This window comes from Balaenoptera physalus (assembly GCF_965194825.1).
Source record: "Balaenoptera physalus genome assembly, chromosome: 17".
Classification (NCBI taxonomy): Eukaryota; Metazoa; Chordata; class Mammalia; order Artiodactyla; family Balaenopteridae; genus Balaenoptera; species Balaenoptera physalus.
The window spans coordinates 70,019,787-70,090,079 of record NC_138895.1 but is presented as its reverse complement, the minus strand read 5'-3'; the positions used below and the strand labels follow the sequence as shown (position 1 = coordinate 70,090,079).

The window sequence follows — 70,293 nt, the reverse complement described above, 5'->3', positions numbered from 1 at the left end:
AAAAAAAAAGTAATTTAACATACACATAGTTCTTGCTATGCGCCAAGCACTATTCTAAATGTTTCACAAATATTAACTTGTTTATCCCCAGAATAAGCCTGACGGATAAAGAAACTTACAGTCACATAGCTAGTGCGGGCAGGGCCTGGAACTAAGCACTCAGGGTGGGGTCCTGAGACGTGGCTCCTACCCCCTGCCTCTCCCAGGATCTCTGTCCCAAGGACAGAAGTCAGGAAACATTGGGACTTCCCTGGTGGTGCAGTGGATAAGAGTCCGCGCTCCCAGTGCAAGGGGCTTGGGTTCGATTGGGGAACTAGATCCCACATGCATGCCACAACTAAGGAGCCCATGTGCCACAACTAAGGAGCCTGCCTGCCGCAACTAAGACCTGGCGCAACCAAATAAATAAATACATAAAAGAAGTCAGGAAACATTGCAGGGGAGGATGGTGGCTCTCTGGGAGGTGGTGGGTAGAAGCTTGGGCCATAATGATGAAATCCAGGTCTTGCTCAATTGTCCTGTATTTAACTTATTCCCATCCAAAGACTGCTCCAGGTTCTCCTTATGACTTTGACTCTAGGAACTCCAGATATCCTTGGCCATTAAAGAGTTAAAAAGCACATTTGGGAGAAAAATGCTACCAGTGGGTCCCCTAAGTTCCCCTGCTCTAATTCTCAGCAGTCTTCAGCACAGCCAGCTTCTTCCTGTCTTTCATCTTTCCCCTTACTGGAACATATAATGTTACCGTATCCTCATCCCCCATTCTCCCAGCTGTTTTTAATTCTAAGACTTGCGCTCTCTCTGGGAAACTGACACAAGACGGCTCAACAATCTTAAACCTGATTTCTTTAAGGACACCCTCCACTTTATTTAAAAAAATAATAATAAAATAGGTTAAAACAATTAGAGCATTAGATTCTTTACAATACCAAAAAGATTTATGCAGAGCTCGCTCTCTTTCTCTCTTTCTTATACTTATAATGATAAATGTGCTTAAGCAAAACAACAATAATAATAATAATAGTTCGTCAGCCTCTATTATGTCTGGTAATTCTTTTTCATAATGGTAACAACTTTTTTAGGAAAGAATCAGTCTTACTACAGATAATAATTTCATTTTCTTTGCAGGGACAGGTAAAGAAAACAAGGTCATAGGAGGCTTTTTTCACATGCATATGCTAGAGGATTTTTTGCATAATATGTGATGGAGTTTTCTGTCACTGGCACAATCTTATGAAAATGCTCATTCGAATCCTGAGCAATTTAGGCTCGAGCAAGATGAGGCTACCGGTGAGCACATTCACAGAACAGGTCTAGAACCTGCCTGTCACAGCAGCGGCATGACAATGGCCCTTATCATGCCTGCCATTCCAAAGTGCCTTGCTGTTTCTCCTCTCTTCGTCTCATTTGATACCAAGCACGTCCAGCTGAACTGAACTCCCAAGAGTCCTTCTGAAACCCACCTGAGCCAGAGAACTCAGGTGTGTGAACCCAGGACCTTCACCATTTTATACGGAGAAACAGCATCAGAGAAAATTATATTGCTATTTTGGGAGCACAGGGGAACTGAGATATGGAAAAATATGCTAAATAGACAGAGGTTGGATAAACTCATGGCAGTGAACAAAAAGAAGGTTAGCAATGCCAGACAAGTCCAATAAATCAACTATAATTAAAAATTATGTGAAAGCATGACTCTTGGGTGAGTGTACGCCAAGTGTTTTCACATAAATTACAGCATTTTGTCCCTCAGTAAGCATTTCTATGTGCCAAGTGTGGTGGTAGGTACCAGGGCTATAAGGAGGAGAAGGAAGAACTGGTCCGTACTTAAGAAAGTCTTACAAATCAGTATTGGGGTGGGGTTTGGGAGGGGCTGGGACAGAAAGACAAATATGCTGTTACAAAGCCCTGAGTGTAGGGCACTTGGGAGCAGAGAGGAAGGAATGGCCAACCCATCCTAAGGTCCTAGGGGACATAGGGTTGGTTAAATATTCCCTAGAAAGTGACATGTATCTGAGTCCTAAAAAATACAGAGAACTTTTGTCCATACAAACATTAGCAAGGACTCTTCTAGATTCTAAGGCTAAATCAGTGAACAAAAAGACAAAGTCCCTGCCCTCATGCAGCTTATATTCTGGTTGGGGAAGAAATATCAAAAACACATACTTAAGCCACTATTGCAAACAGTATGGAGGTTCCTTAAAGAACTAAAAATAGAGCTACCATATGACCCTGGGTATATACAACTCCTGGGTATATATCCGAAAAAGACAAAAACTCTAATTCAAAAAGATATATGTGCCTCAATGTTCATAGCAATACTATTTACAATAGCCAAGAAATGGAAACAACCCAAGTGCCCATCAGCAGCAACTGTCTTAAGAAGATGTGATTATATATATATATGGAATATATATATATATGGAATATATATATATATAATATGCAATATAACTCAGGCATAAAAAAGAATAATACTGCCATTTGCAGCAACATGGATAGATCTAGAGAATATCACACTTAGTGAAGTAAGTCAGACAAAGAAAAATATTATATGATATCACTTATATGTGGAGTCTAAAAAATAATACAAATAAATCTATATACAAAACAGAACAGACACACAGACACAGAAAACAAACTTATGGTTACCAAAGGGGAAGGGGGGGAGGGATAAATTAGGAGTATGGGATTAATTGAAGATTCCCAGGGGATGGGATGTGGTCAAGATACAGATTTGGGAGTCACCTACACAAGGTGATGGTTAAAGCCATGGGTGTGTACAGGAAACAAGGGAGATCCTATATAGGCAATTATTAAGAATTCTAAAAATGTCTAACTCTACTGACAGTAAAATTAATTCAGTCTTGTAAAAGTGAAGAAGAAACTTGTCGAAACCTTTGCTTTTCCTACTTTCAGACCTTATCCAACAGCAACTTCCTTCATTGTTTCTTTAGGAAAAACATTCCCCCCTATTACTCTTAGTCACATTGAACTCCATTCAATCCCGCCTAGAAGCAATCCCCAACTCTGCCATAAATTGGATCTAATTGTAACTGCATCACTCAGGCTCACCTGGCAGGTTACAGCTGGCAACTCTCCCTCCCTGTATGAAGTGTTGATTAAATCACTTATGAATCTCTCTGTAGGGCTATGCTCTTTATTTCTTCCTATTATACCTCTCTTGAAATGCCTGGCAACTCTTCGGTGACTTCCTGCCTCGTGGAACCATTAGCTCAGAATTTGTTTTGCAACTCTGGTGAAAGATAGAGAAAAATGATTACCTCTATATCCTGCAATTAAGCAGACAATGACTCCTACGGGAGTATAAAAATAAAGATGAACATCAAGTCAACAGACTTTTACCTATTTATTGCACAAACATGCCAACAAGTCTGCAGGGCGGTGTGCTTGGGGAAAGAAGTAGTGGGCTGACTTGGGGCCACCTCACAAAATGTTTGCAGGCAGCAGAGATCATTTTTCTGGGAATGGAAAACATCTTGTACTTAGAATGCGTTTTCATTATATAAAGAAATGAATATCAGTTATGATAAATAAAATCACTGGGAGACAAATTCTAGAAAGGGCTCTGCTGAACAGATATCTCAGCTAGCAACTGGCCTGCTTTGATTCATTGCCCCGGAATAGATGCTAAGTACATTTTTATTTATCATTACTCTCTTTCTTTTATCCCTTCCTCAAAGCCCAAATCACTAATTGGCTCTTCTTACCACACTTGGGATTCTTCCGTGTCAGGATTTTAATAAGGCAGCGAAGTTCACCAAATTCCATTAATTAATCTTAAGTAGCATATTTTCCTTTTTAAAAATTCCCGTTAAGTCACCCACCCATATATTTTCCCCCTGGGCTGGCACTTTATCCCTTTCCAATAAACAAAGAGAGAGGGACGGGGGAGGGGGAAGAGGGAGGGGCGGAATTCACACATATAACGTGGAGTGAATGAAGCCAGACACACATAAAAAGTACACGTTGTATGATTCTGTTATATAAAGTATGAAATGGGCGTAAAAGAACCTATGCTGTTAGAATCATGGTTTACTCTTTGTGGGGAGTAGTGACAAGCAGGGAGCAGAAAGGGCTGCGTGGGTACTGGCGATGTCCCGTATATTAATCAGGATGCTGGTTATGAGATCGGTCCAGTTGGCAGAAATTCATTAATCTGCACACTTATGATATGTGAGCTTTTTTTTTTTTAATTATTTATTTATGGCTGTGTTGGGTCTTTGTTTCTGTGCGAGGGCTTTCTCTAGTTGCGGCAAGTGGGGGTCACTCTTCATCGCAGTGCGCGGGCCTCTCACTATCGTGGCCTCTCCCGTTGCGGAGCACAGGCTCCAGACGCGCAGGCTCAGCAGTTGTGGCTCACGGGCCCAGCTGCTCCGCGGCATGTGGGATCTTCCCGGACCAGGGCTCGAACCCGTGTCCCCTGCATTGGCAGGCAGATTCTCAACCACTGCGCCACCAGGAAAGCCCGAGCTTTTTAATAAACACATTATACTGCATTAAAACTATTTTTTATAGTTTTAATACTAGCCATCTTCACAAAAACAACCACCCGCAAATATTGTGAGAAATAGTAACACCCAACACTTAAGGAGCATTCCCTTTGTACCAGTGCTGTTCTGAGCACTCTGCTGGTAAATTAATTCATTTTTATCCTCAAAAAACTGCTCTACAAGGCAAACACTAAGCTTATTCCCATTTTACAGATGAAGAAACGGAAGCTTAGTTGAGTAATTAGCGCAGTGTCACGCAAACAGGACACACTGGACTCTGGATTTGAACCCAGGTTATCTGACTCCAGAGCCCACGCTCTTAACTGCTGCATCTTGTGTTGGAGAAGTGAGGACCCTGGGGCCAGTGTCCTGTCCCAGGTCATCCTGTGTTGACCTCAGACAAGCATCTCTCCGCCTGGGCTTTAACTCCCCTGTAAAATGAACAGTTTGAGGTAGTTGTTCTCTCGCGGGACCGCACTGCACAATCCAGGACCTTTACCATTCCTGGCCCCTGCCCACTGCCTGCCCAGTAGTGAGCCAGTGATTGTCACAATTAAGACAGCACCACACTTTTCCATCTGTGTGGTCCCTAAGAGAACAGTACTGCCCTGATTGAAAACCATTGTGCTACATGACAATTGTAACAAAATACCGGTCTGGGGGGGGATGTGGATAATGGGGGAAGCTATGCGTGGGGTGGGAGGGAGGCAGGGGCTATATGGGGCTCCTCTGTACCAGCTACTCAATTTTGCTGTGAGCTTAAAACCACTAATCAATTCTATTTAAAAAACAAAACAAAAACCAAAACTATGACTCCAAGCAAAAATGTGGATCATTTCTAACAAACATGTTGATGAGCAAAAGAAGCCAAATACAAAAGAGTACAAACTGCACGATCCCATGTATGTGAAGTTCAAAGATACACAAAGGTAAAGTAATAGAGGTCAGAATACTAGTTACCTCTAGAGGGCGGCAGTAGTTCAGAAAGAGTGCAAGAGAGTTTCCTGGGGTTTGGCGAATGTTTATTTTAGATCACACACACACACACACACACACACACACACACACACTGTATTTGAGTCTTCTGATTTCATAAAGAGGGCAGAGAGAGGGAAGGGTTGAGGGGCTAGTCCATAAATACAGCCCAACTGGAGCAATGATTTAGGGGCAAGAGAATCTAGACTGAGTGACTAGCCAGGATTCTTTTAGTCTATGTTCTGTAACATCTCATTAGAAGCACATTTTATATCGATTCTAGGAAAACAATTTATTTTGTCATTTTTCTTAACCTTTGAAATGGATTGAGTGATCTCAACTGGGGTAAGTTAATTTAGAGGGCTACGTCGGAGGGAATATAATCACGTGCCCAGGTTTCGAGTTAACTCAAACGCCAAACATGAGCTTTTGGAGAGTCCCAGAGGTTTTCCTGTTTTTATCAAACTGGAGGTGCTGGTGAGGGGCCAGCAAGCTGCTGGAGGATCTGTCTGAGTTGTGACCAATTCGTGCCCCTGCAGGACACACGAGGTCTGGAAATCTGATTACTGCTCAATCTCTAAAGAGAAATGATGTGTGACTGAAAAGCTAAAACCCTTCTTGATGAATTTTTTTTTTTTTTTTTTTTTGTAAAAAGGAATCGTTTGGCAGTTGACGCTGCTGCTGCAGAGGTGATATTAACAGAATATTGAGCTGTGTAGGACTTACTGAAAGTGTCGATGTTCTGTTCACTTTCTAGGCATCAGAAGCTTTCACTTTACCTTGTGTAATCCTCGCGTCAATCTGTGAGGTTGTCTTATTATTCCCATTTTCTTGATAAGGAAAGTGAAGCTCAGAATGATTAAGCAACCTGTCCAAGGTCACTTAGCCAGTATCCTCAAAACTGATGTCCCAGCCTCTGTTTTTAGAAAGTATGGTTCTGACAAGTGTCCTTACAAGAGACACACAGGGGAGAGACACACAGAGGTGAAGGCCATGGAAGATGGAGGCACAGATTGGAGTGAGGCAGCTATGAGCCAAGGAATTGCTTGGAGGCACCCGAAACAGTATAAAAGGCAAGGAAGCATTCTCCCCTAGAACCTCTGGAGGGAGCATGGCCCTGCCGATACCTTGATTTACAACTTCTGGCCTCCAGGACGATAAGAGAATAAATTTTTGTTGTTTAAAAAAAATGCATATATATGGTTCTGAGGACCATTACATCTAGGCTGCTGGTGGGTACTGTTCCCCACTGTGCCTGTCATCCACAGTGTGAAGACTAGAGATGAGTGATGGCTGCACTGAAAAACTGTAACACGATGGAAGGAAACACTCAGCATGTAGACATATTTGTGAGTGATCCTCATAGTCTGAAGAACTCAGAGTTGATGAGCTTCATTAAGTCCGATGAACAGTGAGACACTCAAGGGTCTAAGTAATTCCATGGAATGGGAAATTTTACTTATTTTTTATAAGTCCTTAAATTATGCCAGCCCTTTTTAAAATGAGAAGACTATTCATCTCCTCTCACAGTAAGGAGTAAAGGAATATTCCTAAGAATAAAAGCACAAACTGGGCAAGAAAGGAGGAAATTTACTAGGCATCTTCATGCAGACCTTTCTGTTTACACTATTTCTTTAAATCTTTAATGCATCACGGTGAGGGAAGAGGTACATCCCTACTTTACAGGTAAGGAAGTCAAAGTTCAGAGAAGTGGTAGAATTTGTCCAAAGTCAAACTAGAAGGAAATGGTTGAATTGGTATAACAGAGAGAAGTCAGACAGCCCTGTGGGCAAATTTAACCCCAGTAATTCCTTGTTTGGAGACATTGGATAACTTATCTCACCTATTTGAGCTTCAGTTTTCTGGTCTAATAAATAATTTATCATTTAGGGTGCTTTGGGTTACATGTAATAGAAAACTCAAATCAAAATGCCTTAAACAATAAGGAATTTTTTTTTTTTTTTTTTTTTTTTTTGGTTGCACCATGCAGCTTGCAGGATCTCAGCTCCCCAACCACCAGGGATTGAACCCGGGCCACGGCAGTCAAAGTGCCGAATCCTAACCACTAGATCACTGGGGAACTCCCAATAAGGAAATTTTATTATCTCATCAAGTAAGAAGTTCCAAGGTCAGGTATCTTCAGGCTTAACTAATTCAGTGGATCAGTGACATCATTAGAGATCCAGTTTCTTCCCAATTCTCTGCTCTGCCGTCTTCAAAAAGTTAGCTTTGTCCCACAGTCTAGCTGCCCTCATGGTCTCAAGATGGCTGCCATGGTTGCAGGTGTCATATTTAGACAGTACAAAATCCAGAGGAATGAGAGAGGCCAGCTCTTCTTATGTGTTTTATTCAACTAGCAAAGAAGCCTTTCCCAGAATCTCTACGCCAGTAGATTTGTTCTCAAATCACATTGTCAAAAATTGAACCATATACCATGTTTAAACCAGTCTCTGTGGAGAATGGAACTACTATGACCAATCAGGATTGACTTCTGAAGTAAATCCACCTAAGAAAGGGTAGATTCCCAAACAAAATCAAGTCATTCACTGCCAGCAAAGAAAAAGTTTATTGGATAGGATGATGTCTGAGTTTCAGATAAATGGAACGTATACTTTTACAAAAAAAATTATTTGTTATCTATTTAAAATCAAACCTAACTGGACACCTTGTATTTTTTTTTTTTTTAATTTAAATTATTTATTTATTTATTTTTGGCTGTGTTGGGTCTTCGTTTCTGTGCGAGGGCTTTCTCTAGTTGTGGCAAGCGGGGGCCACTCTTCATCGCGGTGCGCGGGCCTCTCTTGTTGCAGAGCACAGGCTCCAGACGCGCAGGCTCAGTAATTGTGGCTCACGGGCCCAGTTGCTCCGCGGCATGTGGGATCTTCCCAGACCAGGGCTCGAACCCGTGTCCCCTGCATTGGCAGGCAGACTCTCAACCACTGCGCCACCAGGGAAGCCCGACGCCTTGTATTTTTATTTGCTCAATCTGGCAAACCTACTTCTAGAATTTACCAAGAAGACTAAGAGGAGAGAAATGTGTGGGGAGTAAAATTTCATCTTCTGGTAGAAATGGCCCTGGGTCCTGGTTTAAATTTGGTGAAAAGAATAACAAGGCTTTTATAAAAATACAAACAAAAATGTGAAAGCAGCACAACTGGTGTCTTTTATAGATTCTTATCTCTGTTCTTTCTTCATTCTGATCAAGTTGTTTTCTGGCACAGAGCTCCTAAAATCCTTGGAATTTTCTAAGTGATGAGAGTGATAAAGGTGTCTTTTGTTATGTTAATGAGGTAATTTTTGGAAAGCCTCTAGGTCACCTAAGGATGGGGGCTGGTGGCCAGGGGAAGCATTCACATGATCAGAGAACTTTCAGTCTCCTCACACCGCCGGCCCCCCACCTCCTGGGAGGGAAGAGGGGCTGAAGATTGCATTTAACCACCAACGACCAAGGATTTAATCAATCATGCTTGTGTAATGAAAACGCCATTAAAAAAAAAAACCCAAAAGGACACGTTTTCAGTGGGTGAACACATGGAGATTCAGGGACAGTGGTGCAAACAGAAACAAGACTTGTCTCACCTGAACCAAAATTCCTAAACATAAATTTTACTGCCTCAGAGAGCCTGGAGTCCTTGGATCATGTGTCTTGTGAAGCAGTCCTTAGGCTTCTATATGTTTTAGATTTGAAAAAATTGTCAAAATCATCACCATGACAACCAGAGTCTGTGTTGGTATTGCTGCTTTGTTTTCTTTATGAGTCTTAGAAAAACACTAAATGCCTAACTTTCTTTTTCACTGGCTGTTTTATATTCGTCCAGTCAGCCCCTTCTATGGTTGAACCACAAGCATCAGATTTTTTTATTTTCTTTCTTGTAGCTCTTATGACAGAATCCAGACAAATACAAAATCAGCATGTTTTGAGTACTGTAGATGAATGACAGCTGGCAATATGTTTAAACTTAGAAACTGTCCAAAACACTTTCATATAATTTAAATTTGTTGAAAACTTCTGTAGGATGAGGCAGCAATTATAAATAACTCTCTTGAAGACCAGAGGTTTTATTAAGCACAAAAAAACAAATGACTTAACTCTAAACAGAAAAAAAACTGTAAAAAAAGAAAATTGGTTCATTATTGTCACCTTGTTACCAAATGCCCGGTTTCATTGTTTAGATACAACTGAAGTGATTGACAATGGGTAGAATATAGTCACGATTGTTCTCTCTTACACTAGCCTTGTTTTACGAGTTTTAATATCTGAATTATTCTCCACAGACCTAGATTATCCATTAAGCGTAGAAGTTTACATTTCAGAGGGATAAGAGATGGACTCTGAAAAAAAAAAAAAACAATTTGACCAGAGAATCTTCATCTCTTTATAGAAAATGTCAGGAAACATAAAGGAGAAAATGATTTTAAAAAAAAAAAGGCCATGGTTGAGTTTAATTACAAGAACTTTGTCTCAAGCTGATTAATTTATAAGGTAGGTTCTTTGTGCAGCCCCCCTGGGTCCCTTCAGTGATCTCGAAAGTCCAGAGAAAGAATATAAAACATAGAACCTCAGGAAACAAAATACTTATAGATCCAAGTGATTTACTTCGTTTTCCCTGTAATTAAATGTGATTCCCTTCTCCAAGAGACTCATACTTCTGATTTCATATATTCCCTTTTCAGAGACAGGGCTTATCATCTTTTTTGCTTTCACAACTCTCTATGGTGTTCAAATCAACTCAACACATATATTTTGACCACCAATCATGAGTGAGACCCTCAGTGAGACTACACAATGTTAGAATGAGTAAGATCACGCTTCCCTTCCAAGAGCTCAAAGAACAATCTGCTCACACTCTACATAGAATAGATCACTAATAAGGACCTACTGTATAGCACAGGTCATACTCTGTAATGACCCATATGGGGAAAGACTCTAAAAAAAGAGTTGATACATGTATTCACTTTGCTGATTCACTTTGCTGTACAGCAGAAACTAACACAACACTGTAAATCAATGCTTGATGGATAATCTAGGTCTGTGGAGAATAATTCACATATTAAAAATCGTAAAACAAGGCTAGTGTAAGAGAACAATCGTGACTATACTCTACCCATTGTCAATCACTTCAGTTGTATCTAAACAATGAAACCGGGCATTTGGTAACAAGGTAACAAATAAAAATTTTTTTTAAAAAAGAAAAGAAACTGCCATGGAGCACTGCTAAGTGACCCAAAACTGGCCGAAGGTGGAGAGGTTGAAATTCAGGAGAAGGGAAAGCACTGGATGAATTTTCATGGCTTTTTAATTGAAGACATGCCCCAATTAAGTTCTACAAAGCACAGCTACCATTTTAAAAACCCACATATTTACTGGAGAATCAGAGGATAGGATTCAGAACAACAGCTGCTGGAAAGGGAGGGAAGAATTCCCCAAAAGAAGAGAACCAGAGAGGGAACGCTCTAAAATCTGTGCATGAATGCTGCCCGAGTCGCTGGCTGACCTCTGAACAACGTACGTTCCCCCTTATTCTGAAGCTTTTCACTGGCTCTTCCTTTCCCTAACACGTTCCTCCCACCCCCGCCCCGCCTCTATCTCTCTCCGCTAGCTCATTTCTCACACTTGAGTAATTAACGTCCACATTCCCTTTCAAAAGGAAAAAGTCTTTCAGACTCTTATTGTTCATGAAAATGATTTTTTAGTATAATGTTACTTAAATATGTGGGCAGCGAATTCTTATGCCTCTAAATCTCGTAGAGTTTTATAGCCAACATGTATACAAACTAAATACAACAAATCTATAAAATTCAAATCAACAGCATGACAAATGATGCTGTTGTGTAGCAAACTGACCATGTTCACCCTGTGACTATGGCCCTGCCTGCTCTGGCCCAGTCTTTGAGTTTTGCATAAGATGACTCACTTCTCACCACTCCTCTCTATTCAAACTCCTACAAGACCTTCAGCCACAGAATGGACCCTGAGACGGTCTGGCCTCTTCCTGGAGCACAGATATCATGTTGCCCAGCTTCACCTCTTACTTTCTGTATGTAGCACTCCTGAACTTAGGTGTGCCTCCTGCAAAATAGAGATAATCATGGTACTGTTGATTCTGTATGATCATCATGAGGATGAAATGAGATAATGCCTGCAGAGCCGCCGGCACATGTCTTATACATAGTAAGTGCTCAGCTCATGTTTTCTACTCATTGTTCGGTGCCCACCACATAGCACTTCTGCTGTCAGATTTTCGAAATGTAACTTAGCCAGAGCCATGTCCAAGAGCTGGAAATGCTCTACCAGAGGCTGATGTCTAGGTATGAAATACGTAATGGGTTGGACTATTTCCTTGAATAATGAATAATAAGTTTAATTTATATTAAATTATATTAACATAACTACAAGTATAATTTTAAATTATATATGTATATTTAAAATTATAGTAATAATGATGGACCTAAGTTAAAATAAGTTTTAATTTTTTTAACTTAAGAGTTTATGTGCTATAATTCTTTATTTCCTAATCTGTACTTTAAAAAAATACTTTCACTGCAAATAACAATCTAATTCAGAATGACTTAAATGGGGGTAATTTTTGTCACATAACACAGAATCCAGAAGTTGCTGACATTGGTTCAGCTGCTTAAGGATAATACCAGTGATCCTGGCTCTATTTTCTGCACTACCATCCTTACTTGTTGGTTTTTGTTGTATGCTTGACACTCATGGTCATAAGAAGGCTGCTGCACCTCCAGACATTACATCCAAGTTCCAGGTAGGAAGAAGGGGAGGGACAAAAATCTTCTCACTCACAAGGCTTTGTTTGTCCTTTGGGAGGGGTGCCCTCCCCAGCAGACCTTCCCTAATATTTCATCAGCCAGAATTGGATCACATGGCCACTCTTAGACCAATTAAAGGACAGAGATGACATGATCAAACCAATTTAGATCAGTCATGATCGACTCCCTTGGGTTGAAGTAGGGGCTAACTCATGCTGAGATCCCTTCCCCAAGTGCCTCCATGAACACATTGGCAAAGAAGGGGGACCACCAGAAGGGTAGACCATGGGTTGTGGACACGGTCTGCTGCTCCAAGCATGACTTGGTTTAATCCAGGGCAGACCAAGAAGACAGCCAACTTGTAGACATAGCCCAGGACACTCCCTCATGAAGCTCCCAACCAGGGGGCCCTGTGCAAGGGCCAAGTGAAAATCACAGCACACTTTTCCCCAGACAAACCCGGTGTCACAAGAGCCGGTGATACTCCCTTGGCCGACCCTAAGGCCACCTGCAGCCTCAGCTCCTGTGAACTCTGCTGCCTTCCCACCCCAAGTACCGATGTCTCTCTCCCTAAATGTATCCTCAGCCCCAGAAGTATGCTCAGCCCACTGTCAGGGCAGGTCAAAATGTTACCTGAAAACTGGATTCGCCTCTTGGTGGGTGTCAAGCCAAAGGACACAACCAAGCCAAAGAGCAGCAGAAGAAAGGATTTATCATTTGCAGCAAGTAAGGAAAACACCAAGAATCTTTCTTAAAGCAGTGTCTCCTAGAGTAGCAAAATTGGGAACGTTTTAAGCTAAAGGTACGAGCATGTTCATGAATGGGCTTGGGCGATGGACAGAGTCCAATCTGTAGTTGATTGAAGTCAGGAGGGTTAGAAAAGGTCAACATCATCCCTTAGGTTCCAGTTCTGGTGGTTGAGGCTTCAGGCTAATCTTTACTATTGAAACAGAACTGAGAGTCTTCACCACTGTTATATTATCTTTGCTATTGTTACTTCTCTTGCCTGGTAAGTTTGCCCTTTTGTTCTCTTAAGATCATTATTACTGACACCTGTTCAAGGATAAGCATTGTGGCCAGGCTTAGATCACAAAATGGTTTAGGCCAAAAATGGCTTCTCTTATGTCAAGAAAGCCATGCCTGTTTCTCCTTCTCTGGGGACCCCCTACCTTATCTGCTTACATTTTTGCAGATGCAGTTAAGGTAAAATAAGGAGATTTGGGGCCTGACCTGAGCACAGGAACCTTTCAATCCGGTCTGGAGGTCAGACAGGGAAGTCAGAGAGTCACAGGGTGAGAAGGAGTCAACACAGGGAAGATTCCCCAGGGCTTTAGAGCTAGAAGGGGACTGTGTCTGGGAAAGCAGGCAGGCTTTAGGAGCTGAAAGTAGCTCCAGACAGCAGGCAGATGGTCAAGGAAACAGGGAGGGCAAGGATCTGAATCCTGCCATAACTGTGTGAGCTTACGGAGGCCCGGAGCCCCAGAGGATTCCTGCCACCCTGACTCTGCACCTGGGACTCTTGAGCAGAGAACCCAGCCACGCCATGCTAGGACTGCAGACCCCCAGAAGGGGGAATAAATAAATGGATGTTGTTTTAAGCCACTACATTTGTGGTAATTAATACATAGCAATAGAAATCGAATACATCTGAAACATTTTATTAAATGAATTTTAAAAATGATGGAATACGTATTCATCTTTGAGGCTCAGTAACACCCCTGCCACCACCATGCTGTTAGAGACTGTTGTCTCTAAGCCCCAAATCCACCCTTCTGTTCTCACTCTGTAATGCCCGGGCTGAGTCAGACGCTCCTGCAGTGAGACACTTTCCCCTGGAAATTTATTCATAATCAACCTGGAGGAGTAAGTCCTCCAGTTCTCAGAGTAGTTTTCCAAACGAACTCAACCCACAGTTAACAGGACTGGGGGTGATGGGTGAAGAGGTGCTTACTCTGTGCTGTCCTCATGCAAGTTAATTCCCTCAGAGAAAGGAGGATTAAAAAGTGAAATACTGCCACCCACCGGAAGAGAAAAGCCTGCAAACAAATATTAATAGAAGCTACTGAAACAACTCAGGTCCTCAGCAGTCTGGACTCAGCTTTCAACAGAACTTCTGCGCTTTGCCTGAGTCCTAATGCCAACACTCCAGGGACCTGGACGGTCATTTTTGAAACATCAGCAATAAAAACACTAAGAGATGAAGTTAAAAATTTAATCCGGCAGCTGTGCCCTTTTGGCATTCTGGATTTTCAATGGTGTTCAAAAGACAGAGAGCAGGAATGGCCTAAAGGTAGGTTTTGACTTGACTGTCCTGCCTGGGATTCAACAGATGCCTGCTTGGAAAGTGAAAGCCATTCATACTTTTTTCTCATGAGCAAAACATACAAAATCAACAAACCATTTCAAAGCAGACTGCCACCATTATCTATCCAACACAATTTACCCTAGCTCCCTTTACCCCCGTCTCATCAAATCTTGAAGTTCCTTGGACATGCCAGGCATGCTTCTACCTGTGAGCCTTTGCATACTGTTTCCTCTCCCTGGAACACTCTTCCCCAGATGTCTACATGGCCCACATTCTCGTTAAGTCTTTGCTTACATGTCACCCTCTCATTGAGGTCTTCTCTGGCCAGCTACTGATAAAGTGTAATTCCAATTCCTAGTGTTCCCATCCTTCTCACCATTTTTTTTCCCATAGCAATTATCACCTTCTAACCTGCTATACAATTTCCTTATTTTGCTTACTGTCTCCACTAACTAGAATGCGAACTCCACGAAGACCAGAATTTGTCTTATTCACTGATCCGCCCCTTTACTAAAATAGTATCATGTCTACCATTTAGGAAATGTACAATTAGTACTGAATGTACAGATGAAAGAATACTATTCACCCTCTGAACAACATGAGCTTAGAGTGCTTTAACTCTATGTAATCCTCTCCTGACTCGCATGACTTTTTCAGGATTTTAGCCCTATTTCTTTACTTTCCCAAATTAAATATCATATTATTTTCATTCAGAAAAGAAGTTTAAGATTAATCAACATCTTTGCTCAGCATTCCTTCTCATATAACAGACATCCCTTGCGGAAAAACTTCTTTATTTGAAATTTTTTTTTGAGGTCAGTCTAATGATAAACTCGGTTTTTTATATTTGAAAATGTCTTTTTCACATTTGTTCCTGAAAGATAGTTTTGCCAGATTCACAATTGTTAGGTCAACAGTCATTTTCTCCAAGTACTTTGATGATGTAATTGAATTGTTTTCTGAGTTCATTACTGACGAACATTATTGATACATACTATGCATTGGATTCCTGTATCTCTGGATTCCCATCTTTCATCTGTTCTGGATCATTCTTAGCCACTTTCTCTTTGGGATTTATCTCACTTCATCTTTTTATCTTCCTATTCTAATCCAACTAAATAAAAGGACAGTAAGAGTACACTATGAAAAATAAATGCCCATAAACTCAGTAATCTAGAGGAAACAGACCAATTCCTTGAAAGATACAAACTACCAAAACTCACTCAAGAAGAAATAGCTAATAGGAATAGAGCTATTAAAGACATTTAATTTGTAGTTCAAAACCTTTCAAAAAAGAAAAAAAAAAAAAGAAACTTGCAAAACAGTGACCAACAAAAACCAAAGAAGTTATAAATAAATGGAGAGATATTTGTTAGCATATCAATTCTCCTCCATTTGATCTATAGATTCAATATAATTTTGATTAAAATCTTTGCAGGCTTGTGTGTAGATGTTGAAAAGCTGATTCTAAAATTTATATGGAAAGGCAAAGGAACTAAAAGAGCCAAAATCAATTCTAAAAACAACAAAGTTGGATGACTAACAGTATCCAATTTCAGCATGGTATTAAAAGGACAGACACATTGATCAACGAAACAGAACTGAGAGCCCAGAAATAGACCCACACAAAAAAATGCCAATTGATTTTTTCAAACCACTTTATTGAAGTATAATTTACATATGATAAAATTTACTTAAGTGTACAATGCAATTATTTTGGTAAACTTAGATTTGCACAACATCAATCACCGCAATCCAATTTTACATTTCCAGCACTCCAAGAAGATGCCTTATACCCATTTGCAGTCACCCCCCCCCCCATTTCCACCCCAGGCAACTACTGATCTACTTTGTCTCTATAGGACCATCAACTGATTTTTGACAAAGGTGTAATGGCAATTCAGTGAAGAAAATATAAACATGTATCTCATACCGCATATTAAAATTAGCTCAAATGCGTCAAAGACCTAAACATAAAACTATAAAACTTTCAGAAGAAAATGAAAACTCTGCACCTTGGGTTTGGTGATGAGTTTTTTGATAACAGCATCAAAAGCACAATCCGTTAAAAAAAAAAACCCCAAACCAAGAAACCAGACATTGTCAAAATTAAAAACTTTTCCTCTTTACTTTAAAAGACACTATTAAGAGAATGAAAAGACAAGCTAGACTGGGAAAAAATATCTGCAAAACACATATCTGATAAAAGACCTGTACTCAAATACTTAACTGAACTCTTAAAACTCAGTAACACCTAGTTTTTAAAATATGAGCAACAAATCCAAACAGATACTTCACCAAAGAAGATATATGAATGGCAAATAAGCACATGAAAAGATGCCCAACATAATTTTTCACTGGGAAAATTAGTTATTTCAACTACAATGAGATACCATTGCAGTGGGAACCCTCATTCATTGCTAGTGGGAATGCAAAATGGCAGTCACTCACTTTGAAAGACAGTTTGGCAGTTTTTATAAAGTTAAATACACACTTACCAATGACTCAGCAATCCCACTCGTCGCTATTTACCCAAGCAAAATGAATTGTTTGTATTAAAACCTGAACATGAATGTTAAATGATAAACAAACCTTGATACATCCATACAATGAAATACTCAGCAATAGAAAGAAACAGAGCTATTGATTCACACAACATGTATCAATTTAAAATGCATTTTGCTATGCAAAAGAGGCTAGACTCAAAGGCTACAAACTGTACAATTCCACCATGTGTATGACATTCTGGGAAAAGCAAAACTATAGGAATGGAACAGATAAGTGGTTGTGAGGGGTGGGGTGAGGGGTTGAGTACAAAGGGGAATTTTTAGGGTGATTGAACTGTTCTGTGTAGTACTGAGACAGTGGACACATGACTGCGTTTGTCAAAGACGACGCAGAGTAAATTTTCCCAGTGAAAAATCAGCTGGGATGTCAAGAGATCCCAGATGGAATTCAAAATGTGACAAATAAATCAGTTTTACAAATGTATGACATAACCTCAATGAAGGGAGTGGGGAATAAAATGAGCTGAACTAAATAAATTACTTTGGAAAATGAGTGAATACTATAAGGCTAGAGACAAAAAAAAGTACTTAAACACTATACCCTAGTTGGTCAATTTGTTTCTCACAGGGGTACAATGTTAACTATTCTGAAACCACTTTATAAGTATTCTAGGGTTGAACAAATAAGCAAATAAATTGTAGATAAAAAGAGCCAGGTTTCTCACCCTCAGAGAAAGAAGTTATGAACAAGCAAAGAGGCATAACTAGAATGAACCTTGTGGTGCTAGATGAGAATCAGTTTAATATACATACAGATAGATGGATCTAAAAATAATTATAGAGATGTGTGCCTATATTATTTGTTAGTATACATATTTATATCTCTTAGGTCATTTCACTGGAAAGGTGTAGATGCAGTAGCAGCAAGCACACCTAAACCACAATCTTGGTTTCTAAGTACCATTCTGCAATGAAAGGAACCAGGGCTCCTTGGAGAAATAGGCTAATTCTAGGGCTGGCATCCAGGTAATACCTGCAGTGCTAGAAAGTAAAACTATGGTCAAAAAAAAAAGATGAGGGTACACCAAAAGGATGTAGGAGCCAACTTCAAAGAGTTCCCAATAGGCAAAGCTAAAACAATTTGCACGACAAAATAAATAACAACTGTACTGGATTTTAATCCAAAGTATAAAATAAATAGCCATGATTGCATACTAATATAAATAAATGATCAAATAAATAGGGGAAAGGAACAAATCTTTAAGAAAATTTGTAAAGAATATATATAGATATTCTCCTTCCCTTTGAGTGTGGACTAGACTTAGTAATTCACTTCAAAAAAAAAGAGTATGGAAAGTGGAAAAATGGTACTTTACAGTGGAAAAACCTAGCAGACACCACCTTAACCAATGAAGGAACATCACCAATAATGCCTATTTACATTATGCACCCCATGATATAATACAGCGTGGAAGGGCACACAACCGCTGTGCTATATCCTTCCTGATAAAGCACAACCTCAAGTTTAATCATGATAAAACACCAGACAAACCCACACTGAGGGACATCCTACCAAATCACCAACTAGTGCTCTTCACAGTGTCATGGTCATGAAAGACTGAGAAACTGTCACAGATCGGTGATGACCAAGGAGGCAGTGATGACTAAACAAACGGAACGTGGTATCCTGGAGGGGGTCCTGGAACAGGAGAACATGAGAGGAAACTGGGTGAAAACCAAATAAAGTCTGTAGTTTAGTAAATACTATTGTACCAATGTTAATTTCTGAGTTTTGACAGATGTGCCATAGTTTACATAAGTTGTAAACATTAGTGGAAGCTCGTGGAAGGATATAGGGAATATCTCCGGACCACCTTTGCAATTTTTCTGCTAATCTGAAATTATTATAAAATAAAGAGGTTATTTTTTTTTAAAAAGTATAGGAAAATGTCAGCACTGAAAGCATGCCTGTATTTAGAATTAAGGGAGGGGCTTACAGAAGATTACACATTTTCACAGCAACTTGACCAACACCACAGTTTATTTGTAAACATATTGTATGTGTCAATAATCAAATTGACAACACTTTATACATTTCACTGTATCATATTAACAGCATACCAGAAAAAAATCCACTGTGCTCAGTTACAGTTTTGGTATTTTAAAATCTTTAAATACAAACCGTATTTGAAACACTGAACATAAAAGAGAAACACAAATGGCAAAGAAAACTGGAAACAACTAAAAGAAACCAATATTCCCCCCAAAAAACAAATAAAATATCTGATTACACACTTTAAAAGAACATAAGGAATCAAGAAAATCAGACGATCATATATTTTTTTAACAACATAAAGTTACATTTCTTTAGACCTATGTGAGAGGTGAAATTGTACCATACTAAACTCTATGTCCTTTTTTATATTTCTTTTTTTCTCTTGGTTTCTGAAGTTTGCCAATCAATGGTTTAAGCTACTTTAAGGGCAGAAAAGAGGGGAGGCAGCACAAAGCCAAATGAAATTACTTTAAACATTTGCAGAAAAACTGGATAAAAATTCTTTCACAAATTTTCTTTGGCAAATAATAAATTCTGTATTTATTACCTTTTTGTTGAATAGGATCAACGGATAAGATTTAAGAGATGCATCTTTACATGAGTTAATGTATGAATGAAACAAAGCCAAATTCACAAAGTAAAGCATAAAAGTGGCTTTCACATTTTGCTAATAACAGCTTTAAAAGTGCAGATTCTCCATCCTTAAAAGTATGAGAGGTCTTCAGCTGGGAATCAGAATCTTTCCTCATTCACATGAGAAACCGGAGTTGACTACATGTTTTTTCAGTACTTTCCCTAAAATTCATGATCATTTATTAGGCTCTATTTCCTCCTCTGTTAGCTCTCAAAGGAAATATAGCAGCAAATCACTCCCATATTTTAAGTTTTAAATTCACCAACAACTGGGTTCACTACCAACAACTACAAACATTCAATGCTTTATTAGTGTACATGTCATTACCGTAGGTTAAGCTTGTTAATAACAGAAATAAATAAAGTAACTACAGTTAATCTGAACAAAGCAAATGAAAATGAGATTAAAGAGCCCTGATCAAATGAAATACTTAAAACTTTCAGTTGAAAAACTGTAGAAGTTACATACATATCTAATAGCACTAGGAATGTACAATATCAATTATTGGAAAAATAAATGAGTGATTCACAGTTATAAGAAATTATTTTAATATTAGTATTTTTCCTTTTATACACAAACATTTATAACATACACTTGGTTTCTACCTCATATTAAGACAAAGTAGAATACTAAACATTACTGCATTTACCCAAAACACAGCACTGACTGTGCCACAGGTAACCTGCTCCAAAATATTCAACAGGTAGGTGACAGTACTGAATGCATGGTTAACAGTTTGAAGAAAGACACATACTTCCAGAAGTATGTTAAATACACAAATGTCAGTTCTATAAATAACAAAAATTATCAGCAAAAATGTTTAGGTTTAACCTTCCCAAATTTTCTAATGCTTTAAATATTTTAGATATATGTTGTTTGACCAGTTAGTTTGGTTACAGTTTTAAACTAGCAAACCATTATCCTATGAGAAAAGCTAAACTGAACTATATAACACTGCACAAACTTCCCGAGGAAGGTAACTTGAAAAATCTAAAAAGTGATTCCAATTATTCTAATTAACATTTGAGATACTAAAAGAATCAATGACTCAAGAAACATTTTGAAATTACTCAATTTTTCTTTATCATTTCCTCTAAAACTAGTCACATAAATTTAAGATCCGGATTGCTTATGTCCTCACAGTAGGTTTATCACTAAAGTGTTCTGATCAGAAGACATAGCCTTAATGCCTCTAATATGCAATTCTAAGCTGAAATCAAAATCCTTGGTTTGAAAACATCAAATCCAATTCCATAATATTCATGGGCAGAGCTGCTAAACAAAAAATAAATCAGGGAGAAAATGTGCAGCAGCCACAGCTACAAGAGTGGAAAATAAATTCTATTTTTCCATAAAGACTCTATGAAAATATAAAGCCCAAAATGAGCGACAACTGAAGTCCACATATAAATGTTGTTTAAAAATAGAATGTTTTCCAAAGCTTCTTATGAGATGTCAATGTATAGTCATAGTGTGAGTTAAGACCTTCTAAATCAAGGTTAAGCCATACCTAACTATGCTGATGTACATACCTTCAACAATGTTCAACCGATATACATAATTTACAAACATCCACAGCACTTCTTAATGCCCCATCAGATCATCTCTCAATAATGGATGTTTATCGTTTTATAGTTTTGCTACTTTAAATACCAAGAAGCCTTTTCAGAGGAAGAGTTCTACCTCTTCCCACGATCCCCTAAAGAGTAGGTAACAAAATATAAAATTAAACAAGATTTATGTTTGATAAACTAACATATAAAATTACCACTGCAATATTCATAGTGACTGCTTATAAACATAACAGTCATCATAAAGCCTATAAAGTATATCCTCAGTTTTATAAAAGAAACGCAGATTGTCTCAAGGTAAAAAATACAGTGCAGGCTGCTAAAAAGCTCTTCGTTGCATCAGGAGGTGCAATAATGAGGAAAACTTCAGAAAACATGAACATGTTCCCCAAACTTTAACTTTAACATCAGTTAAGCATGAATTGCACTGCAGCAGCTGGATGCTTTTTAGTGGCTGGCAATATAAAGCTAATGTTAAGAAAGAAAAACGGCAGAAAGTGTGAGCAACAAATGATGTAACCAAATTACTGCAAATGGAGATTAGCAATAAGAAGTGAGGAAGGTGAACGTCCACTCCACTCTGTTAAGATGCCATCTTTAAATATTAAGTTCTTTGCAGGAAGTGGAACTCCCATGTCAGCACAGGATGACTGTGAAAGCAAACTTGGAAAACTGGCCTCATTGTGAATATCCAGTGTTGAAGCACCTTCCTAAAAGATCAAGAAACAAGAGAAAAAAAATTCTATTCAACACTTCACCAAACCACTTAATGTAGCTAATGAGAAATAGAGACCTTGATTACCTAAGAAATGTTTATGGAATGGCAAAGCACTATAGGAGATGCAAAGTTGTACCTCACAAACCCAAAATAATCAATGATAGGTATTAACGTGCCGAAATGACTAATACACTCAGATGATGACAAGTGCTTTGAAATAAACAGAAATAACACGCTATGAGAGTATGGGATGAGAAAAAGTTAATTCTTAGACAAAAACCCTCACACAACATTAAGCACTAGAACAATCCATCCACTCCCAGGGCTCTCAGATTCACACATTCAGCAGACTTCTCCCCAGAACTCCAGGCTCAAACCTCCACCTATGCAACATCTGTTCTTGGATGTTTCACCATAAATTCCACACTTAGCATGTCCATAAGCAAACTCTCAAATTTTCCCCCACTGGTTCCTCCCCAGCCTTCCCTGCTCAAGCTAGTCAAGAAATATGAAAATCATTCTTTATCCTTCCCTTCCTCACCACAGCCTCAATCTTTCCTCACATTTAATCACCAAGTTCCATCAGTCTCCCTCCAACGTGTATCCCAAATGAGTTTACTTGACTCACTCACCATAGCCACCACCGTAGTCTAGGCCAGTGGTCTCCAAAGTGGGGTACTCACTCCAAAGTGGGGTGCAGTACCGTGAAAATTTTTAAAATCCTGTATCTACTTATTGTATCTGATAAAATTCCTGGTTTTGTGTATCTTTTATAATATACATAATTTATTATATTACTACATGTTTAACAGTATATACATGTAATAAACAAACCTTTATTATGGATACATGCAAATTTTTTTTAAACGAAAAAGGGTGTTCGGCTACAACATCTCTTACTTGGGCTATTAGAGCAGTCTCTGAACTTATCTTGTTTCTGTGCTTGTCTGTTTTTAATCTATTCTCTAAACAGTAACTAATCTTTTAAAAGAGTCAATTAAAAATAATGTCATTCTCTGTTAAAAGTCTTTAGTAGTTTCTCTTTGCACTCAGCATAAAATACATATTCTTTAACATACTCCAGAAGGCTCTCCGTTCTTCTTCAACCTCACCTCTTCCCACCATCCCTCTTTCAAGAGGCTTCTGCCACACTGGGCCTTCTCGTTTCCTTGCGGGCCGAATGCCTTCCTGACACAGGACTTTTGCACCTACTAACCTCGGCCTGGAATACTCTTTCCCATCCTTTAGGTTTCAGCTTATGCGTCATCTCTACCTATTTAAATTAGGTCTACCCTTGGATTCCATCAGATTTGAAGGAGCTTGGCTCCTTCAAAGCACTTACTGAAATCTGTAATTACTTCACGTATTTCGATGTTTACTCAACTATGGTCTCATACAACACTTAAGCTCCATTAGTGTCTTAGATATCATTGTTTCCCCAGCACCTGGTAAAGGGTCTGGCATAGAGTCAACTCAAGCACTTATTGAAAGAATGAATGAAACCAAACTCCAAAATACTGATTTCATAATATTAGAACAGATATACCGAACAAAAATATTCCATTCTAAAAGTTTATCTACAAATCAAGTCTAGAGCATCCTTTCTTTCCTTGGGGGGAAGATAAAAGGTCTAGAGCACTGGCATTCACTACCATAACAGACAACCCCCTCTCAGTAATGGAGAATCACTGCAGTTATTAATGGAAGCGTACTGACCCAAGAACAAGCACCTAGCATGGTGCATGGCCCATGGCAGATGCTTAACACATTTCCGTTTCATGAAGCACCAGCACAGAACAAACAGTCCAAGCTTCCTAAACACCTGGCTAGTGAAATCATGTATGTCAGTTAACTTCCTGAATTGCAGCATCTTCGTTTATAAGTTAAAATGCATAAATAAGCATGAAATAATGCTTATTTCATGTCTTACTGTTGTGGAGACTCAGAACAAACATGGAAGTGTTTTGCATACTATAAAAGCTCTATGCAAATACCATTTGGATTTTTTTGGTTTTTGTTACCTGGAATGAGTGAACAAAGTTAAGGACTTGTAGAGACAGTTTTCTACTGGAATGTAAGAGGTTTTGAAGGCTGAAAAAAAGGGGAAAAGTTTAAAACAAATATGACAAGAATTAATATCTCACAAGAGTTTAATTTTAACAATTTAAATGCATTTATGTATGTATATACGTCTTGGTTAATTACATAAAAATTTTTTTAAAAAATTTCAATGGTTCTCATCAATGAAATTTCTGCTTGTTTTAATAATACAGAGTAACAGTGCATAAAAAGACCATTTTGAAATAAAACATCATGTATAACCAAAATTGGAAAATTATTGTTAAAAGTTTAAACTACTACCAAATATAAATGTTAAATACAAGAAAACTTCTAAAATAAAAATTTAGGCACATATTTTTCAAATATGTAAATTGGTAACAATTATAGTGGCAATCATTAAAACTATATAGTATTTCTTTTTTTTAATTCATGTAATTTTATTTTCAGGATAGCTATTAAAATTATTTGTCAGTTAAGTACTTTTAATTTTCTGATATAAGCTACATTGAGCCAATTAAATTAATTATTTATTATCCAACTTTGTTTTCCTAAGTAAAGATGTCAAGATCTGTGGATCTCATCTCTCCAAGCCACCCACCATGACAATCAGACTCAAAGATATTCTTTTCGGCTAAACTAGACAGTCTCAGAACTTTCACAGCGCTGACTCTCAGCAGCCACTCCCAAGGGATCAGAGTTGGCATACGAGATAAAACCTACATGTCATTTCTGACAAGTAATATGTGCTCATTTTAGAAAATGTGGAAACTGAAGAAAATTTAGAAAGTCAGCCATAATTCCACTATAGGAGATAATCACTATTAACATAACTTGAGTGTGTGTATGTTAAGAAAGAGAGAATTTCTATAGATATTTACATATTAAAAAAACTAGGTTCATACCGTCATATAAGCATGCCCATTTTAACCGTACTCTCACCAAATCTGGGTAACTAAGTATATATAATTAACCAAAACATGTGTCCAAAAGACTTGCATGTGCCTAATTTCTGAGGTACTGAACTTTAATTTTAAAATATATAGCAAACTCTTAAACTAGCCATTTTTATTCAATCAACAAATAAACACAAGGCAAGTACTATGATCATGTGTGAAATAAGACAAAGTAGGATATAGCAACTAATACTGAGAGCTTAAGAAGTCTCATAGATGAAAAGATGACAACAAACATTAACCCTCACCTCTCTTTTCTGCAAAGGCCATGTGTAGCAATTTTTCTGCAAACCTTCTGGTTTAATTCAGAACTAAACAGTGGAATTCCAAAGCACAGCTCGAGAGGCACCCAATCTGCTTCTGTTGTGGCAACTACGAAAGGATATATAAAGTTATCAATCATATATATATTTATATATATTATGACCGACCAGGGTTTCTTAACTGAGCTCCAGAGATTTTCATAGATTCCTCCCACCCCCCACTGACATCCACCAAAGGGCTTAGCAGGGGAGAAGACTCAGAGAGGGGATCAGTGAATCTCTGAAACAGGAAAGAATGTTTTTTGAGTATGTACATGCTTCTGGGAAGAAGGCACACAGCTTTCAACAGATGCTCAAAGTGGTCTTTTACCAAAAAAAAAAAAAAAAAAAAAAAAAAGTAGTGCAGGACAGCTACAAGATGAGAGAATCAACATAGGAAAAATAAAACATTTTTATTCTCAGGTCATAGTTTTATAATATTTTAACTAACTTTAATCATTATTCTAAACATATAAAATTCTTTCCTAGAAAATACTTATGAAAAAGTCCATTATAATAAGAGCAGAAAAACGATATCCAAATGACTTAACAAAAGAGTCAAACCTCAGAAATTAGTCCAAGATTGCAAATAATTTTTAAAGCCTTACCAGAGTTTTGCTTTGTGGCTGAATCTATAGTTGCTTCCTCAATGACCATTTCAAATGACTCTGTACTCCCATTTACATCTGAGCCAGAAGCCAAATCAGGTTCTCCTTACAATTAAAGGGCATACACAATATTAGGATTCTAGTAGTTGGCACAGGTTGTCAATAAGTCAGTCCAAACATAAAAGAAGACTTCAGGCAACAGAAATGACAACGGAAAACAATGAACAGTCTTTAGCCTAAAGCAGTAGTTCTTAAAAGGGGGAAAATTTTGTCCCCCAAGAAATATTTGGCAACGTTTGAAGACATGGTTTGGTTGCCATGAACGGGGACAGGGATGCTGCTGATGTCTAGAGATCCTAAACATCCAACAGTGCACAGGACAGCCCCCCGCAACAAGGAATTATCCAGCTCCAAACATAAACAGTACTGAGCTTGTAAAGCCCTGACCTAAAAAAACAAGGATTAAAAAGGCAGAACACAAGTTTAGACCTTTAAGAGAATTACTAAAGTCATTTCTATCCCCATGGAAACATGCAGTCTGATTACATCATTCCTTCTCAAAATATTTTTTTTGACTCCCTGTATCTTTCAGCATGAAAGATCCTCCAAGATCTTCTAGATCTCACCTATTACTTCTCTACTCTCATCTACTACTGCCCCACAAACTCTTCTTTCGGCCAAGATGAGCTACGCTATTGCCCGATTCCCTAAAGGCTGCTACCCTCCAAATAAACAACTATCTGTGTGTAGCGAACTCCTCGCTTTTCAAAATTTAGTTCAAACTTTACCTTCTCTAAGAGGCCTCTCTGATAGCTCAGTTGGGCTGGGATATGCCTTCTCTGTCCTACTTTAGCACTTCAAGAAGCAGACCCCTATATCTCAGTCTTTTAACACTACACAGTAGGCTGATTCACTTGCTTGTCTCTCCTTCCAGGGTTTTATTCCCTAGGACTTAGTAACAGAAATATCTCCAACACCTAAGGAGGTATTTTGTAAATGTTTATAGAATGAATGGAATGAAACATGACAGCTACAGTAGACATTCATTGAAATGACAGCCCTCTTCTCTAAAAATGCTCCTGTGATACCTGGCAGTCAACTGTTGAAAGTTACCCAACTCCTCTGGCCAAAGGTAAACGGACCAGGAGTGGAGACTAAGTCAATCCACTGGATGGCTAGCAATCAATCATATTTTCTCAGGATTTCAAACTAAGAGGTTCAGCGAACATAGTCAATCAATGATAGAGACTTGAATTAAAAGGTTCCCTAGAGTCGTGGACCAGAGGTGACATCATGGCAACCAAAGCCACATACAAGCCAAAATTATGCCAGAACAGAAACAATTAGTAATTATGAGAAGGTGATTTGAAAATGGATTTTTAAATTAGAAAGAAAAAGGTATCTAAGGAAAATTAGCTGTTGTCAATATGCAGGACAGGCTGGAGACAGAAAGAAGAGAATGAGGCCAGGAAGGCTAAGCAGGAAATGGTCGCAATAAAACATGTATAAAGTATCAAAACTCAGACTAGAATGGCAGTTACAGAGAATTAAAGAGAGAGGGAAAGAAACGGATATAAGAGACATTTCTAAAGACTAACTCACAGATCTTGGAAACTAACTGGGTTGAGTGGGAAAGGAGAAGGATGAGATAAAGATATGATTTTTAAGATCTGCATAACAAGACAATGGTGCCTTGATAGAAAGAGGAAAGCTGAAAGGGAAAAACTACTCATTCTAGTTTGAAAACAATTTTACAAAGAGACTAAAGTTTTGAAACCATCACCCCATAAAGGAACTTAATTTAAAGCCTATAAACATAAATATGACAGTAAAGGGCTAAAACCCAATAACCATTCTGTATTCCAACCCCAGGTCATCACTTCTTTACTTATGCTCTTAGTATTTTCTCCATTTGAACGATTGATATTTGTCCCAATGATATCACAGAATATTTGCTCATCTTTCAGTGGAATAACATTAAGTATTAAATAAGTCAACATCCCCACAAAGGTACCCATGCTTTTTAAATATTAAGCTTGTGATAAACTCAGTACCAATTATCCTAATTCAAAGAACCCAGCTATTGGCTAACCTCTCTCATCAGAAGCATCACTGAGTTTTCTGTTTGCAAGTTGGCTAGAAGCATTCAACATGGTGACATATCCACAAAAATGCTGCAAGTCCACTTTGTTCCTCAACATCTGCAATGCTTTATGAACACCCATATTGACACGTGTAAACTCTAAGAACAAAGAGTTGACATCACATTATAAGTAAATAGTTTTACAACAAAACACCAAAAACTTAAATATACTTTCCTTTTATTAAACAATTCTTAGAACTACTTTTATATTTTATCAAGATTGATTCCAACGAAGAAATATCTGTGGATGAAAAAGGATGCTGTACACATACAACATATTTACAGACTTCAGAAGGCAACTGATGCAGCAAAACAACTGACCTGCTAAGTAATCAAATAGGGTCAGTCAGTGGCAAATTCTCTAGGCTTCTCTTTGTAGTTCTATTCTGCCTCAAATACTTACTTAGTGGGTTTCTACCAGGAAATGCATTAAATACACATCATATTTTTTTTTTAATTTAAGAAAAGTAAAAAGTATTCTTATTGAAACTAAAGCTAACAAAGTACTTGAAATTACATCCCTAATAAATTATTTAAATATCAGCTCATTCTCACAAATATGTGAACTTACAAAAGAGAAAGATGCTCTATAACCAAATATGAATATTCCTCTTTTTTAGAATATTCACAGTAATCTCCAAAGGCAAGAGATTTCTTAATCAGTTCTTGAGATTTTGTGATTTTTAAGATCCTGCTGTCACTATCCTGTATCTTCTGGTGAACAATAAATTTTTCCATAGAATTTATAAAGTATCAGAGAATTAACTAGCAAAGTTTAGTTGCAGAGAAATACTTATTTCTGAATAGGGGCTATTTTTTGGAAGAGAAAACTCTCTTCTCCAAATTTTGTACACATTTATTCACAACAGCCAAAAGAGAGCACAATTTCAAATGTAAGGCTTTTGCAGCCTAGACATGTGGAAAGGAAAAAATACTTATAAAAATCTTCCTTTTCCCTGCTTTGGGCAAGGAGGTGCAATGGTGACTAACATTTTAGAAGAAAAGTTCTTATATGAATTAAGTTAAATTACTTGAACGATTCACTGCTCTCTAAAATTCCAAGCAATATTCTAAGAACAAGAAAAATAGATTAGAGAATGAAAGTTCTGCATGGAGCAGGAAACACAAGTGCTATATAAATATACGTAAGTTTTAATCAGAGACTTTCTTTTGAATATACATACTTTCTTAATATTCAACAGAGGAAAGGTATTTTTATATTAAACAAAAGGAAGAATGAATTTGCGTTTATAGAAATTCTCCAAGCATCTTTCATCAAATGTATTGTAGCTCACAATTCTAAAAAGAGAGAACATTAAACAGGCTTTTCACCCTTGATTCAAACCCACTAAATTTAGCTCAAACTTTGCTATTCACTCAAGTCCTCTCTAATAGGAAAAATAAAATGTAAAAAAATTTTTAATTAATTAATTAAAAAGCAAATGAGTGCTTTCTCATTTTCTCTACACAATGACTCTAGATTCGGGACTTCTAATACTATACCACAAACTTAAATCAAAACACATTGACCATTAATAAAAGTTTTTTAAAAAAATCTGCTTCTGTAAAAAAAAAAAATGCTGAAACAGGAAATACATGCAAGTTCTCTGTAAACTGTAAGTTAGGATACAAATGTTCATTAGTGTCCATAAAAGCCCCTGAAAAAAACCAGTATGTAACACTTGGGGGAAAAAACATCAACTTTCTAAGCATAAAATCTTCCCTATGACTTGTCTTCTCCCCCAACCTCCAAATAAATAAACAATAAAAGGAAACTAAAAGGCCAAACATACAGAAAACCTAGTCTTCCATCTACGTAGCTACCTACTTAGTCTCTTCATCTCCAAGACAGACTAGTATTCCTTCTAGGCCTGGGTTCTAAATGAGTCTTATTCTATTAGTTCTTTGTAGGAACAGGCACATGACAGAAAACTACCTTTTGCCAATACTCTTTAAAAGCAGAATAGTTTTAAGACCCTAGAACTTAAAAATTTTAAGAATTTACTTCCTGCTATGTTTCCACCAAATTGTGGACAAGATTAATCATAAAGAAGTCAAATGGATACAACTCAAAATTAAGGTACCTCCTCGTAGTTCTGTCTCATCAAATGGGAAAGGTATGTGGACAGTTTCTCCTATCCCATGCAAACCATGTCCCTAAACACGAAAAAACACAAGTTGAAAGGTATACGCGAAACCTGTATTTCCAATAGTAGATACTCAAACGATAAACAAGACTGTGCCTCGTGATGGTGTATTCCACATTAATACTCCATCAAAATGCTCTCAACAATTTTCTATTTTTCTCCAGCAAGTAAAGACAATCTTAAGTCTATATTAACCTATTAAGGCAGTGTGTCTCAAATTGAGTGTATGGGCTAATGAAAAAACAGGTAAATCTGGTGTCAGCCAAGTGAAGCCTGAATGAGATCAAGTGCACTCACAAGGGTGAGCTGCAGTGCTGAGAGAGAAAAGTGGTGGAGGATCCCCACGATCACCTGGCATGCCACGGACTAGGAGCGTGATCTCGAAAGCCTGCACTGAATGACACATATTGAAAATTACTTGCTGCAACATCGTAATTATATACGACTGGAAACAACCAAAATGCCTGTCAGTAGGGGACTGATTACATAAATTAATGTATGTATTTTCAATGCAGCTGCAGAAAAGAGCAAGCTCTCTATAAAGTGAAATGGAAAGTTCCAACTGCTAAGTGGAAAAAGCATGGGGCATCTCAGTGTGTAACCGCTTGCATATGCATAAAGAAATTCTAGAAGGGTACAGCAAAAACTAATGTGGTTGTCTGATTTGGAGGAGAGTTAGGGAGTGGACACTGGGTAGAGTGTTAGAAGGGCAGTGAGTCTAGCCACTGAGTGGCTATCTATGAGTCTAACCATGCCAGTCCCACATTACAAATAATAATTTACTTTCATCCATCACACTCAATTAATGTTGTTCATTTAAATTTTGTTAGTCTTTTGTATTTAATTCCTAAATTCATTTTGGTTTTACAGTTGTGTAAGAATGATAAGCATGAGGAATTTAATTTTATGTTTATATGTATTTCGAATCGTTATAATAGAAAATATAACACTGGGGATCTATACATTTTTTCCCTTTAAAAGAGACCCATACATTATTCAAATTCAAGATACCGTGACATAAAAGAAAAAAATAATTTCAGGGAAAAAAATCACATTCATTTATTTGGTTCATATAACAACTTGAGTATATTTCTGACATCTTGCTTCTATTCCATTGATACATTTATGATTTCAACCCTAAACAAGATGGCTATTATAAAAGCATGGTTTTAATCAAAATCTTAATTTTGTTGTGTTTTAAGTTCCAGCAAGGTGAATTTTTCCATAAAATGTAATAAAAGAGGCATTCTTGTAATAAAAGAGGCATTCTTTTTTAGCAAAGGCAGAACTCCTTAACAACACTTTAAAACTCATATCACTCTACTCCCACCACCACTGCCACCACAGCAAACATTTTTTGAGATCTTCCGACGCGCTAAACAAAGGTCTAAAGCATTTTTACGTAGATCATCCATTTCAGTCATTCTTTTCAACAACCGTATAAAGATAAGAAATTTTATTATCTCCAATTTGCAGGTGAAGTCACTGAAGTTCAAGGAGGTTATTTAACTTGCCCAACGTTGCCAATAAGTAGTGGAATCAAGATGTGAATTCACGCAGACTGACCCTTCAGTCCATGTCTAACCCATTCTACTGTGTATCTCCCCCCAACCCCTACACTTCATGTCTGCCCTGGCTGGCTAATGCATCGTCTCACGGTTTCTACTGCCATCCACGTGCTGATGCTGACACTCAAGTCAATCTCTCCTGTTCAACCTCTCATTCAAATTTCAGAATATTTTCAATTACCTCCTAAATATCTCCACCACCCAAACGTCCCACAGGCCCAAAACACACCACCTCATCTGCCCCCATAAACCGGCTCTGTGTGATATCATCACTCTTCCACTTTCAAAAGCCAAGTACCTCAGGAATTATTCTTCCTCTTCCCACATCCATCTCAGACATCTGATCAACTCTATTTATTTTATATTTGTAATAATTCTTCCTTTTCATTCTTATTACCACTTTCGTGACCTACGCTGTCCTCATCTCTTATCTGGTCTCCAACACTGAATCCTAATCCTGTCTTCTCCCACCCAGCCATTCTCAACAGTCTTCAGGCTGATCTTCCAAATCAAAACTGACCATGTTAATCTCCTGCTCAGCACCCTTTACTGGCTGCCATCAATCTAAAGGGGAAAGTCTAAGCACTACAGTGGGACAGTTAAGGTCCACTGCCCTCTGGGCCTGCCTACTTCTCCAGACTCATCTCTGACCACCATCCCATCATACTTCAGCTCACCCCTCAAAATTACATAACAGCTTACAGGCCCTAGCACATGCTCCCACTTCGTATTCCTATTAATTCAACAAACACTCACTGAGCAACTTCTACGAGTCAGGTACTACTTTTGGGCACCAGGGAAATAGTTATGAAGAAAAAGAAAAAAAATCTCTACCCAGAGATTTATTCATGCTGACCACTCTGCCTGGCCTCTCTCTCCTCTAAATCAGCCTTTTCTATTTAGCCTGGGTCTCATTTTCTCTAAGGAGCTTTCCCTAAGCCTTTGTCCTTGCCCCAAGGCTAGAAGGATACTACTTCTCTTTAATGCTTGCACTGTATATGTATAACTCCCTTCAGCACTCAGCAAAAAAATGGAAGTGACTGCTTATGCAACTTTGCCCACCAGACTTTAAGTTTCTTGAAGACAGGGACCACATCTTATTTGTATATGCACATTAATTAGTACAGAATATGGCAAGTACAATTGTTAGTTCAATGAATTAATGAAATCTTTACAAAGAACCTATTACATACCAGAAAGTGTGCTACACACTTCATACACACCTTCTCATTTCATTCTCTCAACAATCCTAAGGCTAAAAATGCTTACCTTGGCATTAGCTGTCACTATTATTTTTTGTTGTTACACAGTAGATATTACCATCTCCATTTTGCAGATGGGAAACTAAGTATAAGAGGAGTATCTCTAAAATGTTACACACCACTTCACACCTGCTGGGGTGGCTATAATAAAAAAAATCAGATAATACCAAGTGCTGGAGGGACTGTAAAACGGTGCAGTTCCTTAAATAGTTAAACAGAGTTACCACATGACTCAGCATTTCCACTCCTAGGGATATACTCAAAAGAAATGACAACATGTCCACACAAAAACCTGTACATAAATGTTTATAACAGTGATTATTATTATTCATAATAGCCAAAAGGTAGAAGCAATCCAAATGTCCATCAACTGATGAACGGATAAACAAAATGCGTTTCATCATACAAGGGGATATTATTTGGCCATAAAAAGGAATGCAGTACTCATGCTACATGATGAACCTTGACAACAGGAAAGAAGCCAGTCACAAAAGACTACATATTATATGATTCCATGTATCTGAAATGCCCCAAAAAGGCATTCTAGGGAGGCAGCAAGTACATTAGTGTTGTTAGAGATGGGGGGGGGGGCGGGGGGGGGTGAAAGTGGAATAGGGGAGTGAGAACTAAAGGTCCAGGAAAATGTTGTAAAATTGAGTGTGGTGCTGACTGTAGACATCTGTGAATACACTAAAACCACTGAATCACAGAATTCAATTGGGGAATAAGGTATGTGAACTGCATCTCTATTTCAAGGCTACTATTAAAAAAAAATAGGGCCACACAGGTAGCAAAAGATGAGGCTGAAACTCAAAGTTCGGTCTAACTTCAAAGCCTATGCTGTTTCCACCACTTCCAAGCTGCTAGACAAAGGCCAGGACTAAAACGCAGATCTCTTGTTTCCTTACATTTCAGTTTTACAAATGTCAAATTACTGATGTCTGATTGCGACTCAGCAGAAAGCTAGACAAATTATGATCTTTAAAATAAAAATCCAAAACTGACTGTTTCAAATAAGGTAACTGTACCTGAATCAAAACCGCCGAATGTGTTAGGGCATCGTTCAACATCGTGAGCACATTTGATGTAGGAACAACCCCAGGATCATGACCCCAAGAAGTTATTAGTAATCGATCATAACCCTATGGGAAACAAATGAATAAAACACAGCATGGCATTTAGAAACAAACAAACAAAAAATTTAAGAAAGTTATCTATAATACTACTTACCAGTTTCTATCCTCCTTAAAAATGATTTTTAAAAAAACCTCAATCAACATACCTGGAATATATCTGGCAGTTTTCGAAGTCTTGTACCTTTGGACAGCAAAAGAGATGGTGGTCCTTGCCTGGTGATATGGTAAATGTACAGTTTAAACCAGACAGAACTGACTTCTGGGATAGCTGGTCCAATATGCTAAAATCATAAAACAGGTAAGATAAAGTTGTAAATACTTATCTGAAGCCAAATTTCACAAATGACCAAGTATATTCTTAAAGCTAATGCCTCATGTAAGTGTTAACTGCTATTATCCTTAAGAAGATAAATTTTAAAGGATCCATTCAAACAGTTTCAAACTTACACTGGAATTGAGAAAGCAGGTCTTATCACTGTAATTAAGAGAATGGACTCTGGAGTAGATGGCCTAAGTCTGAATCTTGGCTTCACCCCCTCAGCCCTATCACCTAAGGTTACTGAAGCGCTCTTGTGCCTCATTTTGCTCATCTGTAACATGGCAACAAAATACTTATCTCTTAAGGACATTGTTAAAGGTTTAAAATAGTACCTGGCAGCACATAACAAGCTCTATATCAAAGTGTTAGTTATTACAATCATTAATAATTTTTCTCAAAAGGGACTATCTATCCTTCCATCCATCTTACCATTCAGCCATTCATTCAGTTCATGGATTCCTGCTATGACCAGAGGCTGTGTTAAAGAACAGAAGGAAGTGTGTGTGTGTGTGTGTGTGTGTGTGTGTGTGTGCGCGCGTGCGTGCATGTGTGAATGTGTGAGCGTGTGTGTGTGTGTTGGGGGGGCTGCAAATCTACAATCATTCCTGCTGAACAGAGGACAAAACTGGGGTAAGGGGGGAGTGGGCGCACTGAGGCAGCTAGATCAGCACAGGCAACAAAATCATCCTGGTACAAGAATCCCTTCCTTTCTTCTACACCATTAAACCTAGCACATCTAGGGAACCAGGAAGGATGCAGCACTGAAGAATAGAGCACAAACCTCACTCTTTGAAAACGGTACATGTCACAATGGCCTTGCTAAGTATACAAACGCAACTGATCTATTTTTAAAAACTGAAAGACCAGAAGTCATTTTCACGATTTTAAAGATAACTAGAGTTCTCGCTTTCAAGCATAATCTTTTCTTTTCACCTTATTTAGCATCACAGCCCCACTTCCAAAATATTTCATTTTTCCTAATTAAGTTTATCTTATCCCTCAAGGTAATCCAGGTTTCCCTCTCAGACCAGCCAAAAACATTTTCTTTAAAATCCTGCATTCAGGAAGAAAATTTTAATTGAATGTGTCACTAGTCACTAGATAATACATATATAAAATGTACCAATTATACCTCACAAACTGAACATAACATCTTACAACAGCAAAAAATACAAAACTGCTTTCTGAGTTGATGATTTTAATATCTGGTTATCTACAAATTGAGAATTAATACAGTATGACTGATAAACCTCTCCTTCAAGTCGCCATGAGGAAGGATGAAATGGCGGCAGAGCGAGCTTCCCAGTGAGTCTTTACCTGAGGGGTGCAGCTGCTGACAGGCCGGATTTCGTTGGTGAGAGGAGCCATGGAAACAAGAAGTGTGTAATTTTTGTTTAGAACTCTGCTGCAAGTTGCAGGGTCCAACCCAAGAAGGCTTTCACAGCGCAAGAGATCCAGAGGAAAACCTGAATTATGATCAACCACATACATAGAATGAAAGACTGACAATGTGAAAAAAAAGAGTCTAAGATGAAACACTGATAACTGCCTTGAGATTTAAATTTTTTTAATAAGGTAGAATATCTCTATTAAAAAGAACTTTATTTCCTAGGAGACCAGTAAGACTCTCTAAGACTTAAAGCTATAAGTCTTTATTCTCTGGTCCAGAAAGATAACTGTCTACTGGTGTTTCTTCAGGTTAACCTTATACTTTAAAAATATGTTTGCTTTATCTTACTTCCTCTCCATCATGGCAGTGACATCTTATGAAAGCCTAAGTGCCATGGGAAAGCTGTATCCTTCCCTCCCCCAATTTTCAATCTCCATAAAAACTTTGCAGCCAAGTTCTGAATTGACCAGAGGGGCAAGAATTCCTCATTTAGAAACATGCGCCTAAACTAGTCCATAAAGCATGAACTCACTTAGCATGCAACTGATTTTAACTGTTCCCATTCTTACTCCTTCTGGAAAATACCAGTCCTACTGCTCTCTAAAAAGATAAAGGGAATTTGGAGGGTCTGTCTGTGTCTGGCCTCTCACAGATAAACAAGGGGAGTGCCTGTGATCTTAGCTAAGTTGTATGAGAAAGGGTGGGTCCTTGCAGTAAGCCCTTTTCTGAAACACAAAAAGGGTGAGAAGCTTCAGGTAAAATTCGACATTGTCAATGCCAAGTATAGAAAATATTTAATGCATACTAGGATATGGAAGGAAGTCTAAAGAGTTGATGGTAGTTAGAACAAAGTTTTTACAACTGTGATAGCTTTTCTACAAATGAGGTTTAATTTCTAAACATTTCATAGTACTAGACTGCCAAATTACAAACAGTGGCTTTAAGGTCTCACTTGCACTGATCCTAGGGAAAAGATATCTTTTTAAAGACAAAGATACCTGGAAAAAAAAAATTATGCTTATAAAATGAAAACAAGTTAGACCACACATTGTTTCTGTTTTTTAAGCAGTGCCTCATGCTATCTAAAACCAAAAGATTACTACAAAACTAGTCTTTTTCACACATATCAGAAGGCTTTTTGCTTTACAGTGAGTACCAAGTACTACATGATACACTCAAACTACAAATTACTAGTGACATAAAAAAAAAAATTCTTGCTACTCAAAAAAAGATGCTTGAACACCAATACTATAGAATTTCTTGTTTAAAAAGGAGTAAGATTAAGTTATCACTCCTGGCACCTACAGAAAGTTACCTTTCTCAACATGGAGAGTATTAAGCCCTAATGCCCTAAAAAGTTATTCTTTATCTGGAATAATGACTTTCTTTTCTATGAATCTAGAATGGTACTAGTTATACACCATTATAAGAAAAATTGAGAAATAGTCACTTAAATCATCTTCTGTGTTCTGTGGTTCTAATGAGGAGCCCCAGTTAAGAAAGTCTGGTTAAAAGAATGAAACTTCATCAACAATTGCCCATTTGGTCTCATGGGGAGGGAGGAGTTAATCACATTTTAACTTTGGAGCCACATCAATTATTCTAAGCTCCAGAAACAGTCAACTATTAAATATACCTTAAAGGTTAGAATTATACTTTACTTTCACACAGAATAGGTTTAGGTTTACCATTTAACTTAGTTGATGATACACAGACTATTCATAGTGAAAAACAAAGTTTAGCCCAACCTATTAAACAACGAATTGTTGATGAATAAATCAATAAAAACCTTAGTGTTCAAGAGAAGATGATGTAAGGAACAGAGCAAAGGAAAAAAATTCAAGAGACATGGATTCAAGCCCCAGCTTTTCCATTTACTAATTATATGGGCTTTAATGACTAAATGGGCAGGAGATTTAACCAAGATAAGCTTCAATTTCTTTACCTATAAATTGAGTTACCCCTGGCTGGTCACTAGCACTAACATTCTTGGATTCTATGATGGGCAGTAAAAGATGGCTATAACAGAATAGTTCAAATATTCTAACCCATTATCTCTAAAAGTCACTAAAAAGTCCCAGAAATTCCAGGATTTGTACACCCAGAGACATATTTAAGACTGTGCCACTCACTGTTAGGTCACATGATCTAATATTTGGTAACCAAAAAATGGTTACTATCAACAAATGCTTATCAATAAGTGCTTTAGACTCTTGGTATCTGGTGATCTAATATTCTCAGTTTCAAGTGTTTATGAACAACCTCAGAAAGAGCTCCAGCATGGAAGCATGTGTAATACTGCTAAAGCACAACTCTGAACCAGACACCCCAAGGCTGAAGAAGTGAGTCACTAGGTACTAAGTGTGTCTAGCCTCACTCAGCTAAACTACCCAGCATCTTTGTCCTCTCCTCTGCAACAACTCTTGTGAAGTGACAAGTGATTCTGCCCTAAATTTTTTTTAATTGAGCCGAAAAGAAAGCCAGATGCTGATGAAAGCAGTAGAACGAAAATGGATATGACTAAGAAAATGATGGTTCTTGGCCAGAAAATAGAACTTTTAGGTAAATGAAAGAATGAGTGAAATTAAATGTGATACTGGTGCTAAGAATTCACAGTGTCCCAAAATGCAACTCCTGTGAAATGTCCAAAGACTTCACAATGTAATTACATTCACAGTGTAATGCTCTTACACTGGTGCCCAAGCTGTTGCATCTTTTTAAAAACACACATTCCTGCGTGTCATTCCACAATTTAGAAGCTAATACCATCAGTTCAACTAAAGTTCAGGAACCCCTTTCTATCACGAAACTGACAGAGCACACTAGGGCAAGAGCCACATTAGAGTTCACCAATAGATTAAAACCGCTTCCATTTCTTTCCTTAACTCTTTGAAATGAGGTTATCTGTTCCCTTTTTTATTCTTTAAAGTAAAATACTTTAGTAAATATTATAGCAGCATTTGAATAGGAAGACCCTGTTAATTATCTTTATATAATGAATCTTTCATTCTTGATATTTCATGCTTCCTAAATAAATTTTGGAATTTGTCCATCTCTCAAAACAGATGCCTATTCTATATCCCATCCAGCTACTTAAACAAATTAACACTCCAACTCTTTTTGTAGGTAACTAAACAAATTTAGATACTACAAAAGTCAGTGGCACATAAAAGAGGAGGAACAGTAAAGTAAGATAAGGAACAGCTGACGAGTAAAGAAATTCACAGAACAAGCCAACAGTTATAAATTCAATGTGCTATCTACACAAAATGTTCTAAATAAGTGATGATTAAATAAGTGAGCATGACCTGTTTAATTTCTTAGAAAGAAGTTCCACAGGATCATGTCTTCAAAATCAAGTATTTTTATCATACCATAATTGGGTTGGTCTGGCTGTGCAGTTTGCGCAACTAGATCTTTATTATGACGCAGAAACAATATTGTGTTTCTCAGAGTGAGTGCATGATCAAAGTATCTCTGTGCTTCTCCTTCACCAGTGCTCTGAACCTAAACCAAAAGAAAACAAATTTTGCAACAAAAACCACTCTCATGCCATTCATTCTAGTATATAACCATACAGTAGAGATATTAAGATATTTAAAATCAGTAAATCAAAAATTTGCCCAGGCGATTTTGAAACAAATATTAACCCCAATCGTGGTTGGGCTTCCATGTGACTATACCTTTGAAGACGACAGAAATTACCCCAGCAAGTAAAACCAACAACTTCAGCAACCAAATAATGCTAAATTGTACCATTATACGTTGTATGTTCCATATATGATTCAAATAAGGTGCTTTAAAAACTCTAAGATCTATATATTCTGTTTTATCCAGAAAAGTACTCCAATCCATGGTCACCAATTATGCCACTATCTTATCACCCTGTTCACAATTTTGCAAGGAACAATGGAGTACGTGATTCAACATAGCTGTTCAACATTGCTGAACATACAGCTTAAAATCACTCAACAAGGATTCACTGAGTCCCTATTATGTGCTATGACCTCTCTAGGATGTAAGGAGAGAGTGGTGGACAAAACTCCTGCCTTCACTGGGTTTACATGTATGCTCTTCTGACACTGAGTCAGTCACCTGTTTAATATGTAAAAACATACACATTCCAGAAACAACACAGAAAACAGAAGGAAAGGTCTACAGGGGGAAATAACTAAATTAGATTTGCATGAAATTAGTAAGATCAACTGATTATGTTTAATCAAGATGAAGCTTAAAAAATAGCTAAGAAACTATTTTTAAAAACTAAACTTCAGACTAAAGGGCTTTCCCAAGAATGACTACGTGGTAAAAAAGAATACAGATATATAAAGTGTAAAAGGGATCTTCCAATTTGCTATACATGATAAAACACTAGTTGAGGTGAGAAAACTAAAAATCAGGAAAACATGTTAAAATGTGCTAAATATAAAAAATTTACTGGCAAAAGATGATACACAATAAGAAACAGGGTTAAACAAGATATTAAAAGTATTGAGGAAATAATAAAAATATAAAGATAAAAGTTAAAGAGACAAATTAATAACAAGGATTATCTCAGGCACTAAAAAAGTAAAAATCCTGTGGAGAAGGAGGAGTGGAAAAAAATGTTATGGTAAGTCTTTTTTTTTTCTGAGATGTAAAGGAAGTACAAAATCATAAAAAATTCTCTAAACATACACGAGTTCATCACTCAAGCACAAAAGTTACCAAAATTATTAGTCAAAGAATAGATTAGGCACACAAACTGTTTGCATAACGAAGTGCAGAGGACAGAATAAAATATCCAGGGAATGAAAAACACCAAAAGGGCAATCAAGATTTAGAGCTAAGGAAAACTAGGCTGTACTCATGAGGAAAAAGATGGTTAAGAACAAATATGGCTGAAGTCTTCAAGATGCTAAAAGGGGTAGTGAGAGTGGACATAAATATGATACCCAGGGACACTGTTCCAGATTTAAGATAAGTGGAACAAAAACTTCAAATAAAATTGCTTAAGAATAGATCTTAGAGTCATATTGAAAAAAAAAGTTAAAGGCTATTTTAGAAAAGTGCAATTTAAAAAATTACACATAGACTTAAGATTTCTGTACCCCATTTCTTCATTACATCAAATTATGCTAACAGCTTAGATGAGGTAGACAAATCACTGTTTTTAAATCACAAAATTCATTCATCCACTCAATATGTTTAAGCCTAAATGACTGCCATGGTATTAAAGCACGAATGAGGTAGGAGTGAACAAGGATATACGAAAAATCTACATAATCAATAACTGATGTTTTCTCAAGCAAGAAAAGATTCCAAATGCCTTGACATCCCATAATAAGCTATCTAGATTTACCTTTTCTAGTTCTATAAGAAAGCTGTCCAGAGACTCATCTGAGAGTTTGCCAACTTCGAACATTGTGACTGCATGGCTTTTCAAGTTCTGCATTAAAGAAACAAAAACAAAACTAAATGTACCTTATTTGAGCCTATTATTAATAAGTTGTAGTTTTCCCTTTGAATGCTAAGCATCTTAGATTTATATTATGCTCTCCAACACATTTAAACTTAAGGGTGGGTGAGGAGCTGATTTTTCTAATTACAAAAGTAGCCCTCACTAAAAAGTTCCGACATTCCTCTAAGGAATATAAAACAAAGGCAATTGCATTTTCCGGAAAAAATCTAGTACTTAAAAAAAGATATAAAAGCACTGAATTATTTTATATCTAGTCTTTATTTTAAACATTTTCATATTTAAACAAGAATCTGACTTACTGGTGAAAGGTTTCCCATCATTAAAAAGGCAGTAAGAGTTGAGTCAAACAGGAATGCAATACGCTTTGTATATCCTGTAGACAAACTCAAACTGCTTATACTGGCTGTGTCTGTTGGGGGAAAAAAAAAAAATCATAGTTTAAAAATCAAGTAAATGAAAACTGTTCTTTGCTTATCATTTGGAATGAGAAAGTATTTCATTTCAGCTTTATTTAATAATCAGAAAGTACATAATATAGGCAACACTGTAGTCATAAGAGGTCCCAATCCTACCTATCTCCAACATAGAGATAAAAAAAGTTAAAGTCAAAAAAAAAAATTTTTTTTAAAGGCACTCACTTTTGTAGTAAATTTTTTGAAAACCAATAATAAACCAAGACTTGATCACTGTCAGATCAATAAGACTACCTAGCCTAACCTCTACAGACAAGTCACGTGGCTCAGGTAACAGAGCTACTTAGGGTAGGAGTAGAAGCCCATGTTGTGTGCCCCTCTCCCCTCCCAACACAAAACCATGTGCAGCCCCCTCATCCACTATGCTTTGCCTCCCTCTGTGCTTAGCCCAAGCACTGGCCTTCCTGCACTCGCCAGCTGGCATGCTCTTATTCATTCTCAGCCCAAAAATCATCTTCTCCATGAAGGCTCCTAAACCTCTCTAGGCAGAAAGAGGGCTCTTTCTCTTTGCTCTCCACAAGCACCATAATGCTTCTCACACTGTGGTTTTTATGGTTATACTCTCCAGACTTAGTTTTTAGAAGGAAACTACCATATTCTTGTCAGTTTTATACCCCTAAGATCTACCACAAGGCCCAACATATGGGTAAGTACTCAAAGACTACTTTTGAATGACTGAAATCCAGAACAAACTACAAAATAACTGTAAGCCCGGAGAGTTTGCTTTATGAGTGTATGTGCAGACACATGGCTTATCTACAGACAGACTCAAACTGAGTTACTGCTAACCTGGATCTTCTTGACTATTTGTATCAGTGTCAGTAGCCGATGAAGCTTCTTGTACAGGACTCCTACTTTCCCCGCCATCCCATGATAGGAGCATCTTTTGCGGATCTAAAGTACTCCTATTAATGAAGAATACATTCACTTTTTAAAAATCATATAAATGATCATATATAAAAACAGCTACTGAAGTCAGTACTTAAATTATGAACATCCACCTAAATCCACTCTTACATTCAAGCCCAAAATTGAGACACAGTCCCAAAATACTCTGCACACACAGAAAAGGTTCTTAACTAAACCCATGCATAGGCTTCAGGAAATTTGAGAACATTTAAAAATTATATGTAAAATATTGTATGAGCCTTTCTCTGGGGGAAGCATTTTAGTTTTCATCAGATTCTAAAAAAGATTACCACACACACAAGATTAACAACCACTAATATGGTTCACCTCAGTTGACAGGTTGAATAAGTAAAATTTTTGTATGTAAAACAATGTTTTTTTCAAAAAGAAACTCTCCTACTAAATAAATGAGTTACTTTAATTTGTTTACGGATGGAACATTCTTCCACGATGAATGAAGTTGATCCAAATTTATTACTTGTCCCTTCTTATGGGCAAACCCCAATCGGCAGTACATGGACACAGCATTCTGAAAGGAACATAAAGGAAATGAACATTTGAAATAAACTAGACTTCAGAATGTTTGTAGAGAAAAAATCGTTATGGACTATGCTTACAGTGAGCCTCAAACATTTTCATCCCATAACTAGAAGAAAAAATTTTCAGTAGGCCTGGTCTTCCCCTAAGGTCTTCACATATGTAGGAGAGGGAATGCTCCCAACTGTCTGGCCAGGGCCTCCCTAGATCCACCCCCAAAGAAGCGGAAGTTGTTGCTTTATCTGACTTCATTACAAGATACTGTGACTTCACTACAAGACACGGGTCAGGCTGCTTCCTGCTGGGCACAGATGTGTGAGTACAGCTTTCACTCCCTGGGATGGAATACTGGTTCAGGGTTCTTACTTTGCTCTTCTCTATCTCTGTAAGCACCCCGACTGTGCACACTTCCTCTGACAGCTAATAGGAATCTCACTGCTTCCGTTTCTCAGCATCAAGACAAAAATCTATAATCCATTCAGTATTCCAATCACAAGTGAAAAGAGTATAAAAATTACATACCTTAACCAGGGATAGGTCTATCTCAAGAACATTTGCAAGCTGGAAAATAAAATTTTAAAAATATTTTACATTCTAAGAATCATAAGCATATTACACACTTGTAATAGACAATTTAACCATAATCAGAAAAATTTAAATTATTAATAACTGAGTCTGAATAAATTTTGTAATCAGAATTTTTTTCTTTCCATATCTCTAAGACACTTAGAGGAGTACAAATCCAGGCAGTGACCACAACAACTGAATTACTTAGCCTTTAATTTCGTCTCATTCAAAATAAAAAAATTTCTAGATCAGTCAATTGTTTACAATGCTTTTATTATAAAGTCATATAAAGTTATGTAACCCATTCATAAGCTATTAACTAAAAAAATTTTAATATACATATGCAGGAAGTAACTTAAGAATAGTGAACTTAAGTATGTTAATGGTCCAAGATCTAACCATGGGCGGATTTTGAAAATATTTTATCATTAAATAATTTTATCTACTGCACACAAACTTATTTTATAATCTTGAGGTTAAGTTCTTTCACAAGATGCTGTCATACTTACCTCTGCAACATTAGTGTGCTCATCTATTGAAACAAATATCTTATAGAGGAGAGTTTCAAAATAATCACCTTGCACTCGATTCATTACAAAACCTTCAAGAGGAGGAACTAAAATAAACAAAACAGACTTTTCTCAGTGACATAATTTTACAAAACAAGAAAGTTTAATGCAAATATCTAACTGAAAAGAGACCTCTAACTTAGGGACTGAATTCAGCTTTTGATTCATTTTACCAACTCCATAGCAAGTTTTCCTAAAACTCCCAAAGTAAGGTCATATGCAATGCTGTCTACAGAGTGGACTCTTATGGCAGATCATAAATCCTACAAAGAGTAATTTCATCCCCATGGACCTCTCAGCATTACTGAGGCAGAGAAGTGCTAGAGTCATGGACTTGGTAGAAAGGCAGGGGGGCCGGCGCTGCTTCAGAATGGGGAAGCCTGCCAAGGGTGTGTTTCTGATGCATCTTAGGCAGCAGGTGGCTGGTCTAAAGCAGAGAAGCAAGAACTGCAAGTTACCATGCTATCCAAAACCAGGTGGACAGAAGGTATTGACTCTCTGCCCTCTCCCATCATCCCTGCTCCATCCTGAGAAAAGGGGAAATTCATCTGCGTGACTGCCACGTTTATCACTGGTATAATCTGCTCTTTGGGGCTTTCTATTCTGTAACCTCCTCGATGGGAAGAGGGTCAAGACCTTCCGCACAAGAGGCTGCCCGATCGATGCTCCCCACTTGTTTATTCATACTCACTTCTCTCCATCCCTTTGGTCCAGACGCTCTAACCCACTTTACTAGAGTGCTCTGCCTGACCAACAACAAAGAGGCCCTATGTTTTCCTCTGCCATTCTCCCCTGTGCGCACACTTCCCTTGAAAACATCGTGGGAAGAGGCGTGTGCCTAGGCCATAGCAGGATTTGGGTGTCCCTGTGTCCTCTAACCCTAACACCACCTAATTGCACCCAAAACCTAAATTATTCCCAACAGAGAGTTATAAGACAAAACTCAAGTGGTCAAAATGAAGGCACTGTGAAGAACCACAATGTATACATCAGGATAGGCTATCTACTTTACAGCTCTGGCTCATGTCATTTTCTGATTTAGTGCTACCCATATTTCCAATCATCCAAGGACTGTTAAGGATCAAAGGTTTCTTTTTAGAAATACTTTAGTAATCCCATTTTTTTTATGTAATTCTTTTCCTACACTATCAGCTGTGTGAATAAGAAGTGTAAACGTTTACTGAACGCTTACTAAGTGCCAGACTATACTACTAGCTACTTTATATATACAATTTCACTTAATCCTCTTAATGTTAAGAGTTGTTCAAAACTATACCCTATCTTAGAGATGAAGAAACCAAGGCACTAAAAGGTTAGAAATACACAATTTACATCTAGGCAAAAAGAATGAGGCAACTCTACATAAAGAGATATGGAATAGTCTCAATGTATAATATATTAAGTTAAAAAACCAAAGTATGAGCTGGATACACCATCTGCGTAAGAATAAAACCACACAAAAAAGGATATATACATATAAGCCTATGTGCATAGTATGTTTTTGGAAGAATATACAGGAAACTTAGTGGCAGCTGAGAGAGGAACTGAGTGGTTAGGGGCAGGCATGGGAAGCAGACTTTTTATACTCTTCTGTAGATTTAATATTTTATAATCATAATTACAGCCTACTCAAAAAATACATTAACAAAAATAAAAATAAAGAAAAATACCTGGAAATAGCAAAGTTATAGAAAAAAAAAAAGACAAGGAAGGCCTGGCCATAAACACATGGTAACACAAATAAAAAATAAAGGTCAGGACACACTAGACTATGATAACCTGATATGAGGGAGTATTTTTGTAAAAAGCCCTAACACTCATTTGTTAACAGTAAGGTCCCTGGAATTTTTTGACACTTCATATTTGATTACCCAATATTTTAGAATGGTAAAAGATATCACAAACAAGAATAATACCTAAAAGATATGATGGAAAACACACTTATAATACATAACCTTAATATAACAAGTGTTTCTACAAATTGGTAAGAAATCTAATCTAGAGGGGAAAAAAAGCCAAGGATGTGTCCAAGAATGTTAGCCACATCACCACTGAGGCAAAAAAATAAATAAATAAAATAAAAAAGAATAAAATATTTAAAAAAGGAAATGATCTAAACAACCAGCAATAGGGGAATGGTTTACTAAATTGAAATATACAAGGGTCTTAATATTGATTTAACTTGGAGAGGTGGGTGAAGAGGAAGGGAGGAAGAGATAAAGATAAAAAAGATGGTAGTGACATGAAAATATAAGACACAGATATGTCAGGTAAAAATGAAGAACAAGGACTTCCCTGGTGGTTCAGTGGTTAAGAATCCACCTGCCAATGCAGGGGACACGGGTTCAAGCCCTGGTCTGGGAAGATCCCACATGCTGCAGAGCAACTAAGCCCATGCGCCACAACTACTGAGCCTATGCTCTAGAGCCCACGAGCCACAACTACTGAGCCCGTGTGCTACAACTACTGAAGCCCACGCGCCTAGAGCCCGTGCTCCACAACAAAGAGAAGCCACCACAATGAGAAGCCCACGCACCACAACAAAGAGTAGCCCCTACTCGCCGCAACTAGAGAAAGCCCACGCACAGCAACGAAGACCCAACGCAGCCATAAATAAATAAACAAATAAATAAATAAATAATGTAAAATGAAGAACATATAATTCTATGATATTACTGAATATATGTAGAAACTTATGCACTGAACAAGGTTTAAAAGGTGACATAAATTTATAAAAACACTGGTTTGATTTAGGATTGTGAGAAATTTATCTCAGATTTCTACTATTTTAATACAGTGCTTACACCAACAAAAGATAAAAATGAAAGGAATTTAACTAAAACCACCTCAATGAGTTGCAACGTAATGAGGAAGAAATGTTTTTCTTTGAAAAATTCTAACATCAAAGATGCCAGAATTATATGTGTCTAACTTAATAGGGTGACACACAGTGCCCAGCACCTAGCAGCCATTCAAAAAACATTGAGAAATATTAGCACATATTTACCTGCTATACAACTGTCATCAGATATTGGTACATCCAGATAAATAAATCCTTTGTTATATAAACCTACAGAAGCAGAAGTATCTTATTTTAGATGAACCAGTAAACACTGTAATTTAAAAAAATAAAATAAAATAAAAACTTTATTCCTGATTTTCTGTAAAGATTCTTACAACTTAATGGTATATGAAAAGGAAAAAAGTAAGACAGAAGAAAAAAACATTATATCAAAGCTTTCAAATCTTGGTTTCCCTCAAATGCTCAGAACTGCAAAATTTTTCTTATGATTCATCTGTATAAATTTCTAATCTATGTGACTAATTATAGCCACACTGGAAAACAATGGACTAAGGTCACATTTCAAACAATAACACGCCTTAGGAAATATTACTGTTCTTACCTAATTGATAAATAATTGCTATAAATTGTTGATCGCTTAAAATAATTTTTTATGTTGACAAAAGACCATTTCTACTAACCACTTACTATGTACTACATTGTAATCTAGTGATCCAGAGAGTTGAGGGCCTGCATCAATGATCTTATCAATAGCGCATTTCTCGGGCAAAGTGCATATCTAGGAAAAGCAAAATATTTTCAATTAGGTTCTGTCCAAATTAACTAACTGATAAGTTTCCTGAAATCTATTCATGTTTAAACCAATGATTATATGTCATTAGTTGAATGAACTACATATTTTTTTCATTTTTTACTCTAGAATTCAAACAAAAAAAGCCACACACAACCATCAATTAAGGTGCCAAAATATGCTACCAACAGAACTCATACAACAAAGCAATTTTAAGTGCCAATACTTGCTGGCAAGTAATGTGCTCACTAATAAATACTAATATTTACTCATCTTCTTTGCATTGGAATCTGATCCATTTGCTGATTCTGGATCTCTCAAATCAGAAGTTTATTCACATGCCACAGGATTATTATCACTGACAAGAAGATCACTATCTTATGACACCTCTGCTCGGAAGTAAATGCACTGAAGCAGAATTTCTAAGCCTTGCACTCACTGGATTTACTCTGTCCTCGGAAGTAAAACAAAATGCCAACTAAAAAAAAATCCACACGCTCACTTAATTCCTTCAGCCACAGGGATATGACTGGTCTCTAGGCACCTGGTCTGCTATTCCACCTCTTTCCCCTAAATCAACATCCCTTCTAAAATGTATAAAGCTTACAGCAAATGTGGTCTGACCACTGGGAATAGTATATCCCTTGATCTTGACACTATTCCCTATCAAGCACTTACCACTTCAGTACAGCAGTTCAGCACAGTGATTAAGAGCACAGCAAACTGCCTGGGTTAAAATCCCAGACCTTTACTAGAACTGTGACTGGAGCCATTACTTCATTTCTCTGCACTCACTTTCCTCACATGTGAAAGAGGCTACAAATAATACACAGCTCTGGGGTTGTGATGAGACTCAAATGAGACAATATAAAAAGCAGCTGGAAGAGTGCCTGGCACACTGAGCACACAGCAAGTGCTCAAAAACCGTTGGCAATACTATTGCTGGTAGCTGTGGCATCACGTCACTTTACATGAAACATGTAAGTAAAATCCCCAGATGACTGTACATGAACCAAGTCAAGTCTCCCTGATTATTAAAGAGTATTTTCGAAAACTACCAATATTCTAGCCTACTAAGATCATTTACAATTTTGAATTTAAGTATAATTTCCTTCAGGAAAACCAACTAGTGTTACTTTTTTTAAAAAAAGTTATGTAACTACAGTTAAAAATTATAAAATAATTTTTAAAATAAAAATCCTATGTTTAACTTTTAAAGTTATCTACCTTTATGTCATCTTCTGTGATATATGCAGCCTGCACCACCCACCATGCCTCTATGGCAATTTCCACCGGCTTTACTGGTAGAAGATCACGGGCCGTTTTCCGTCTGAAAAATTTCTGCAATGGTACAAACATCTGAGAATTTGCAATCAATCTAAAATTACTACTTTCTTTTTTTATTGATAATAGTATAACAAGACAGTTTCCAACGGACTAAACAAATATCTTTTAAAATTCTCATGTTTTAAAATCTGAAGTATTCTAGATACACTAAATGGAGAAAGTCATTCTTAAATTATTTCAAAGTAAATTACTTCAAAACACTATCATTAAATCTGGATCTAAATCCAGAAATTCAAAGGAAACCCAGGTGAAAATGCATTTGGAAAATGTGTACTGATTTCACCCATGAAGTGAACCCTGGGAGTGGAATGAGCAGAGCAAAGTTAATTTTTAAAAATAAATGAAATGTCTTACGCCTTAGATATTTTTAATCCAATAATCACTTAAGCTATAACCTAGAGATACTGATGAGTTGTTTCTGTATGAAGCATATTTTATTTAATCAAAGAAATCATAATTCATTATTCCTACTACTTAAAAATTTAATCAGATTGTGTGATAAGGAGGACAAGAAATTAGAAGGGAAGGGAAAGAACTAACTTACTTTTGATGACCTACACTGATTCATCAGATCAATGTACTGGTTCCTTCCTATGCCAAGAAGCCTTAGACCTAAAAGAAAGAGCCTTTCCTTTAAAAACATTTAATACATCTCGAAATGTCAGTACACTCACAAGCCTACTAGGAAAAAACCTTTGACTTTCATTCCTCTTTTGATTACTGACAGATGATCAATATCAAATTAAAAAGAATTCTTCAAACAAAATATAAAAGACAAGCAACTGGGAGAGGTGAATTCAAGCTGACACTTTTGACAATGCTAACTGAGAAAATTTTTAAAAAGCAGAAGTCCTCCCAATTCCAGGAAGTCAAAATGTACTTCTCAGCGAAAGTTTCTTCTTAACACAGCAGAACTATGTCACATTTCAAATATACACTTCATTAAAATAAGCATAATAAAACACCAGCAAATTATGTTAGTAACAACCATATATCATGCTGCAAAAATACTGTGCACAAATTTTCTTTCCTCATTTGGTATACACCACAGCCCAAGTATCAGGAAGAACTTCATTCTCTAGAAATACAGAGACTAGTCCCATTTTTCTGATTCTACCACTCCAAAATATTCCTCTTAGACATTTAGACTAAATCTTATACTTGACTTGTATCACCTGATAAAATTCCTATCAATAATGTTGCTTGCTGTTCTCATCTTTCAAGTCTTTCAGGTTAAAAGCACAATACTGAAAGACAAGAGCACGCATGCACAAAGACACTCTAAACACTGCCTCGTTCAGCATAATTAAATACTTACAGTCAGCAGCAGTGAAATTGGGCAATGAATCATAACTTTTCTCACTGTTCATAATGTCCTTTTAAAAAGAAAAAAACGTAAATGTTAAACGAAAAATGTCCTTGTCACAGGAAGCACTGAGATCAGAGCCTGGCAACCTAGAGCATGCATGTCACAGTGTGGCATCTACCACGAGGTCCCAACCTAGCAACTGAAGGTCAGGCTTTCAGGTCTGGGTTCCTCAGAGCGCTCTATGAAGCCCAGACAGTTGCCCAGTAACCTCTGCCCTGTGGAAGCTATGCAAGGAATACCCTCTCAGAGTTCAGGGTTCCAGGCTCTCCACACTTCATACCTGATCCTAGACTCCCGAGAGAAGGCCCAACAGTGTGTCATAGCTCCATCAACAAGCATCCAAGACAAGCACTGCCGACAAAGACCTTAACCACTCAGCAGCCTTTGCTCCTCCAAATCCCAACCAGCAACAGAGTCAAACTCAGTATCCAGCTTCTTGCAACCCTCATCTGTTTCTCCAGTAATAAACCAGCTGTTTACTGTGGGGATAAGACCCATTTTTAACCCAGGAGTTATACCCAATGGTATAAAAACAGAAACCAGAGAACAGCAAGCACATGGATGCAACTGAAAGCTGGTAAATGGGACAAAACCTCACTCTATTATCTCCCCCAAACCTGTGGACAACACCAGAAAAATAATCAGAGAGACAGCAACAAAACTATTCTACGCACTGCTTAGCTGCCACCTTCATTATGCTACCCTGGTTCTAGGGAAAGGGACTGACAGAAACCTGGGCAGCCACGCCTCAAGCTTTACTTTGTATTTCCTCCAAAACAGGGACACAGGAGACATGGGACTACAGAAGTACCTGTGAAGAAGGGGCTTAAGGAGACAGGCAAAGGGAGCTCCTGTGAAGGCAGCCACATCCTAAAGGGAGCTAACCTCACTGCTACTGCAGGTGCCCAACTCCTTCAGTCCTAGGCTGCCCTCTGCTCTTCAAGTGGTTGGTGAGCCCAGAACAGCAGCACTCAAACAGAATCAACAGCAAATGAATACTAGATAAATACTGCCAATCTTTACATAAAGCTCTCTTAAAAACAGTATATAACTACTATTTAAAGCTATTCAACACAGGCCTAAAAACTGCCTTTGGAAAAAGGCTAACATCTAAAAGTTAGTAATCACAGAAAGATCGGCAACCAGGACTACTAATACAATTCTATTCTTCTGAAACATGCATTATATAATGTTGGGTCTCTATCATCATTTATTCTTTCTACAGTTAGAAAACAGCCAAATATATTAAGCTTCTCTGAGCTTAATGTTCAATTCTGTCAGCCACATTTTCAACCTTAACCTTGTATTAAAAGCAATAAATTTTATACAAACTGTGCTAACATAAATGACTGATTAATGCTACAACAGTACAAAGGGTCAACAACGTCTTCAAGAACACAGAATAAAGATAGATACTTTCCCACTGAGAAAACACTGATAAGGACAACTACTTGTACAAGTGTGGCTACAACAGTTAACTTGTAAGCAACCGTCTTTTTTACACTATAAACTCAGAAACAATGTCCACTGTGGCTGAGTGCTGGTCATCATTCACAAAGCGTCCCCGACATGAAGTCCCATCCCATCCCTGAAGATTCACGTACACTGTAAACTCACCTCCATAATCCCAGTATAATATAAAAATGGTGTTATCCTCAGGCCCTTTACCATGATATCTGATAAGTGGTAAGGGTACAGCATGAGATGATCTCGACTGTACTTTAACAGTTCCTCATAGTACTTGCGTTCATCTTTCTTGACATGTTTAACTGGGAAAGAAAGGGAAATTCTCCAGTTGTTTTTCAGATCTTACACTTACATATAATTATAAATGCAAGGAGAAACACTTTACAAACTAACATTAATTAAAAAGTATGTAAATTGGAAGAGAACAAATAAAACAATCTAAGTTGGAACAAAGAAACAATTACACCACAAGAAACAGACTTCAGAGTACATAAGTAAAATGTATAATGGGACAGAAAAGTAGAGAAATAATTCTTAACAAATCAAAAAGCAAAGAAAGTGAGCATGGAACGTCTCCCCCAAAAACCATAAGCTATAATCCATCCAATCCCTATGATACTTTACAAGACAGCCAATCTGAATGGCAGTTTTCTATGAAATCAAGTCTATTTTTTAAAAATTATTTGCTGTTTTCTGTGTTTTAAATGTAAAAAAACCTCTGACTTCCATGGAATATGTTTTCATAGAAAACCTACCTCTGAAATACTATGCTTAAAATAAGAGTAACAAATGGGAGGGAAGACTAGCAGGGCAACAGAATAATCAAAGTAATCTGACAAATAAAAAGCAAACATTTAAAAAAAAGCTTTTTTAAAAAAATGGAGCCAGTTGTATTTAACATTTGTTCCAATTATTATAGAAAGAGTCTTCATTAAAGTTATATTATTTGGAAAATTTATAGAGACCAAAACAAAACTCAAAGTCAAAAATCATTAAGAAGGAATGTACTTCTTTTCTGGCATATTTTCTCAGTAAACTAAAAAGAGGACAACTGAATCAAAATTAATATTCTATAGGTAAAATGAATCTATAAACAGTACTCTAAAAAATAATTTTCATTGGAATTAGAAAGAAAAATCTACTTGCTAATGCAAATTATTGTTAGGTGTGAAGGGTCATTACAGAATTATTAAAGGCTGTGCATGGAAAAATTTCAGTACCATGAAATATATAATGAAAAGATAGGAGAGATTTATGAAAATGTAATTCAGCAATAGTCATTTCTACCTCAACGTAAAAATGTCTCTACTTACCTAAGTTATTTCTGTATCGTAACTGATTGCGGATACTGTACAGGACAACCTGCTTCTCATATTCTCTCTGTGAATTTCCAAGACTCTAAAAAGAGTTTCAAATAGATTTAAAATAGTTTCTAAACTAAACAACAGTACTTTTACCCCATAAAATTTCAATACCACGCCCCCTAATTTTATCCTGGAATCTCTAATTTCCAGAACTGAGTAAAGATTTTCTTAAATTTTATCAGACAAACTTTCCTGCTATTGTATTAGAGCAAAAATTCAATGTGTTTATCTTCAGTCTCCCTTTCTAAAAGGACTTACTGAAATTATCTAAAGTATTTAATATCAAATAAAAGAGCAGTCTGAGAGCATAACTTCACTTAAGTTAACAAAATACTAAGTTCTACTAATAAAGATTTCCTTCTTTTTTTTTTAAACATCTTTATTGGAGTATAATTGCTTTACAATGATGTGTTAGTTTCTGCTTTGTAACAAAGTGAATCAGTTATACATATACATACGTCCCCATATCTCTTCCCTCTTGCGTCTCCCTCCCCATCCCACCCCTCTAGGTGGTCACAAAGCACCGAGCTGATCTCCCTGTGCTATGCAGCTGCTTCCCACTAGCTATCTATTTTACATTTGGTAGTGTATATATGCCCATGCCACTCTCTCACTTTGTCCCAGCTTACCCTTCCCCCTCCCTGTATCCTCAAGTCCATTCTCTAGTAGGTCTGTGTCTTTATTCCTGTCTTGCCCCTAGGTTCTTCATGACCATTTTTTTTTTCAGATTCCATATATATGTGTTAGCACACGGTATTTGTTTTTCTCTTTCTGACTCACTTCACTCTGTATGACAGACTCTAGGTCCATCCACCTCACTACAAATAACTCAATTTCATTTCTTTTTATGGCTGAGTAATATTCCATTGCATATATGTGCCACATCTTCTTTATCCATTCATCTGTTGATGGACGCTTAGGTTGCTTCCATGTCCTGGTTATTGTAAATAGAGCTGCAATGAACATTGTGGTACATGACTCTTTTTTAATTATGGTTTTCTCAGGGTATATGTCCAGTAGTGGGATTGCTGGGTCATATGGTAGTTCTATTTTTAGTTTTTTAAGGAACCTCCATACTGTTCTCCATAGTGGCTGTATCAATTTACATTCCCACCAACAGTGCAAGAGGGTTCCCTTTTCTCCACATCCTCTCCAGCATTTATTGTTTGTAGATTTTTTGATGCAATCCCTATCAAACTACCACTGGAATTCTTCACAGAACTAGAACAAAAAATTTCACAATTTGTATGGAAACACAAAATACCCTGAATAGCCAAAGTGATCTTGAGAAAGAAAAACGGAGCTGGAAGAATCAGGCTCCCTGACTTCAGACTATACTACAAAGCTACAGTAATCAAGACAGTATGGTACTGGCACAGAAACAGAAATACAGATCAATGGAACAGGATAGAATGCCCAGAGTTAAACCCACGCACATATGGTCACCTTATCTTTGATAAAGGAGGCAAGAATATACAGTGGAGAAAAGACAGCCTCTTCAATTAGTGGTGCTGGGAAAACTGGACAGCTACATGTAAAAGAATGAAATTAGAACACTCCCTAACACCATACAGAAAAATAAACTCAAAATGGATTAAAGACCTAAATGTAAGGCCAGACACTATCAAACTCTTAGAGGAAAACATAGGCAGAACACTCTATGACATAAATCACAGCAAGATCCTTTTTGACCCACCTCCTAGAGAAATGGAAATAAAAACAAAAATAAACAAATGGGACCTAATAAAACTTAAAAGCTTTTGCACAGCAAAGGAAACCATAAACAAGACCAAAAGACAACTCTCAGAATGGGAGAAAATATTTGCAAATGAAGCAACTGACAAAGGATTAACCTCTAAAATTTACAAGCAGCTCATGCAGCTCAATATCAAAAAAAAAAACAACCCAATCTAAAAATGGGCAGAAGACCTAAGTAGACATTTCTCCAAAGAAGATATACAGATTGCCAACAAACACATGAAAGAATGCTCAACATCATTAATCATTAGAGAAATGCAAATCAAAACTACAATGAGATATCATCTCACACCGGTCAGAATGGCCATCATCAAAAGATTTCCTTCTAAAAAAAAAAAAAAAAAGATTTCCTTCTTGACCATCTCCAATTTGTGTGGATGGATGGATTCTTGAACCTACATTTATTTAAATTTAAGAATGGCCACTAAGGACAGATCCCCGTCTCATGACTACTTACAGTTGAGGGCTATGATTATTAAAAATTAAGATTCCTGGAGAATGTACACTTAAAATGTACCTCTAAATATGATTATTTCTTTAAAAAGTCATCTTATGGCCTCATTAGAAAACACTTAGACAATTTTAGAATTTCCGATATATTTTTTAGTGAGCAAAATGCTTTCTAGCTGTGAATTTAGTGTTTTAAGTTCAAAATTGGGTTCTCGTGAAAGTAAAGAATAAGTTTGTCTTATTATAGTTAACATGATATTCAACGTGAGACCATAAACTTAATTTAATATGTGACTGCTATCCCCCTTCTAATTACTAGCTATGATCTTTCCAACACACTATAAAATAAGACATCTTAAGAGATTAATGACAGAAAGAACAGAGGACTCAGTTATTACACTTCTCACTCATAGGTTTCTGAAAGCCAAGGTAAATGTCCATGCACATACTTTCACTTAAGGCCATCTTCACAAAACAGATGAAACTCACATCTAAATAAACTGGCACACAACTGGAACTACTGGTGGGTAGCATTTTAAGAAAAAAGGGACATAACGTGAGAAAATAAAATCTTTCTTCCTGCCTCTAGATTAATTGATTTATCACAGGTTGAACCATAACCCACACTACTGCTGAAATGTTATGTGCTGACATTATTTTCATCCATTTTAACATTACAAGAAGTTAGGAGTAAAGTTCATTGTAGAGAGACTGCTCTCCTATCTTTTATGTAGCACCAAAACCAGGGCCAGTATTGAAGATATTTAGGGGATTCAAAATATTAGGCTTTCTGTAAAACTTTTAAAGGATTTCCTCTAGCTCTACTGCCAAATAGAAGTCTCTTTCTCAAGGAACAGAGAACACAAACACTCACTCACACAGCAGACAATTTGCTAAAACCTTAGCAACTTCCAAACTTGAGGATTTACTCTTCTGTTTCAAAGTAAGTCCCTTAATTTATTCTAACTTACAACCGTTTTCTCCCTTTAAAACTCTTCCCGGTAACTCCAGGATAAAAAGTGTAAATCAAGCCACTTACACAAAATATAAGGTCCCTGTTATTTATAAGCTAATTAGAGAATACAGTATCTACTAAACATCTAAGTCTTTGCGCTAGTCATTAAGTAATGACTGGTCCTGATCAATACATGGGCATACACACAAATAACTAAAAACTGCATTAAGAGCTGATTTTATTCTTCACTACCCTCGTACATAAAATATAATTGCTTTGTTCACAAAGATTCTTTGGCTTCTCTTCCACGCCCACCCCAATTTCCCACCATCCACATTTTAAAACACTGCTGCCACTACAGGAGGCAACGAAAGAAAGGTCATTTTACTGGGAGACAGTGCAGACCCTGCAGAAATTCCCACCAGGTCTGACAAATGAAGCTGGGCTGCAGATAAAAGGAACTAAAACAGACAGAGTGACATAGAAACTGGCTGTAAAACACCCACTGTGCATCAGATGATGCTAAAAGCATAAAGAATTCTTTCTAAAGCTTTTGCTCCTACAAACCCCAATGTGCACCACCTCCCCCAAAATACACAATAGTTTTTTTTAATTGACCCTCCTTGGAACCTCATCATAAAATTTCCCTTCAAATAAAACAACTATGAATTGTTTTGAACAATGAATACTGGTAAACTATAGAAAGATCCTGAAATAATGGCCCGATCCATAACTTTTTAATGTATTTCTGAAAGTCTAGTATAGCTCACACCATGTAAAAAATTTTCATCTCATTTATATAAAAACTATTTTTTCAAACACATTTTTAAAAAAAATCTGAATCACCTTCCACCAGCTTTCAAAACTGGGAAATATGAGTCACTTTCAAATTAAACTCATCAAAACTCACCAGAAACTCTTATCAAAGTACTTAGTATCTGTAACACCAAAAACCAAATTCTTTCCACACAAGGGCTACTCCCCACTTTTAAACTGACTAAGCTTTAGCTCCTGGAAAAAAATCTCAGACTGATACTATCACTCATTCACTGCAAAAGTATTTACTAAAAGCCAACTACGAGATAGGTGCTCAAAATACAAAAGCAAAAACAAGTAATGTTAACCAGAAAATATACCATAGTGGGGTAAGTGCTATGGGTGAGAAATACAGTGCTGGGGCAGCACACCTGAGGGTCAACTACTCCAGAGATAGGTCAGGAAAACCTTTCTAGAGGAGTTAACACCTCAATTCAAAAAGAAGCAACATGTACTCTATGGAGACAAACAGAAATAGGACTGGGTTTGCAATTTAGAAACCTCACCACAGTACAGTATGAAGAATGGATAGGAGGGTACTTTTCTGAGTGCTAGACACCAGACAGAAAGCTGATGTACTAATCCAAGGTAGACCTAGGGAAAAAGAGCAAGGCTAGAGAAAATCCATGAAGTAACTTGTACAGATGGGTTTTGCAACACCTTCTACAAGCGGAAGCTTATCCTAAGCTAAAACACCAATTCTTGAAAGTGATCTCACCAAAAAAAGTTTTAATTTAATGTCATGCTTGTACTTAAGTATAACACTGTTCTGAGATTATTTTTAATAGTCATGACTAAGGTTTGGAAAGGCTTTTGCCATATGTACAAAATAGATAACTAATAAGAACCTGCTGTATAAAAAAATAAATAAAATAAAATTCAAAAATTCAAAAAAAAAGGGCTTTTCCCAATACTAATTAAGATCAATTATTTCTGTTGGACATAACTGAATCATCCATCTTTCTTCTATTATGTTACATTTATTTTTGTGAAAGGAAGAGTAGAGAAAACATGGCAACAAAGAATTGTTGGTTCTTCCAGCTGTCTTGCCATATGCCACAAAACCCTAAAAACAAAAAGTGTCCATCAAAGCCCCCATTCCAGCTTAACAAGAGAAACTCAGTCTCTCAGGTTTAGAGCTTTCTTCTTCCCATTCAAGATTAACGTCACATGGGCAGCCACTGGTACCCAAGAATTCTGAGTTCCTTAAATTTACCTTTCCACTTTCTTGTGTTTTTGGTATCTTGAAGGGAAAGTGTTTTCTCTGCCACACGACGCACCGCCAGAACCTTAAATTATTCATTTCCTGGAACTAAGACCCCAAGCTGGGAGAGGAGGCAAAGTAATAATCCTTATACCATCACCACCACCAACCCAAACTTTCCAAATATGCCAGTGTCCAGCACCAATGGAAAACAGAATTTCACTCTCAACCAAGCAACATGGCAGGAACTTGAAGGTTAATCTATGACCAGAGAGAAACAGTGCCTTCTATACAGCACATATCACTCCTTCATAATCTTTACCACCGCCCGCCATATTATGTATTTATTCATTTATTTGTTAACTGTCTTTCTTTACTAAAACGTAAGCTCCATGAAGACAGGGCTTTCCCGTGTTGACTGTTGCAAATCACCCGCACCTAAAACAAGGCATAGCACATAGTAGGTGTTCAATAAATATCTGTAAAACAACTGAGTAAAAATAACACTCAAGCATTTGAGAACTACCTCTCGGACAAAAACCTCCAAAAACCTCGCTCTCCTGTTGCAACATCTCTAATAAACCCATCTTGTTGACAGACTAAAGTCCAACAAAACAAAGTCCGAAAGCCCTTCAAAATCCGGCCCTGACCGCTACCACTCCCCACGCACTCACCAAGCCGCACAGCCAAACACACCAATACATTTACACCTCCGGATTCCGGTGATGGAGGAGGTCCCTCACTACTCTCAAAGCACGCTTTCACTCGTCCAAGCTTCTTAAAATGACTTTCCCTCTCGCTGGAAAATCTTGAATCCCTCTTAACTATCTATCTCTTATTCGTCCTTTAAGGCCCAATTTAAATGCCTCCCCTACACAACGTCCTGACACTCCCTGGACGGTTTCTGACGCCCTCCTCTGCGCGCTCGCATATACTATCATGCAGGTTCGTGTGAGCTGCTATCAGCCTGTAACCGATTCATTTGTTTCCCGTCCCTTTCCCACCACCCCGCAGTTCTGGAGGTCAAGAACCGTGTTTTAAATTTGTTTCGAAGGTGCCTAGCCCAGGGCCCGGCTGAAGAGAGTCTGCGTGCGAAGGCGCCAAGCGAGCCCACTGGACACCATTCCATCCCATTTCGAAACGGCCCCGTCCTGCCCCTGTGGCCCCAGGACCGTCCCCTCCTCACCCGCGGGCTGCGGATAGGTTATCTCAAGACCCTGGGCGGGGGAAGGCCGGGAGTCAGCCCAGAGGCGCCAGCCCCGGCCCCGCGGGCTCGGCGAGCAGGTGACGGCGAGGCGGGACCCCGGCCTCAGGTTCCATACCTGCCTCACGTTGGCCGGCAGCTTGCTCCAGGGGTAGTTGTGCCGGATGTGGAACTCCACGTCTATGTTCATGATGCCGGGAGCCCGGGAGGGCGGCGGCGGCCGGGACCGCAGCTGGAACGACGCCTCCCGCCTGCCCGCCCTTGGCCCGTCCGAGGAGCCCGCGGGAGGCCCCACGCCTCACACTGCGGACGGCCCGGGCTGCCCCATGGCCTGGGCTCCCGACAGCTCGGTGCGGCCCGGGCCACGGGGCACGGGAGCACCGGAGACAGGGGGCCGGACGCCTCGGCGGCTCCAAGTTTCTTCCTAGTTTCGGCCCGCCGGAAACGGCTTCGGGCGTGCGTCACTTCCGCTCGCCGGCGCGAAGCCGGGGGGCGGAGCCCGGGACCGGCCTTCCTGCCCGCCCCCTGCAAGCTGTGGGGCGGGGCAGCGAGGTAGAGGCGGGAGGGACCCGGGTATTGGCGCCTTGCTCGTGCGCTCCGTGTCCTTCTGTCAGTCTCTGGATGAATTAATTGGGTTTGTATTGCCATTGCTGGATGACCCACTTTCCCCCAAATGAGAGCCCGGGTGGCCCTGGAGCAGGCGGTTACAGGCACTGGGGTGGGGCCGGCCAAGAAGCAGCGACTTGGGAAGGGGGCCATAGTTGACTTAAAAAAGGGCAAGAACGGTGAGGTCCCGGGGTCTCTTAAGAGCCAACCCCGAACCGAGGCCAGGTGAAAGGGGTCCAGGCTGATGAAGGAAATGTGTAAGTCAGAGCTTTCCCCCCAGTGGAGTGGTAGAGCAAAGGTCTAGTGATCCTTCATCCCCTCCTGGTAGTTGCTACACCTTGTGGAAGAGAAACAGTTGGGCTCTCCTTCAGAGCTCCAAATTCTTGTTTTGTTGCGACCCGGCTGGCGGGATCTTAGTTCCCCCACCAGGGATTGAACCCCCCGGCCCTCCGCAGTGCCAGCGCAGAGTCCTAACCATTGGACGGCCAGGGAATTCCCACAAAGGTCCAAATTCTTAAAATGTAGGGATTCAGGGAGTTGAAATGGTAAACAGCCGGTGCTGACGTCGGGGAGGTCCAGAAGGAATCTAGGAGATAAGATTCTTGCGTGCAGCCTGTTGCCGCTCTGCTCCTTACAGATGGCTCCAGAGTCGCTTGTTAAAGGCAGAAATTCAGACACTCTTAATTTCAGTTCTAGTGAGAAGGTCTTTGGGGACATTTTCTTCCAGAATTTGTTACACTGGCTTAGCAAACCCATGACCCTTGTTACTGGCAAGCAACCATAGTATTTGTTTCAGTTTTAAACCATGGTTTTAGGGACCTTCCCTGGTGGTCCAGCGGTAAAGAATCCGCCTTCCAATGCAGGGGACGATCCCTGGTCCCGGGGAACTAAGAGGGGAACTAAGGTCCCGCATAACGCGGGGCAACGAAGCCCCAGCACCACAACTGCTGAGCTCGCACTCCTCAGCGAAAGAGCCCATGTGCCCTGGAGCCCTCTCGCCACAAGCAGAAAGATAAATCCGCACTCCACAACTAGAGAAAAGCCCGAGCGCCGCGACAAAAGATCCCGCACACCTCAACGAAGATCCCGTGTACCGCAAATAAGACCCAACGCAGCCAAGAAAACAAGGAAAATAAATTTTAAAAAAGAAAACAACGGTTTTAAATATTTTATTCCACACCTGACAGATGTATACTTAGAACTTTTTAATGACACCTAGGGCACAGCTCAGCAGCAGCCTGACGCATGGCAGAGACCTTTTTATCTCTGATGAGTTGAAACAAATAGGACCCACGCTGCCCTTGCATAGATATAGTGGTCTCGTGTTATCCAACTATAAGAGCCCATATCTAAGTACTTTGAATCCTATGTCTATAGACCCTCGACATCATAGCTAAAATTAAAAGAACTCTGACCATGAGATGTTTATTCAACAAGTATTGATTGCCTGCCTGCCTGCCATGTATTAAGCCCTTGACTTACAACAGGTTGTTTCTCACAACCTTATGAAAGAATCCCACTCTTAAAATCCCAATTTAACAGAGGAGGAAACCGAGGCTTGGCAGGGCTGCCTGACTTACTCATAAGATCACACAGGTGGTAGAGACAGTGCCAGACTGGAGCCTAAGACTCTCTCCTGCCAGAGCCATCCTTTCAGTTCCTTGATTCAGGCTCTCACTGAACTGTTCTGCCTGCTGTTCCAATTCAGATAATGTTCATTTAAAGTCAACAACATAAATCCCCCTCAAAAATATTTTTTGAATAATTAAGTGTAGAAGAACTCATATTCTTCCAAAGTCTAACTTTGATTTAATGCAATGTAACGATGAAAATTAAAGTCAATATAATTTTTAAATCTTTGTAAACCATTGTTTAGGGAATTATAGCAAACATGAGCACCTGCTAAATTCATCTTTTTTGTTTTTCAACAAATATTGACTATGGTGTAGACACATCAGAAACTACAGAAGTAGACAGGGGATGGTGGAAGTGAACTTACACCTGCTAAATCAATAAGACACGAACCTTTGACCATCAAAAGAAAAGAATCTAACTCAGTAAGTAGAATAGGAAAGATTAGTATAGAAAAGATCCTAATGCAGCAAGTAGCTGAGAAAGAAATTTGAAGGAGGAAATGGTAATGGGTCAAAGCTACGTATGGGAAAAATCCAAACAGCAAGCCCTTCTAAGTAGGAACTGATGACAGAGTTTGGCTTATGAAACACAGGTGCTAATTAAAATACTGATCTGCCTCATTTCCCCCAAGGTGCCAGTCTTTGAGAGACGGGAAACAAAGCAGTTCAGAGAGACCATAGGTTAATCCATAGGGCTCAAAGACCCCTCTGCTGGGAAGTTCAGGAACAGGACTGCTCCCTCATACAGCAGGAAGCAAAAACAACTCATTGGGCTCCACATGTAGCACTCATTACATCATGGAGCCTTTCTGGTAAACGATAATGTCCATTCTTTTAGGTCCTTGACTCAGACCCCCTACTATTTCTGCTTCAGTAGACCTTTGCTATTCAAATTCCAGAGAGGTCAGAAACTGCAGAGTGTTAGAAACCCCATTCCAGAAGCTACCATTCAAATTAACCTTATGGGTAAACAATGTGTTCAGAAATACAAGTGCAATGAGATTCCATCTTATCTGGCTTTATCAACTTGGATTAAGGAAAATTACTCAGTTGTCTTGAGCAGCTGCCCTTCAGAAAGACTACAGAATCATTTCATTCCCACAATTCCAACAAAAATAAGGAGCAGAAACAACCCGGAAGTAGGGCACTATCTGGTGGACTAATTTCACAGACTCCAGAATATCACTCCCTGTGGTAGATAGAATAATGGCCCCCAAAGATGTCCCCATCTCATTCCCTGGAACCTGAGAATATGTTGCCTGATATGGCAGAAGGGGCTTTGCTGGTGTGAGTAAGTGAAGGATCTTGAGATGGGGGTATAGCCTGGATTATCCGAGTGGTCTCAATGTAATCACAGGGTTCTTAGGAGAGGGAGGCAGGAAAGTCAGTCAGAGACGGAGATGGGACAATTGAAGCAGAGGTTGAAGTGACACAGGGCCCCAGGGTAAAGAACATGGGCAGCTTCTTGGATCTGGAAAAGGAAAACAGATTCTCCCCCAAAGCTTCCAAAAAGATCATAGCCCTGCCAACTCATTTTGGACTTCTGATCTCCAGAACTCTAAGATAATAAATTTGTGTTGTTTTAGGCCACTAAATTTGCAGTAATCTGTTACCGCATCCATAGGAAATTAATATACTCCCACAACAATCAAATACTCCAACACCCAAACAGCTGATCAAATTCATAATTTCATAATTAAATCAAATTTCATAATTAAACCATTATAGTTGAAGTATAAATACCCTTAGGAGGAATAATAGCTTTTTAGCCTTATCATTTTTTAGTGTGTACAAGCTGTCACATCTTTTTCTGAGAGGAAGTTTGAAAGAGAAAGAGCTTGGGGATTAAATGCGGCCAAGGAAGGATCTGTAGAGGAGGAAGGGGTGTCTAGAGAGAAGAAAGAGGAAGTCACTGCGAACATTTTCCGTTTCACAGTTTTGCCTGGGCCTGACCTTGGCCATGGTTTTCCCTCCTGAATGTGCTTTGTTCTGTTCCATGAACCAAGGCATCACCCCTGATGCTCAGCACCATGACCTAGCTTGTTATCACCTCACGGCTTTTGCCCTTGCTGTTCCCTTGGCTTTGAATGCCTTTCCCCAGACCTTTGCAAAGCAGGCTCCCTTCATTCCACCCATTGTCACTTAGAGCGGCCTTCGCCAAATTCTCTGTCCCACCTAGCCACTTCTCCCCCACCTCTCTGCAACACATTATCTTGGCTTATTTCCTTTGTTGCAAAGAATCACTAATGGACATTATCCTGCTTGATTTCTTGTTTATTATCTGTCTCCCCAGCAAAAATACAATCTCCATGGAAGAAAGAACTTTGTCTCATCATCAGTCTATCCCCAGTACCTAGAATCATGCCTCACACATAGTAAGTGCTCAATAAATGCCATTGAATGTATTGAATGAGTGAATCAGTTATGTGACACCTGAGCTCTTCCATGTCACCTTCTTGGTTAAGTCTTCCCCAACCACGTTATTTAACATTGTAACACATCTCCAGTCCTTCTCAGCCACCTCCCCTACATTACTTTTCTTTATAACACTTATTACCATCTAATATATTTAATAATTTACTTAGTTTTAAAATTGTCTCCCCTATCAGACGTGAAGCTCTCCAAATGTAGGAACTTCTGTCTGCTCTGTTCTCAGCCTTGCCCTCAGGCTTAGAACAACACATAGTATTGAATGAATGAATAGATGTTGCATAGGGAGCAGAATTCTCCTAAAAATCCAGATTTGGGGATCTTCTTGAAAATGTGGGAAATCCCACAGCATTGGACCCCCTTCCCCACACCAGTCAGTGGAGCTGAGGACAGGCTACCCGGCTTAGACAGAACGTGGGCTTTCTCAGGGCCACGTTCTCCACCACCCCTACCTCTGTTAAGAAGCTGTCAGTTGCAAAACCCATCTCACTTGTACTTTATCTCAGGGTAGAGAAATATTTCTCTAACCTCGTCTCTGTCGAAACTGAAGGAAATGAACGCTAGACTGGAAGGCCCAGCCGTCTATTCTCACTCACATTATAGACTTCAGAAATACCAAGACATTTAGAATTCCCTAAACGTGCCACACTCCTTAATCCCTTTGGGTCTTTGCATGCAGAATGCCCCTGTCTGGAATGCTTTTCCTCCTTCTCCACCTGAAAACCTTCTCATCCTGACACTGTGAATGGAACACTGAAGAATCAGGAGGTGACAATGTAGAGGTGGGAAGAAGCACGAACATATGGGACTATTGTCCTCTACATTAGGGAGTTTCTAGGATTTTCTTCTACAAGTGATAGAAAACAACATAAGAGCTGTCTGTTTTAGAGAGAAGCTGAGAGATCCTTTGCCACGTAGCCTGGGAAATATGAATATTATATATTTATATAATAAAGAGAATGTTATGTTTCTGCCATCTGAAGTCAGTCTGTGTTTAGAACATTTGTGGTCTGACATGGCAATGAATACTGTTCCAATAGCAAGCCACGTCACCTCAACACAAAGGCTGAACAATTGTAATCGTTACAGTGCCCACTAGGGGCTGATCTCACACAACATTTCTATACCTACAGCCTAAGTTCTACACTTCCTCATTTATTGACTTTTATCCAAACCATTCTCTGAAGCCTCAAAGTCCTTGAAATTCTTTCTCTAATTTGTCTCCAGTATCTGATAGCACCAAATACTTCCTTGGAAACTGATGGAGTTAGGACTGCTGAGCAGTGGTCCAACTGAGGTTTGTACAATCTCAAGGTCACCATTAAGCCTCGAGTTTTGTGCTCCTTGGTAGCTCTGGTAGACAGGATAAGTCAGTCAGCTACAAGGCATGGTTTATCCTTAACTGAACATATTTTCACAATATCCATCATGGGGAGTAAAATCACATTTTGAGTGAATAGGATTTGTGAATTCTACAGTAGGTATGCAACTTAATTTTTTAAAAAGAGGTTGGAGTAGCTGGAAAAATAACTATAGAGGTAAAAGGGACAAGGTTATGAAAGCCCAGAGAAGTGAGGAGGTATCTGGAGAGTTTCTCTCATTTCTCCCCCTTTACCTCATCAAATCAGTTAATTTAAGTAAGTGGATAAGATACAGAATAAAAATTTTAATGCCATTTTTTTTTACTGGGGGGAGAGGGTAGTTCTAGGAGCATAAGAATCATCTGAGAAGTTTTTTAAACTTACCAACATCCAAACCTCACACCAGAGCAATTATATCAGAATTCTTCAGTTGGAGCCCAGGTAATGCATGTTTTTAAAATATTCCCAGGTGACTCAAAGCACAGTGCTGGCAACCACTTCTCAGGCCTCTTTGGGCCTCAGGTACTCAATGAGCACTTGTTGAAATGAATTTGTAAAGTGAGGAGGTTAGCAAAGATGACTGCTACTGTCCATTCTAACTCTACAGCTCAATAATTCCATGGCCAACTATAATATAATTTTTTTCATATTCAAAATAATCCCCCCAATCTAGACTTTTCTGTACGAGAAATAAGCAGGCATCTATTCAACACTGGTGTAGACTGAGGAAGTAATTTCTCTACCCCTTGGTAACCGTTGGGAGAGCCATGAGATAAATGAAGAATTACATGCTATTGGACTAATTTGCAAATTATCTGAGTTTGTGTTACACATATGGTATGGGTCCATCTCAGATCTTTTTAGCTCATTTGGGTATATTGTCACAGTGGCTTAGAACTTGGCTGAAATGAAATATTTTTTGTTTCCTTCTACATTGTGTCACTCAAACTTTACACCTTTAGCAACAGGTAATCTAACTGTCCAACAAGAAATACGAGTTTGTCTACTAGTACAATCTGTGATCAAGGATTAAATGAAGTATAATAGGACTGTTTCATGACCTCTGTAAATGAGATCTCAGTGAGAGACAGGATATTTTCTTGGCTCCCATTACAACTGATTCCAGGAAAATGGAAATTGGCTCTTTCTTGGCCCAGGTCTATGTAAGCATTTGTTCTCTCACTTTACAGAAGTAAATTCTCTTTCTTTTAGAATTTGAAAAGATTGAATTCAATGTCATTAGTGACCATATCTTTTTAGAATTTGTATAGCCTCAATGCACAGTAATTTCTTTCTTTCTTTCTTTCTTCCTTGTTTCCTTTCTCTTTCTTCCTTCCTTCTGTTCTCCTTCTCCCTTCCTCCCTTCCTCCCTTCCTCCCTTCCTCCCTTTCTTTCTTTCTTTCTTTCTTTCTTTCTTTCTTTCTTTCTTTCTTTCTTTCTCTTTTAAAGGATATTAAAAGCCAACTGAATCATGTACCTGGTAAAAGGTAAGCCCAGGAAAGCAAAAGTCAGGAAAAATTAATTAAAAAGCCAGTATCATCCACTTGCCTTTGAGCAGATAAGGATTATTACAGAGAAAGACAAAGTCAAGGTTCATCTTTTGAAATAAAAAAATAGGATTTTTGAGTCTAAGACAGTAGTCTTAAAAGCCAGGCTTTGCTGAGAAACAGTTTTCTGAATTAGTTTATTTTAGTTCCCACTGGCATATCTTGAGGAGAAACAGGGGAGAAAGATGAAATCTTCAAGGTGGAGCATAGCTGAGTAGAAACCATTGCCCCAATGAGATGGCTGTATTTAAACAGGAAGAGACCGAATTAAGAGTAATGTATACCTGCAATTAACACTATTATAAACCAACTCTAATTTTTTTAAAGAAGAGTGTCTTAACTGGTAGATTTAAGGCCCCACCCCCTGCACACACACTACCCTGTGGGGTGAGAGTGTGAGGACAAACTGACTCACCTTCAAAAATAAAGCAGCTATAATATTATTTGTCAGTGTGAATGGTCGTGTATGAACATTCTCAACCCCAAAACAACTGCCAGCTTTAATCGGAGCTAAGACTTCTTTTCTGCACAGAAAAGATAAGGAGCAAGACTGAACTGGAGGGCTAGTCCCTCACTTAATTCGATGCAATATAAAGAGGAATACAAGGATGGGTACAAGATGATAAGTGGGGCCAGTGGAAAGACGTGGTTCTTCTGATTATGACTTCTGGAAGCAATCGTGAAGGAGGTGACTTTTTTGTTGGGCTTTAATGCTCAGATAGATCTGAAGGGATTGGAGGGAAGGTTTTGGCTGGCAAAGAATGGTATGGGAGATGCCATGAAGGCCAGGGCACACTAAAATAAAAAGGATTAGGTGATGCTCTTGCTAGACTCTGGTGTCTAGTAAAATTTAACGATTTAATGACCAGAAAGCCCTACCTGAGAGAGGATTTGTCCTTTCATAGCTCTTCAATGTTTTATGATGTATTAATACATCATGAACATAATATTGATCACTGTATTGAAAATCCTAACAACCATATTCAAATATAGAGAATGGACATAATTTATAATCTGTCCTATTTTTACATAGAACACAGCCCACAAAAAAAAAAAAAAAAAAAAAAGAAAAGAAAAAAAATTCTTGATGTGATCAAACACCAAGTCAGGGAAAGAAACATGTACTGGCTTAAAAATCTAAAGAGACTGAGGTCACCTGTCATTTCTTGCCAAGTGTACAGCCACTGGATTCTAGAAAAATGAGACACTGGTTGTTCATTTTATAAGTAAGCCACAAAGTTAAAGATTCACCACATACTGCATTAAAAACCAATAGCTGGTACAAGCTGGTACTGTGTATTTTTTTGTGATATGAGAAACGAGACACACCTGCTATTAACGAATAATGACATGATACTGTGGAAGACTACCTAGGAAAGCATACCAGAGCGGCTTAGTCATATCATTTACTCTTGCTGAGCTTCTCACTGAGAGACTTCAGAATTCTCTAGGCCAGGAGTTCTCAACTGGGGGCAATGTTGTCTCCAGGGGACATCTGACAATGTCTGGAGACATGTTTGGTTGTCACAACTGGAGAAGATATACTGGCATCCAGTGGGTAGAAGCCAGAAAGGCTGCCCTAAAATGCATAGGATAGTCCCACACATACACACAAAAAAGAATTACCTGCTCAAAATATCAATAGTGCCGAAGTTGAGAACTCTCCTTGGCACGAAAATGAGTACTCGAAAAGCATTCACCCCCAAATTTCTGACACCAAATCCTAAATCAGTTCTGCAGATTTTTGGTGCAATCATTGTACAGGAATCCATATCCACCCTAATATATGCAGTTGTCAGGTAGAGCGTAGTGGCATGAATTCAAATCCTCACTTGACTATTTATTGAGTGAACTCTCGTTTAACCCCTTTGGGCCTTAGGTTCCTATCTGTAAAATGGGGGAAATAATAGTAACTATCTCATAAAGTTGACGTGATGTTTAAGTAAATAAACAAATGTAAAATTCTTAGAACACGGTCTTGCCCATAACACTAAATAAATGTAAAATTTTGTATTATTAGTGTTAATTTTATCATCATTATCATCATCATCATCATTACTTGGCATAAAGAGAAATGTAAAGATTTTCATTTACCTAGACTAATTTCCAAAAATTCAGTCATTTGAATAATAATTTTATTATTTCCAGTATCATCTAAACTACTATTTACTTAAGATTTTTCTTTAAATTGTCACACTTCGCACTCTTCATAAACTTTTCCTGTCCTTCGCAGGTTTGATATCTTAACTGTATCTTCCTAATGCACATAAAATAACGCCATGCTATCAAAGCAAAGATTCTGTGTTTGACATAAAATCATCTCATGTGTCCTGTGCCCCACTGGTAAACATGCCACAGTTAGACAGCCAACCCCTTTCTAATGGACTTCTGTCATTCATTTGGCTGCTCAACAGCAAAACATTTTATTAATCTTGCTGGAGGCAGAGTCCACCTCCCATCAAAGAAGTTATAAATGCCAATATTCCCTTTCCCAGCTGCCTTTGCAGCCGAGGCATGAGCACGTGACCTCAGCCTCACCATCAGACGTGCTCGGGCCGGAGTGTGAATCAGGAGCTGCTGACGAAAAGAAGCAGGCATGTGTCAATCTTCTCAGTCTCAGCAAGATGAGCTTCAGTGGCTATAGTGGCATGCAGCCCTGGGAGGCTGAGGTGGCAGAGATTCTCTCGCTGACCCAAGATTACCCAGTATTGAGTGAATTCCCAGAACTGCAA

The 70,293-nt window shown here is 38.2% G+C and overlaps 1 protein-coding gene across 1 annotated transcript; it reads right to left on the bottom strand.

Annotated features, from left to right (window-relative positions):
- Nucleotides 1-19,095: 19,095 nt before the first annotated feature.
- FAM91A1 (family with sequence similarity 91 member A1) lies at nt 19,096-60,413 on the bottom strand. Its single transcript, XM_082433181.1, has 24 exons — nt 60,102-60,413; nt 53,546-53,630; nt 52,383-52,534; nt 50,715-50,772; nt 49,941-50,008; nt 49,277-49,390; nt 47,947-48,037; nt 47,464-47,526; nt 44,397-44,503; nt 43,843-43,881; nt 43,200-43,312; nt 42,664-42,779; nt 41,701-41,810; nt 41,282-41,368; nt 39,315-39,447; nt 35,868-36,016; nt 34,378-34,512; nt 34,124-34,237; nt 30,203-30,275; nt 28,068-28,217; nt 25,976-26,080; nt 25,314-25,437; nt 24,073-24,142; nt 19,096-22,043 (listed from the first exon to the last, which is right to left on the bottom strand). The coding sequence occupies exons 1-24, from the start codon at nt 60,171-60,173 to the stop codon at nt 21,858-21,860; spliced, it is 2,514 nt and encodes an 837-aa protein (XP_082289307.1). The 5' UTR covers nt 60,174-60,413; the 3' UTR covers nt 19,096-21,857.
- Nucleotides 60,414-70,293: the final 9,880 nt, after the last annotated feature.

What these genes read in the sequence shown, in the direction of transcription:
- FAM91A1 (XM_082433181.1), bottom strand. Translation starts at nt 60,173, where the DNA reads ATGAACATAGACGTGGAGTTCCACATCCGGCACAACTACCCCTGGAGC. An exon ending in GCCAGACCAACCCAATTATG is followed by an intron (nt 36,017 to 39,314) that starts GTATGATAAAAA and finishes ATCATAATTCAG; the next exon opens with GTTTTCCTCTGGATCTCTTG. An exon ending in TGAGACAGAACTACGAGGAG is followed by an intron (nt 28,218 to 30,202) that starts GTACCTTAATTT and finishes CTTTGTTCTTAG; the next exon opens with AGTTTACACGTGTCAATATG.